At 45.5% G+C, this 55365-nt stretch overlaps 4 protein-coding genes across 4 annotated transcripts; all 4 read right to left on the bottom strand.

Moving 5' to 3' along the window:
• Positions 1–3928: 3928 nt before the first annotated feature.
• On the bottom strand, positions 3929–8639 carry LOC140895264 (interferon lambda-3-like). Its single transcript, XM_073304710.1, has 5 exons — positions 8487–8639; positions 7355–7432; positions 6710–6853; positions 5853–5933; positions 3929–4711 (listed from the first exon to the last, which is right to left on the bottom strand). Exons 1-5 carry the CDS (start codon positions 8637–8639, stop codon positions 4613–4615), a joined length of 555 nt encoding a protein of 184 aa, XP_073160811.1. The 3' UTR covers positions 3929–4612.
• Positions 8640–14061: 5422 nt separating this feature from the next.
• On the bottom strand, positions 14062–16258 carry LOC140895596 (interferon lambda-3-like). The gene is made up of 5 exons (XM_073305665.1): positions 16097–16258; positions 15577–15654; positions 14963–15106; positions 14581–14658; positions 14062–14160 (listed from the first exon to the last, which is right to left on the bottom strand). The coding sequence occupies exons 1-5, from the start codon at positions 16256–16258 to the stop codon at positions 14062–14064; spliced, it is 561 nt and encodes a 186-aa protein (XP_073161766.1).
• Positions 16259–28115: 11857 nt separating this feature from the next.
• LOC140895262 (interferon lambda-3-like) lies at positions 28116–32827 on the bottom strand. The gene is made up of 5 exons (XM_073304709.1): positions 32675–32827; positions 31543–31620; positions 30904–31047; positions 30047–30127; positions 28116–28898 (listed from the first exon to the last, which is right to left on the bottom strand). The coding sequence occupies exons 1-5, from the start codon at positions 32825–32827 to the stop codon at positions 28800–28802; spliced, it is 555 nt and encodes a 184-aa protein (XP_073160810.1). The 3' UTR covers positions 28116–28799.
• A 5492-nt stretch (positions 32828–38319) lies between these two features.
• LOC140895328 (interferon lambda-3-like) lies at positions 38320–40516 on the bottom strand. Its single transcript, XM_073304769.1, has 5 exons — positions 40355–40516; positions 39835–39912; positions 39221–39364; positions 38838–38915; positions 38320–38418 (listed from the first exon to the last, which is right to left on the bottom strand). The coding sequence occupies exons 1-5, from the start codon at positions 40514–40516 to the stop codon at positions 38320–38322; spliced, it is 561 nt and encodes a 186-aa protein (XP_073160870.1).
• Positions 40517–55365: the final 14849 nt, after the last annotated feature.

The following is a 55365-nucleotide window of genomic DNA, read 5'->3' as shown; positions in this document are numbered from 1 at the left end:
CATTAAATTTACTTTCTGAGAGTGTTTGCAGATGATAGCTGGTTGATGATGTGGGAGGGATAGCTCAGTGGTTTCAGCATTGGCCTACTAAACCCAGGGTTGTGAATTCAATCCTTGAGGGGGCCATTTAGGGATCTGGGGCAAAAATTGGGGATTGGTCCTGCTTTGAACAGGGGGTTGGACTAGATGACCTCCTGAGGTCCCTTCCAACCCTGATATTCTAGGATTCATAAATTATGCTCATCTACTCAGGGACAGACGCTATATCATATCATATGACTTATGGCCTGCTGGGTGACCTTGGGCAAGTCACTTCACTGCTCTGTGCCTCAGTTTCCCCATCTGTAAAAAGTGGATAATGATAGTGCTGTCCTTTGTAAAGCATGTTAAGCTTTACTGATGAAAAACACTATAGAACAGTTAGGTATTATTATTAAGAAGCCACTCAGTTTTAGGTCGCATGGCTCAAACGTAATGTTTTGTTGACTAACAAGCCATAGGGTAAACAAAATGATGTTGAATGTTTTCCATTCACAACGTTCTCAAGTGTGTTTGTTATTGGTTTGCAGGAATTTTGCGAACAGAAATAGAGGCAAAATTCCCTGGCTGTGAACTAATCACTCAGCTGTAATAGTCAAGAGAAAAAAAAATCACATTTGTAAACATTGGCTGCTAAAGACTCTGGATGGGGTTTTCACTCCAAAGACCAAAGGAATGTGTTCAGATGCTTTTGATTTCCTCCAACCAGGAGACAGAGGGGGCAGGCTTGTGAGTTACCTACCAATGACCCAGTTCCATAATTCTCCGAATCGTGGTCCCTTTACCATATGCATAGTAGTACTAGGCCTAGAATGCACGGTATTGGATATGGCTCAGCATAAATTCTTATAGCAGAAGGGATGTAAGCCATGCCCCTGTGAGTACAATGCACATGTGGCCAATGTGGGGGGGGGCACCCTGCCCCCAGAGGATCGAGCTGAATTGCAACAAGGAGCTGGTGGGTTGTGCTGGGGCCAGAGCCACTTTGGGCAGGCCCAGTCAGCTCCAAGGACCACACTCTCAGCCCATCTAGGCTGATGTGGCTTCATCCCAGCAGCAGGATATGCATGTTTCGGGCAGTGGGTGTGGGGGCATTCCTCTCCCAAATCCTCAGCACTTGATGCAGCAGCTTCCTCCACTGCACTCAGGAGTCCCCTGCCTTACAGCCCAGCTCCCTTCCCTACCCCAGAGCCAGACTTCACCCCTCTTCCCTGCTCCCTTTAACATCCTGAGTCCCTCTCCCATCCCCCTCAACTTAGCTTCTCATGAGCCAAGATGGCCACCATTTTCAAGCTCCACATTCCCTTCCAGGCTCCAGAACCTGCCTCTGTGACCCCCCCCCCCGGCTCCACCCCCACTGCCCCCGGGGCCCCATACCACTGCCTCTGTGACCCCCCCCCGGCTCCACCCCCACGCTGCCCCCAGGGCCCCACACCCCCTGCCTCTGTGACACTCTCATTTCCAACTCCCTTCCCCCCAGGGCCCCACTTCCTTTCTTCAACCCCCATACTGCCCCCAGGGCCTCACACAGCCTGCCACTGTGATTACCCCCTCCGCCAACTCTCACAGATCCTTCACCAGGTTGCCATTTATCACCCCTAAGGAAAAGTGCATCAACCAATTCCTTACGTGAAGTCTCCCAATCTGTTCCCTGCTGGCCTGTAGGCTGTTTATGTTCAGCAAATAGCTCGCCCCAGCCAGGGGACCAGGGCCTCTCCCTTCCCTCCTCATCCAGCCCCATGGCAAGGCCATTCTCTGCACCTACCTCCTTTGTCTCCTGGGTTGCTGTTGCCAACTGGGTCTTACTCCTCCCGGCCTGGGAGATGCTGGTACGAATCACCCGTGAAACATGGGACTATCCTGGGAAAAAAGCAGGATGTCTTGCAGTCTTTTCTGAATTTTGTCATATTTGGTGTTATTCTTAAAACCCCAGCTCCTGGAGTCAAGTGATTCTGTGTGACCCTTAGCTTTGATTTAAAATATAAAAGTACATTTCTAGGCCTCATGATTGGGGGAAAAGGCTTATAAATGTGACTCCCCAAAGTCTCAATAACCAGCAGGCAATTACAAAAGAACCCATAATGTATTATTTTAAAAACAATCTCATGACTTTAAAGGCAATCTTGTGATTTGGTGGCAACCTGACTCATGATTTTTGAATTCTTGGGATTGGCAATAGTGTCACTTTAAATCAAATTGGGAATATGTCCTTCAGAGCCAAAATACTTTTTGCTTTTAATTCCAGAACTTCACCCTAGTGGGGAAGATGATGATACTTCACCAACATTTAAAGAGTCCCAGCTTGATTCTTTGCTTTCCTGAACCATTTATAAATATAGTCATTTGCACATATGCAAAGTGATGCAGAATAGGTATAAAAAGTGATCACTGTTGATTTGGTACCATTTTGCAGTAGTGTAAATGACAAATCCAAGTGCAAGGTTGCAATATTGCCCATCCCCAAAGATCCACAAATCATGTCAAAATCTAAATCTCATGCAATTAGACCAACAATCATGAGATTTTATTAATAAAGATTCTCCTGTAGTTTTTTGGGTTGGTCTTTTGGATTCCCCTGTCCCCCCAGTACGTTTGTGAGATAGTGTTGCTAACACTTCCATATTTATTCTGTAAGGTGATTGTGCCCCTCCACTGCCCATCCTGTACCCAGCAAATCATTCGGCACCCTCTCCCCAACTCAATCCTCTCTCCACATCAACTCTGCTTGTCCCCCTGTGTCCCCATCATTTCTGCTCCTCCTTCCTTCACCGCAGCTCCTCCTGAAGCTGCTGTGTCCCTTCCCCGGCCCTCTCCCAGGGATGGGTGTTGCAGGGAGTGGAGGAGGGAGTGATCCTGTGACAATGGTGTTGGCACCTAAGGGGCAGAGACCTCTGACTGCTTCCTGCAGCAGCCTTGATTGCCTGCTCTTCCCCACGACCGGAGACAGTGGGAAAGACAGCCAATCAGAAGCCAGGCTGCAATTCCCAAGAGGGTTGGAGATTCTCACATCATCACCAGACAGACTCCAGCCCTGGCTAAAATCCTGCAACCTGTGAAAAAGTCACGAGCGGTAACAGCACTGGGGCAGCGGAGAATCAGGCTTTTTATATAGTGCATATAATAATATGAAAAATACCCAGCTCTTATAGAGTGTTTTTACGGGAAGGTCTCAAAGCACTTTACCAAGGAATTCGGTATCAGTATTCCCATTTTACAGATGGTACAGAGCAGAGACGTGACTTGCCCAACATCATCCACCACTCCAGCAGGTCAGTGGCAGAGCTGGGAATAGAATCCAGGTTTCCCGAGTGCCAATCCCCAGTATCTATCCCCCTCAGACAAAAACAGGGCAAATTGCAGCCACGATGTACTCTGCAAGAGCAGTTGAATAGTTTGCCCAGACCTGTGTCTTCACATGGATATCAATGCGTACAAATAAAAAGGAAGCAAAAAGCAATACATGTTACAATCAGGCTCCAGTTAAAACAGCAGCATTTTACTCTAGAAGAGTGTGTCACATATATTGTGATAAGTATAGGATAGTAATTATAGTCCGTGCTTTTTGCCCAATTTAAAGGCCCCATAATAGTCAGTCCTGCCACCAAGAGTTCCCCGGGATTTGCTATCGTAGGAAGATACCTATAACTTTAGACTTTTCATTATTTTAAGTATCTCTGTTATGTCCCCTCTCACCATCCAGCTAATCAATTTCTCCTCATCGGGAAGTACTTCCCTGCCTTTAATGACTTTTGCTATTTTCTGTTTTTTGGAGGTGATGAGATCAGAACATAATGCAGTCAGCAAGTAGAGGGTCAATCATCAATTTATATCATTTCAGTTTTAATTTTACATCTTCCATTTTTACATTAAATATTACAAAAATAGCCCATTTGATAAATATGCACATAAAAATGATAGATACAATAAATAACTTAAATACAAATCAGATTTGTTGAAATAAGGATCGCATCAGATGGCTTAACATTATGTCAGCCAGTAAAACAAAAATAGATTCTCGGAATCTGTCTAATACAGCAACACCTTCCATGCATCAACATTATTGCATTTTCCAGCATCTTTCTAAGACAATAATGAAATAGTCACTAGTCCGTAAATCAAACAAACGGTGGGAAAAACTAGACCTTTAAATTAAAATAAATAACAGCAACACAACATACTATTGGCAAATATTTTTGCGTAGCAATCAACCAATACAATAAATAATACTATCCTCTAGGGCCAAATTTTAATCCCACTGAAATCAATGGCCAATCTCCCATTGATTTCTGTGGGAACAGGCCTTACACTTTAGCTGCACTTAAGGAATTGGCCTACAACCAATCAGGTACTGGCAATTGGAGTCGGAGAGATCTCTTCCTGAAGATCAGCTGTATCAGAATCTTTTGTTCAGAGATCACGGGTGATGGGTATCCGTGGTAAGATGCCAAGTCAGAAAGAGCATCGTGCCTCGTTAAAATACAGTATCCTGTAGGAAGGATTCAGGGTTCCCATTCGCTGGGCTCTCCAGTGTCTGATTAGACGCATGAGGTGAGACAGTGTAAAGACTTTGCGTTTAGGTGCAGAACTCCATGTAGGCTGCGCACTTCAAGTCTTCGTTCAGAAGTCGGAAGAGATTGAAGATCACAGATGCTTCCAGGCACCCCGGAGTTTCCTGGGACAGGAGAGAGGGAGTGAACACATTGTAACAGAGAATGGCTGGCTCACACTGGGCGAGGGAAAGCTACTGCACAAAGGCCTGATGGAAGGGGGTGTATATAGATAGGGAGCACAGAGCATGCAGAAAAAGAGTGAACAGAGCAGTGTCTACACAGGGACATCCAGGAAAGCTAATCTGAACAAACTGTGTGAATTTGAAGTGGGTTAGTTAATGGCATTAGATCCCTGTGTGAACACCCTCATTCAAAATTAAAGTGGTCTTAATTGGGTTACTTCACTTCCAGAGATCGCTTTAACTCTGAATAACAGCATCCATACAGGGATTTAATGCAGTTTAACTAATCCCTTTCAAACTCACATCTTTAGTTAATTCGGATTAGTTTTCCTGGATGTCCCTGCGTAGACAAGACCTTACAAACACTCGAACCTAAGTAAATACTCATTTACACGGTGCTCTAATGTTCTGTAATTCTAAATATATAACAATGTGTGCTGTAGTCTATTACATTAAGCAGTGAGTCTGAATGAAGCAAAAGGCACAATGATCTGGGGTAACAGTCAACTTGACGGGTATTATCTTTGTCTCGATCCGATTCCTAAGAAGGCCTGGGCTTTGGCAGATCTGTACGAATGAATGATCTCTGGGCCTCTTTTCCCATTGCCCAGCCCAGCATCTCCACCTCTTTAAAGCGAATAGCAAGTTGGTGTAAAGCTCTGCCAGCAGTGTGAGGGAGGGGGGATTTCAGAGTCAGCAGCATTTTGCACAAATATAAATGATTCCACAAGGTACAAGGTACAGAGCAATGGAGGATCAGATGCCACATGTTTATTCTGCTATTTGCATCCTATGGGAGGACCCAAACTAGGCCACAAAGTAAAGGGTGTTTTCTGGATGCCTGGTCTGTTACTGTCTGACAACAGATGTAACAACCCTTCCTGATGTGAGAGATTTACCAGCTTTTTTCTGAACTAATTCAGTCTCAGGACACCTAGACTGCTGAAGGTCCTGGACAATATACAGGACACCATCCTGCACTGGCCCCATGGGAACGGAATGGAGCTGATGATCCTGTATGGATTTGTTCCCACTAACATGTGATGGAAGTTCGTCTTGTGTGTTTGCCAAATGTACTCACCATTTTCTTGGCGGCATGGAATTTTAGGAGCCATTTAGTCAGTGTCTGGGAGCGTTGATGGCCGTGAGGCTGATGTCTAGCCTGAAAAGAAAATCAATCCATGAAGCTGACTGGCACAAGTCGAGATTTCAGGAACAGTGGCTGAGCCTCCTTCCTCTCGGTACAAGCCCAAGGCAGATCTTGGTTTGATTGAGTTTATCTAGTTCTTCAGACGTGTGGATTCCATTTTAACCTTCCATGTTCTATTAATAATACCAAGCATTTGTATTACATTGTTCAACTTCAGAAGTGTTTGAAGCATTAACTCAGGGCTTTACTGAGGCCTGTGGGAATGGCCCTGTGTAGGGGGAGGTATGCCTTGTGCTCCCCAGAGGAGCTCTGGGAGGAACTCCACCTAGTAGAAACTGAATATGCCCTGGAGCTGAGCAGGAGTGCAGCATACTCCCTCAGTGTATGCAGCCATCCATGGGTCTGCCTCCTCCCAGTTCCTCCCCACCTCCACTGCGATGTTCTGGGGGGCACATGGAAACAACAGTAGCTGTGCGAAAGAGATCACAGTGTCTGCAGTGGAACCAAACTACAGCCCAGAAGCCGACAGTGGGGACATAGCTGCTTGCACAGTAGCAGAGCAGCCAAGCATCATCTGTCCCTAACTAGTTAATCAAGTTAATTAGCTAATTAGATGATGTATCTGAGCAAGGCATACAGCAACTATGTTATGTGCAAACCAAAGTCCACGATTACTGGCACAAGGATTAGTAGATTCTGGATCCACTTAAGGAATTAGTGCTGTTCGGAGTTCAATACACAATTCCCAGACCCACTGTGGCACGAGACATTTGCAATCCAATACTCACCCAGCTCTTCAAGTCCTCTCTGATGTGCCTCAGGATTTCTAATGGCTTCACGAGCTGCTCAGACAGACTGGGATCCCCAAAGTTCTCCAGCACGTCAATAACGAGGTGCAGCTCCGTCTCTACCAGGATCACTCTGTCGTGCACCTAGGGAGAGAATGTGCTGGTAAAACAGTGTGTCCAGGGGAGTTGCAGACAGGGTGATAAGGAATGTCTGTGTTAGCAGCAGGTAGGAGTGGCCTGCTTAAGGAGACTTTCCAAAGCCGTGGCCAATGGGAAACGACCTATGACGCAAGGGAGGTGTGAATCCACTCAGTACACAGAGCCTGCTAGTCATGACCCTTTGGACTCTGTTGCTTACACCTTCCTTCCTTGGAATCCAACAACATTTTGTGCTTCAGATCAATCTCAATCTCAATATCTGACTTCCCAGCCCTAAGGGTATACAATATATAGATACAGAGAAAAGGCCGGATTCCAACCTCAGATGACGCCTGTGTCATCTGGGAATAAATTCCTTCTCCATGTTACTCTACAAAAGGATCACGTGAAATCAGCATCCAGCTTAGAAAGAGACAATATTGCAACCTTGGAAAGAAGCAAGTGCTGTTTTGTAACTTTGTCTCTCTTGGCAGAAGTCTTTCTTACCGACAGCTCTTTGACTTCCCAGTTCCGGTGGAAAATATTGGTGTTGCATTTTCGGTCTGACAAAAGCATGATGTCCTCCTGGAGGCACAAAATAAGAACACAGGGAAATGTGTAAAGGAAGCAAAGCAGGGGAGAAAGTGCCAAATTCAGCCCTCGGTTACATCATATAACCCCATTCAGCCATGCAAAGGTACAAAATCCTGGCACAATTTGACTCAACACCTCGATCCCCTAAGAATGCTGCTGTACTAGAGTCCTGGCTCTTCCTGAGAAGGTGCCAAATATGGCACAGAAGTCAACAACACGCGCTTGTCATATTGCTTTGCTGGTTTCAGGTTGTGAACTGCATTTGTGCAGGAGTTTAACTGAGAAGCGGCATCCTTTAACTCTTGACCACTCATCTGAGTGGTGCACTTCCTCCGCTTCAGCATTGGTTAACGTGGAATGTTTGCACGACTGAAAAATAAATGACTTGATCTCTCTAATGCTGCTTGATGGCATGAGATGAATTTGGGTTCCTCAGATTGTCTGTTTAAAGGACTAGACTCAGTTTTCTTTGGAAGGGAAAGATCGCCTATAGTTAAAAACTGGGTCTCATTCTCTAGGTTTGATTGTAACTCAGGACAGAGTTTGAACCCCTGTTAAAACTTTCTGGGATTTAAGATTAAGAACGGTTGACTCTGTAAGAAATCCGAGCTGGCCAGGCCCTAACCTCCTTAGACTGACTCGAATCAGGAACACCCACTTAGACAGGTTGCCCCTTCTTTCTCTCCTAGCTCCTTTCTAATAGTAAGAATGCCATTCTCCCTTTGCTATTGTCTAATCTGTGATTCTGCTTTAGATCAGTTCCCACCTTCCTGCCCTGTCCATGACTCTGCCTCTCTCTGACTCTTGCCGGAGCTGAACATTCTGAGCTTTGCCCTTTCTTAACTAAGACTGGGTGGGGGATCACCAACAAAGAAGATCCAGACAGAGAGACTTCTCTCTATTTCGTCTGCAACCCTACACCCCAAACTTACCGAAGCATATTTCATCTGCCCACAGTAATATGCCGAGAAGGCTGCGGTTGAAACTACAGCCTAGCACCCACATTGCCATTATTGCCCTACTTATGTGTCTTCTTTGCACTTACAAATCTGTCCTTGACATTCTTGAAGGTCTCCAGTTCCCAGGGTGGCAGGGACTTGTATTTTGAGAGGTGGCACGTCTTCCTCTGAGCCCCTTTGGGAAAGGCCTCCGTAGACATTGTCCATAGGGTCAGGACAAGGAGCAATTTGCAAGCCATCATTTTTTCTAATTGAATCAGAAAGGGGAAATACACACATCACTCCATTTCCAGGTTACAAGGATTATAAACTGTATTTTTGACAGTCTGACAAGGCGGGGAAAAAAGGGGTGCAGGAAGATGAGGGCTACAATCAAATATATACATTGGTGGCTTGACCCCAAAGATCACAGCTGAGCAAACTCAACTCTTCTATTCACAAATGTTTTCAGATCAGGCCCCTTAATTTACGGCCCCCAGCACTAATAATAAAAAATAAACTGGTAAGAGACTTAGAGGGACGGATAATGTTTGATCCTTACTCTTTAGAGTAGATCACAGCAGATCAGTCTAGTAAGCCCATGTGCTAGACAGACGCCCCAGACCTCGTGGCACGTACCTTGGAGCATGTTTGCTGGGAAATGGCTTTAGTCTCTTCTTCTTCCTCAGGGTTACTTGGCCTCCCTCTGGTCTGTGAATGTAGCCTCTCTTTTCCATTGCTCTTGCTTTTATACTCTTTAGGAAAAAATAAAATGAAATCTTGTTTTCCTTTTGTCGAAGGAGAAAAACCCACGCTCTAATGCGGCTGGAATCAATGGAAACCGGAAAGTGAAAGTACGGCAGGTGCATCTAGCTCATAACCCTCTGCCCTCCTGAGCTGCGTGTGCCACTACCAGGGATTCCCAGGGGAGGGAAACTCGGCATGACATCATGACCAAACGATGCAAGATTTCCCTGCCTAGAGTAGGCGAGTTCTGTTTCTAATCTTAGCATTGCCCAGTTTCCGGATTTGCTGTGTTACCGTAATGATCCACCGAGCAGCCCTTTCATTCATTTTTTCCCCCGCCCTCAGGAGTGACTCTGCGAGTCATCACTGATGAGCGAAGGGCGAAAGGACAGTGGTCTCAGTACTCTCACAATGGGCAGAGAGGGACTGTTCCCAGAAGGGAGCCTTCCCTCGCAGTCTTGATAACATCCAGGTTAAGGATCCACGTTTGTGATTTACCTGGGAAGCAAGGGCTGGGGGAAGGAAAACCTGGGAAGCACTTTTGGCGATGGTCCAGGGGGGAAGAGCCAGCCACAGGCTGTCTGAGCGCTGGGCCAGGCTGAATGGGAGTGTGGCAGGGGAGCAGGCTGGGGCTGGCAGGAGGTGAGCGGGAGTTGCAGAAATAGTGCGATACAGCCTGGGGGGAACAGCAGAGACTGGAGGGGGGAGGCACGGAGGTAGCAGCTTTCCAAGGTACTCCAGACCCAGGGCACTGGTCTAGAGAAGGACTCCTTTTTGCCGCTGGGGAGGGGCTGTGTGCTCTCAGAGGCACCGACATAAATAAGGACCGTGTGTCAAGAGGGGTTTGTAAGCAGGTAGCTTGCAACAGAGGCTCCGACAGGTGGCCAATAGGAAGACAACCCCTCACAGAGACTCCCAGTGAAAGCACCAGCAACAAGCCTGAACTGTGGCCAGTGGGACTGGGACCTAGAAGCCAATATTAATTTCCCTCCAAAAAGGGATGGCTTACCAAGGGCAGGCCGAGGCCTCGGCCTGACTCACCCCTAGGGCAAGGATACTCTGGCATTCAGCATGAGGAGTGGCTGTAGTTAGGAACTAGCACATGTATCTTTGCTTGTAACCGTTCAAACCACTGTGGTGAGGGAACTCGCACCCTTTCCTTCGTCCAGACCTCGTAAGGAATCGTTGCAGCTGAGCTGTGAGTGCATGGGCCTGTTCGGTAGAGAAGCTGGTTGACAAAGACTCTGCAGAATTCTTCTCTCTTCCGCCTTACAGCCTCTTCTGTTGTTCTTTCATACCAGTCACATCTCTGACCGTTTCTGGCTGCATCTAGTTGGGGCTGTAGATGAAATGGATCAAAGAGAAATCTAGGAGGCCATCAGATCTGATAACTGGAACGGAGGTTAACAATGAGGTGGGCCTGAGCTCAACCCTGATGCGACCTACACTTTGATGGCATATGAACTCTGAATCCAAGACTCTGTGTGAACATGGGGCTGGTGGAAGAGTTAGTGATCTTTCCTCCTTTTCTGCCTTTGACTTTTTGTTGTTTTACTAACTCTCCAGCCGTCTCTGCTGCTCAGGTAGGTGACCAGCTGTCCCAGTTCTGAGGGCCAGGCTGAGCTGATTCAACTAATACTAGAATTTATGCTGCTGTGACTAGAACCAGCTCGGCCATCTTGTTAGCTTTTTGCTGCTGTCAGTTTCAGCTGGGCCGGTGGGCATGGGCTCTCCTGGCTGCTTCATGGAACCAGGCCTGTGTAAGAGAGTGACTTGCTGGTAGGGTTGCCAACTTTGACTGGACATATTCCCAGAGGATCCATCAGATGACATCATGGGGTTAATTAAAGATTAATCTTTAATTCCTGGAGACTCCAGGAAAATCCTGGAGGGTTGGCAACACTACTTCCTGGCCAGTGCACCCCCCCTACTCATTAGGCATAGCACAGCAAGCTCATCTCTCCTTTGGGCCCCCACTGATAGCAGCTCTGGTGGTGCCATGGTCTGCTGCTTCCTGTGACATGGTCTCTGCCCGGGTAACATAGAGCCCCACCCCTTCTGGAATAAACCAAAGGTCAAACACACACTTCCCTGTCACCCTTACTTTGGGCCTTCGATCCGACGCCAGACTCGTCCATTCCACCTTCCTGAGAGGGCTGCTAGGGGGGCACAGGCCTTCCCTCGCCCTGGGTTCTGCTATCCCTGGATAGGCAGCCAAGGCCTGACTGCGCAGACTCCTTGTGACCTCCCTGGACCGCTTCCTACCTGGCCCTGTCGTGGGCCTTTGACTCAGCCTCTTGCCAGGCTCCCAGTGTCTCAGCTCTGCTCTCTCTAAGCCTCTTCCCTGGGCTCACTGCAGAGCTTCTAAGCACTTCCTGCCACCTGGCTGGTTCTGCTGCAAGGGAATTTTCTCTGTGCCCCTGGCAGGGCAGTCCCTGACCCAGCTGAGTCTTCCTACCCCTGAACCCCTCCACCAGCATAGAGAATCATGGGTGCACTCACTTCCCCCAGATTTCCTTCACTACTGACTTGGGTTATCAAATCCTTCATTGAGTTCTTCTACTTTTCTTCACTAGGCCCACATGGCTGCCATGCTGTGGCTGAGGAGGTTACTGGTCTTTGATCCTTTGATCACATGGACTGTGAATGCATAGCTTTGGTCTTTGTAAGTTATTTCTGTGGCGAACTGGCCCATCCAGTTCTGAATACCTCCAGGGCTAGTTGAGAGCTGTGTCTGGTGACTTTAACTCCGTGAGGGGTTGAAGGTGCTCGTAGGTCCCCTCTGAGATGATTGCAATGTCAGTTCCTGAGTTAATTTTAAAGTCAACAGTCTTGCCATAAATATTCACTTTCACTGTCCAAGCAGGCTCTATATCATCACAAGTGATAGATCCCAGAAAGAATGGCTCTTAATTGTCTGTAATATGAGTCAGCTCCCTGACTGCTTTGGTGCAGCAAACAGGTGCAAAATGTCTATATTTTGTGCATTTAGTACACCGTGTATCTCTGGTTGGACATGCATCATCTCTTGGACTATGACTTTTTCCACACCTTGTTGACGTAGGCAGAATCTGTCCCTGTCCCTTGTTGACGTAGGCTGAATCTGTCAGGAAGCTCTTTGGGAATAACTTTTAATATTCATGCTGCATCTGTTAACAGCTTCTAAGCTAGGTTTTGCTTTTGAAGTTCTGAGAGTTGCTCTTGGTTTCCCTGTCTCACCAGCTCTGATGGCTTTGTTACTTGAATAGCTGTGGCTCAAATTCAATCTTTCAATGGTAGCTGCTGCGAAAGGTTTTTAATCGGTTACTGCAATAACTAGCCTGTCTATTTTCATGTTTTGCATTCCCATAATCATTGTTTTCAGCCAGAGTATGCAGAACTCTTATGAAACAGTCAACATTTTCCCATGGCTCTTGAATTCTCTAGTTTTCATAAACCACTTATCTTTGATGTATAAAGAATGTATCAAAGCTAGCTAGAACGCTTGCATAGTCATGTTTGTGACTGTCTTCAGTAAAAATGAAAAGGATTTAGAGATATGCTCTGCCTGTGTCTCCACAGCATACATGAAAGAAGATACCTGCATATCTCCAGTTTCTTTATGGACCTTGGTAGCAATGTGAAATCTTGCAAAATATTGTTTCCAGCCTGTCCATTGTGAAGGTTTGTCAAAGCGGATGTTCTCTGGGGCATTGAAGAGTGGCATGTTGATGAGATCCTGCAACCTTTCTTGCTGTGTTCCTTCTGTCTGCAACCTTTCTTGCTGTTTTCCTTCTGTTTCTGTTTTTAGTTTACTCCTGACAACAAGTCATGTTCTCCTGTACCAGCTATGTGGTCAGGACTCCCCAGGGAACATTTGTCTAGCTCTAATGGTAATGCCAAAAGGAAGGAGAAAGACAAGATTCACAGCTCTCTTTGGCCTTTAGTTGCCCGTTTGGAAATGCAGTGAGGGTGATCCAAAAGCAAGCAGCTTTGCAATGCAAGAGGGAGGCACTGTTGGCTAGAGGCTAGAGTGTAAGACTGGCTCTCAACATCCTTGGCTCTGCCACTGGCCTGCTGAGTGATCTGAACAAGTCACTTTGCCTCTCTGTGCCTTAGTTCCCCATCTGTAAAATCAGGAATAATGAGAAGGACTTCCTTTGTAAAGCACTGTGGGATCTACTGCTGCACAGCACTCTGCAGGAGCTGGGTATTATTACTACAGTGCACCCAATTTTCTGTTAACAAAATGCTTTTAATTGAAAGACAGGAATGCCAAGGCCTGGGAAAACAATTTTATTGGTTCACAATTATAAATAAAAAGGCATAATCTTAGTAATAGATAAATACATAAATAATAAATAGCTGATCCATAATAAAGAACACTTTGGTTCAAGTCTGGAAGTTATACAAATCAATTACCCTTCTTAGCCGAGGATATTTACAGTAAGAATGCATTTCCTGAGGTTGTTTCTAAGAGATCTGAAGCTGTGACTAGTGTGTAAATCCTAGAACTGGAGTGCGTTGTTTTGTTGTTTTAAATTAAAGCTTATGAAATGTTTCCAATATTTTTGGATCTGTCCCCTTGGCTAAAATGCATTCATATAGTGACAATACAATTACATTCAATAAATAATATCCCCAGAGGCCAAATCCTATTGAAGTCCTAAATTCCAACTGTGATGAAAAATGGTCCTATAATTAATCTTCTGTAAGGAGTCTAGAGTGCTGCACCAGCTGGAAGTTGGAGCTATCTGGAGGCCAACTGTTGTGTAATTCTTTGGTATAAAAGGATGGAATCAGTTTGCTTGGGGACCTATGATCAGAAGCCAGAGGGAGAAGATGAATGTTCCTGGTTGACACATGTCTTCTCCCAATATGTATGCAGTGCTCTCAGGCTAGGGACTCTCCGGTCTCTAAGTAGATGTGGACACGGGCACTGCAGAGACCAGATGGCTACACACAGAGCTCCCTGTAGGCTGCGCATCTCAAGTCTTCGTTCAGCAGTCGGAAAAGATTGAGGATCACAGATGCTTCCAGGCAGCCAGGTGTTTCCTGGGAAATGAGAGACTATTTACAACAGGAAGTGTGAATGCGGCTAAATTAAAGCCACCATTCTTAAAAACGAAGAGATAATAAGGATAGAAATCTCCCTGCTTCACCCCTCCTCCCGCATTTCCTAAAAAGCCTGATTTATTGCAGAAGGTCAATATCCCTGGTGGTATAATCTTCTTACAGGCGGTGCTCGAAAGAGATAGTCACTGTAGCAGCAGACACAACAGGGTTTTTTTTATTGAGATCTGCTACATTTGTGCACAACTACAGTTCTGGGATTATTGAAACAGGCTGGACAAGGCACCAGAGAATAGATTGTAGAAATCTGCCCTGGCCTCTGGGATGGGAACCTAGTAGGCTTGTTCCTTCTCTAATTTGTATGGAAGTTCCCTTTCCTCATTTTCTCGACTGACTACTCACCGTCTCTTTGCTCTCATGGAAATTTTGGAGCCAATTGTTCAGCCTCCTGGAGTGTCGATGAGAATGAGTTTCTCTGGTCTGAAAACAAAATTGATACAGACTGGTTGGTGCCCAGAGATTTCAGCCGACAGTGGACCAAAGCCCTTTCTCTCCAGGCGCAGAGCAGTTGTTGCCCTGACATAGTCTAGGCGGCTACCCTTGTGCATATCATATCAACTACCCCCGCTTTCAATGTCCTATGTAAGGATGGGCCCAAAGCAAGGGCCACATGCGAGTATTTGTGGGTACAAGGTAAAGCAACCCATTTGGGAAACTCCTAAGGGTTCTCCTTGAAGAGATTCACATCTGGCACTGAAAGAGAAATCTGTCACTGAATACTCACGCAGCCCCTCAGGTCCCCTCTGATTTGTGTCAGGATTTCTAGAGGCCTTGAGAGCAGCTTGGACAGACTGGTGTCCTCAATGTTCTCCAGCACGTTAATGGTAAAGTCCAGCTCCTTCTCTACCAGGATGACTCTTTCGTGCTCCTGGGGAGAGAAACTCGTAGGTAAGACAGTGTCTGTGGGAGAAATATACACAGCTGTGCAGATACAGGACTAGAAATTCTCATGCGTAGGGGTGGTTAGACTAGGTTGAAACAGGAGATTTTCCGAAGCCACTCAGGGCTTTATTTATTTGTCAGTAAATGAAATATTGAAATCACTCTGGACTGCAAACAGCTTCATCTCCACATGCCTTTCTTGACACCAGTTTATAGCCAGTGAGAAGACACCTGAACTGAAGGTGAGGGGTGACCCTTATTTACACTGAGAAAGAGCCACAGTCAGATCGGACATGCTCCTGACTCAATCAGTGACTTCCAAGTCAGTGGTCAGAGTGCCACGTGTCAGATTAGCATAGGGCTAAGTGAGATCAGATTCAGAGGGGGCACATGTGAGGAGAGAAGCATCTGCTAGCATGTGACCTTCTTGTACCCCTTGACTGAGATTTTTCGTACCGACAGCTCTTGGACTTCCCAGTTCCGGTGGAAAATCCTGGTGCTGCATTTTCGGTCTGACAACAGCATCATGTCCTCCTGGAGGCAGAAGGAAAGAACAGAGACCCATATGTATGTAGGAGCAGGAACAAACCTGTACTAGTTCTTCCCTCAGTTCTATCCATGCAATCCCAGTGGTGATGCAGGGAGAAGAGATGCTGGTATCAGATGTCTCCCTTGTATCTCTCGGGCTGGTATCCTCAAGGGATATGACAGAGATACTTATGACGAACTTTAAACTGTGCTTTGTCGTCCTACTCCAGTGAGGAGAGGACCTGGGTTCAGCAGACGCTGTGCTAGAGCCCTGGAGCTTGCCAGCAGGGTGCTAGAGCTGGGAGAAATGTAAAACCAAATCCTTCTTGATAATTGGTTTTGAGCTTCTTCCCTGAGTCCAAAGGGACACGCAGAGAGGGCTGCTCTTCAGATTACAGCCCAGGGCTCACCGTGCTGTTATTGCCCAGGGTGTGTTCTTCACACTTACAAATTTGTCCTTGGCTTTCTTGAAGGCCTCCAGTTCCCGAGGTGGCAGGGACTTGTATTTTGTGAGGTGGCATTTTGTCCTCTCAGCGCCTTTGGGAAAGGCCTCTGTAGTCATCGTCCAGATGGCCAGAGCAAAGAGAACTTTGTAGCCTACGTTCACCATTTTCCCTAACGGAGACAGAACGGGAGAGATACAGGACTGACATGCCAGGTTGCCTGGCTTACCAGCCAGCGGGTTGGATGGTGTCTCATAAACTAGGCCTGCACTGGAGACAAACCTAGCTCTAAATTTTCTTTTTACTGTTTCTTAAAACATTGTTAAAGCTACTGCAGGAGGCAGCTGGGGACACATCAGAATCAGTGAAATGCCCAGCTGAGTTCTGTGGCTTCCTATAGGGGACTGGGAAGTAAAAGAATTGTTACCATTTCTCATGTCTTCCTCAAGCCAACCAGTTCATTTGATTGGCTGTTAAATTAAACAGCTGACAGACGTGACAGTTTTCAGAAAAAGAAGAAAACAGCATATTGAGATTCATCAGAATTATCAGTTCTTTTCAGACCACCCTTCAGACGTCAGCTGTTGTAAATACTTGTACACTGTGTAGTCAAACAATGAAGTAGCTAGTCAGTGGAGCAGGATACGTCATCCTATAGCATTTGTTACAAATTGATCCTACTTCTTTTAGTACAGCAAAGTGTGAACTAATCCTAATTTTATGCAAATATATATCTGCCACTTGCCAAATAGTTCTGATCAATACTTTTCAGGCTACTGACTGTCTATTTGCAATTTGATAGTCATTGTATATTTTGTTGCTGGGCTCCTAAATCCCCTAAATTCATGACATTGTTTCTGCTCCATAATTTGATGACTGAACTATTTTTAATCCATGCACATTTTTGTATGAAATGTCATTTGTCAAAGTTTTGGCGGTAGGCAAACACTTTTCACGAGTACCCAACAATTCTCCAGACACAAAACGAAAGCATGCTAGAAATCATAGCAACTTGAACTCCCATTTTCTCCAGGAAACTATTCATGAATCAGAGCGGTTTTTGTTTAAATATTCAGCCATTAATAATACATTACAGGTGTAACGCCCTTTGCTTGTACAACATTCATTCCTTGCTGTCTACCATAGAGCACAACAGAAGCCCTCAATAAAGAGAAATTGTGTCGTAAGGAGAGGCTGCAGGCGAGTCACCCTTACCTTGCCGTGTATTTGCTGGGACGTTGCTTTAGTTGCCTCTTGTGTCTCCGGGCTGCTTTGCCTCTCTCTTGGCTCTGAATGTGGTTTTTCTTCTCCATTGCTCTTGCTTTTATACCAAAAGGCTCTTTCTGGTTAAGAAAAATTACATGAAACCTCATTTTGCTTTAGTCTAGGGCAGAAAAACCCAGCTCTGCTGTCACCCAGCAAAGAGCAGCTAAGTGTTTGGAAAGGGAAAGCAAAAGTGAGGCAGTTATTACAGGTGAGCTCGAGTACTGAGGGATTTCCAGGTGAAGAAAACACTGTGACGTCACAAGTGAACTATGCAGGAGTTCCCTGCCTAGAGTAGGTGTGTATGTAGACGTGGCCTTTGCTGAATTGCAAAGCCCTTTGGGGTCCAGCGTAGAGAAGAATCTCAGCCCCTTTTGTTTTTAAAGTCCTCTTCCTTGCAGATATAGCCTCGAAAATGTAAAGTGAGCAGGTGGGTTGGAACCTGCTCACCAATCTCCTGCAGATCCTGGTTACTCACAGCAAACCAGGACTGGCCTTTAATGTCTAGACACATCACAGATGTGCACTGAGGACTACAGTAAAGGCCAACATGCAGTAATTTCGGGCTGGGTGGGTATTCGTTTATCTATCCCATCTGTTTTACTTTTCACCACAAAAGCCAAGAACATACGGTCTCTGTGGAGGTCTTCTGTACTCTAGCATTACCAGTTAGCTGCAGTAGCATTTATTCCACTCGTGCACAGAGGCCCCAGTCAGGATCAGGGCCTTTGTACACAAAATAAAGGCAGTCCCCTCGATAAGTTTACAGTCTAAATGGAGCCTTGGCACAATGGGATTGTTGAACACACGTGAGGGGGAGAGACAAGGATGGCAGTAATAGGAGCAAAGCTTTGCTTGGATTAATGAAGAGTACATGTTTGAGTGTCTCCTTTCCTAGGCACAGCTCTTTGCAGTCCTCCGCTTCCCCCACCTGCCATCCCTAGACCTCATGCTGTTCTCGTATGTGTGTTATGATCTGTTTCCAGCCTTTTGTTCTGATCTTTCTGCTGTAGAAAATGCCTGTATTCTACTGTCGTTTCCTTGCCTCGGTCAAGGCTGATCTCCATTATTCAGACATAGTCTGAGGAATAGAGCCAGACAACTTTTAAAGTAACAGATCTCATGCTCCCTTGCCTCATTTAAATGTGACCCAAACATGTCTCTGAAATACAAAGCTACACCACATAAAATAAATATATTTTAAATGTTGTTTCCCCTTTGCTTACCTGCCAGTACGTAGAATGGTATGAGTTTCAAGTGTTGCCCAGGCCCGACTATGATTTTTTTAATTGATACAAAAAGAAAAGGAGTACTAGTGGCACCTTATTGGTACCATTATACCAGTTCAACAAAGTGTGGGTGCAGTTATGTCAGCATAACAGTGCCTGATACCGGAATAGTTATGTCTCTCCCTGAACAGGCAGAGCTATTGGCGGTATAAGACATCTGCATTCCTTTTAACCATACCTGTATACCACAATAGTCAAATAAGTACAACGTACTAGTTGTGAAAAGACTTTGATATCAGGGGCTTGCATTTGAGTAGATCAAAGAGCTCTAGTAACACAGGAAGCAGCTCACTCCTTTCTAGGAAACAGACTCTTGAATGACTACACTCAGGTTTTGGAAGGTAGAAAAACCCTTTGATTCACCTTTAAAGGGCCCTGTCTGCCACTACTTAGACAAAACACCCGTTGACTTCAGTGGTATTCAGGCTATGAAAGCACTGCAGACCCAAAGCTAACCAGCTCCACCATGCCTAAGTCTCTGTATACTCTGTCAACTTCCTTTTATTAGCCCTGATTCCTGTTTATCTTTTATGCATTATTCTCTCTCTCTCTCTCTCTCTCTCTCTCTCTCTCTCTCTCTCTCTCTCTCTCTCTCATCTGAGAGAATAAGTGTTAAGCATAACCAGGTAACTGGCAGGCGTAGTTATCAGTTATGTCAACACAGGTGTTTAAATTCCTGTTGCTACCTATGCCATTGTAGGATGTGCATGATTTGCACACAAAGTTTCTAATGAATAAAAGGAAACCTGTGTGTATTTGTGCTGCTTGCCATGTATTAGATCAGGGCTTCTTATTCAGAGTAACAGGAAAATCCACAACTATATGGAAACAATTCGTAGCCCAAATAATTCAAAGATAACTGGGTTCTGCCAGTGGCACCCTTTGAGGTAACTGACAAAAGAGAGATGTTTCCTGATGTTTGAAAAGCAGCTTTCTGTCACCGACGAAAGTAAACTGCATTGGACACTATTAGCAGACCAAACAATACACTGCATCCAATTCGACTGCATGTATCAACACAGGACTCTGACGTATGCCTTGCTACCATCAGGTTAGGAGCTAATGAAGCAAAAATGAAACCGGTTGAGTTACATCAACATATTGCTTCCGAAGTCCAGCTACGCAGGCAACCTATTCAAGAAGGAGAAATGGATTAATGGTATTCAAGAAGTTAAATGTTCAAAAGAAATTTTCAACCCCTTTGTATGCAGCTATTATTTCACAAGACATTTTAAAGAACTTTTTGGGGGTGTTGTTTAATAATTCAGGATTGTTAATTGCCTATTGTGGCTATGATAGCTTTAGAAGCAACTAGCAATAATAGTACCTAGCTCTTATCTAGCACTTTCATCTTTGGATCTCAAAGCGCTAGACAGAGGAGGTCAGGATCATCTCTGTGTTACAGATGGGGAAACTGAGGCATGGTGAGGGAATTGATGTGGCTAAGGTCACCCAGCAACCCACTGGTGGAGCTGGGAATTAACCCAAACCTCCTGCGTTCTAGTTCAGTTCCCAAGCCAGTAGGTGACACAAAGCAGACGCGTGCAGCTGTAGAGCAAAGGAGTGGGGGTGGGAGAAGAACACTTCCATTTTAAGGCCACTATAGAACGCTAATACTTTCCATTAAGGGAAAATTCTGCTCCTCTTATGCAAGTCACATCAAAGTCTAGTTGCATGAGTCAGGCGAACAGGATCTGAACCTAAGTCTGGAAAGCATGTTTGCGAGAGAGCCTGTCAAGGTTCCCCCCCCAACTCTGAACTCTGGGGTACAGCTGTGGGGACCTGCATGAAAGACCCCCTAAGATTATATTTTACCAGCTTAGGTTAAAACTTCCCCCCAGGTACAAATTCCTTTCCTTGTCCTTGGACAGTACTGCTGCCTCCACCAAGTGATTTACACAAAAATTCAGGGAAGGGTCACTTGGAATCCTTATCCCCCCAAAATATCCCCCCAATTCCCTTCACCCCCTTTCCTGGGGAAGCTTGAGACTAGCATACCAACCAATTGCCTTAGCAATGGAAGCACAGACCACACCCTTTGTCTTCAGGAAACTGAAATCATTCAGGTTCTTAAAAGAAGCACTTTATTTATAAAGAAAAAGTAAAAGAATCACACGTGCAAAATCAGGATGGAAGGTAAGTTTACAGGGTGATAAAAAGATTTAAAACACAGAGGATTCCCCCTAACTTCCCCTGCTTTCTCCTCAGCTCGGCCCCACTCTGTCTGACCCAGGCAATTCCAGCTCACACGGAGGATGGGACCTCCCTGGCCTTCTGACTCCCTGATTAGCCTGCTCGCCCTGTCATTCAGGCTGACCTGGAGCATGGGCCTCTCCCCATTGTTCCTGGGGGCTGTCAGTCTCAGGGTCCTGATTCCCCATCGACCCTTCCCCCTTTTAGTACTGGGAGCTCGCAACTAAAACACCCCCACTGAATGTTAGTAAGGGGGCAACAGTCCCCTTATACTAGGATGGAAATTGCTATGGCTGACAGGAAGGGGTACATTAATAGTAGGTGACACACATGTTTTTTGGCTCTAAGATATCTGAACAGCGGTAACGCTGCCTTAGCCAATGCCATGAGTGGAACTGATTCTGGAGTGGTGCTTTTCACACATTCCCACTTTCCCTTCAAAAGGGATACAGTGAAGCGCTTTTGATAGTGTTGCAACCCCAGGTGTTTATAAATTATGAGTCAAGCCTTGGAAAATCACCCGATTGTCTTAAAAATCGTGAGATTAAATGTTGGGTTCTTTGTAGTTGCCTTGGAGAATTGGAGCATTTGGGATTCTCAGTTCCATTTCAGCGGCTTTACCTACTTTGGCAGCACAAAGCTTGCTGCAAAGCTGTCATAACTGCTAACCTGGAATTTCCCTAACAGCTTTGGAGGGGGTGCAGATGCGGTAGCGGCTCTGAGTCTCTCTCCTACTCGTTTTGGCCCCTGGTATAGGAAGTATGGCTAGGAGAGAAGAGGCTTTGGAACAGGGCTCATGGGTCTTTGGGGTTTTTTTTGGAGGGGGTGTGTGGGAGGAGCTACTGACAAGGTTACTTAGTGATGTCATTATTAGAAGAAACGTCCTCCAGAGGAAAACAGTAAAAGCCCTTAATTGTTTGCAATGATCTAACACATTGTAGAACAGATCCTGATTTTGCTTCTACCAATGTAAATGAGATCACGATCCATCCCAGTTTCTGTGTTATTAGAGTAGAGAAGAAGTATGGGACTCTCCGATACTGCTGCTTCCACGGACTCAGGGTGAGTTCACTGAGCTGTAGGAGTGGAGAGTATCTTTGGCCGGTTCTGGTGCAGTTAAAGTCTTCGTGAGCCCCAGGCTGCTCAGAGACTAAGCAGAGCCCAGCAGGTTTGTCAGGCTTCTCTAAAGACTCTGGGCCAAATCTAGACCTGAGTTCAAATTCTGCTCCCGGTCACAGATATCCAACGCCATTGACTGCAGAAGGGCTGCCTGGGTGTAAGGGAGCAGAATTTGGCTCTGAGGCGCTATTTCACTGATTCACACCTTGTCTGCATGAAAAAGTTGTCCTGGCTTAGTTTAGCCAGTGATTTTTAAACCCAAGTGGTGAAGTCAGTGCAGAAGGCTACGTAGACACGTGTAGTTTGTTTAAAGCAGGCCTCGTGCAGTTTAGCTTATGGCAATGGGCAAGGCCTTGGAGCAAACAGGCGCGCTCTGGGGAAGTCGGCGAGGTAGAGAGGGAGGGAATCCCTTCCCCGCTGACCCGCGGCTGTGGAACGGCATCATTGCTGCTCCGACTCCTGCCACTGCAACCAGCCACCCAGCCAGCAGAGCCCCTGTGCCCGGCCCTAGCAGCCATAGTCCAGCGTCTTCCAGACTCTTGAGAGCTGAGCCCCTCTTCAGACAAATGCAACCTGCTGATGCTCCTTTTAACCCTGTCACATGCTATTGAAGGACCATCTTAATGTATACACCTTCCAGGCCCCTCTATGTCGGGAAAGGCGGTACTAGTGGATCCCCCAGCCATTCCCCTGCTCTGCTGGGCCTCCAACCTTTCTGTGTGACCACCAACCCCATGCCCGGGCCCAGCTGAATAAGAACCATTCTGATCCAAGAGGACTCTCTGCACCTGCGGAGGTGGGCTAAGTTATACCCCAAACCTGGCAATGGAATTGTATATTGGAGTCTCTATCTGTTTACTCTCACCGAAGTTAGGTATATTCAGAAGAATTCCACATTTAGCAGATAGTTTAAGACTGAGTCTTTGGTTCCCAGCAACGGGAGACCTGGCTGGTGGGAAAGAAACCACAAAAGGTGTAGCTTGGTCATGCCCATATACGCAGGTGTATCTGTATATACATCTGAATACGCAGATGATTGCTCAAAGGTACTGTGCTGGCCAAATTCCCAGCTTTGCCATGCTCCTAACGACTGGGTAAAGCTGGATGACTGTGCAAACTCTGGGTTCTGTGCTGATCTTCCACAGCTCTGTCCAAAGAGGGATTGCTGACAATTTATATGACTTCTGAGCCTGAAACCTTTCTGCAGAATTGCTGCAAAGGATTCTGTCCTTGGAAAGCATTGTTGGGATATATTATCTGAACCAACCATTTATGCACAATGGGTGTCAGCAATGGAAGAGTTGCGCTGACTTTCGAATGATCTGCAGCAATAATATTCATTGTGATTTCTACTCTAAGTTTACAGTAGAGGGTTAGAAATGGTCAGTCAACCAATTTAAAATGGCTGGACACTACTAATTGCTTTATCATTTAAAATAACTCATTCTACTAAAGTGGAGGTGAATATGGGCTCACAGCAACAAGACACATCCCAATATACAGTTAAAACCAATAAAGAGTCAATATTTGCACTCACCAGTCCCTGGACCATTGCTGCTTCTCACCACACTTGGCTGGGGAGGTGGAGTCCATGCACGGAGATCACGTTCCGTACCCATTGCTCTGACCACAACCACCCCTTCATTGAGACCTTCAGCTTGCTTCTCTTCATCAAATATTAAATATCAGCTGTGCTTCGGCCGGTCCACTTCTAAGTATTTCAAGGTATGAGACTTCCACTGCTTCCCTTTCAGATTACATCCTAGTATTATAGATCCCACTGTCTAGATCTGACTCTCCTTTTCTTAATTTTGTCCTTCTGCTCCTAGTTTTGCGGAGTTGTACAATACAAAACAATACCCTTCAACACTCTCTAGAGCTATGTCTCCATCACCTAAATTATACACATTTAGCTCTCAGTTGTACTCCTGAGTCAGTCTGTCCAACAGTCTGAGAGTTGTTTTTTCACACTTTATCTTTCAGTTCTGAGCATGTGAGGTCCAGTCTAGCTCTCATTAAAGTCAATGGAAGGACACCCACTGTTAGAACAGAAATCAATTTTTAAAATGCCAATCAAAACAGCCATTGTGCAAATGCGTTTACACTGGCTGTGTTCACACTCCTGTTGTGTTTGCTTTCCACAAACACTGGTGTAATTGAGAATTAATAGCATAAATGATCAGAGAAAGCAAATGCTAAGCAGGCACACTTGCAGGTATTTGTAATGAGTGAACATTAAATTTACTTTCTGAGAGTGTTTGCAGATGATAGCTGGTTGATGATGTGGGAGGGATAGCTCAGTGGTTTCAGCATTGGCCTACTAAACCCAGGGTTGTGAATTCAATCCTTGAGGGGGCCATTTAGGGATCTGGGGCAAAAATTGGGGATTGGTCCTGCTTTGAACAGGGGGTTGGACTAGATGACCTCCTGAGGTCCCTTCCAACCCTGATATTCTAGGATTCATAAATTATGCTCATCTACTCAGGGACAGACGCTATATCATATCATATGACTTATGGCCTGCTGGGTGACCTTGGGCAAGTCACTTCACTGCTCTGTGCCTCAGTTTCCCCATCTGTAAAAAGTGGATAATGATAGTGCTGTCCTTTGTAAAGCATGTTAAGCTTTACTGATGAAAAACACTATAGAACAGTTAGGTATTATTATTAAGAAGCCACTCAGTTTTAGGTCGCATGGCTCAAACGTAATGTTTTGTTGACTAACAAGCCATAGGGTAAACAAAATGATGTTGAATGTTTTCCATTCACAACGTTCTCAAGTGTGTTTGTTATTGGTTTGCAGGAATTTTGCGAACAGAAATAGAGGCAAAATTCCCTGGCTGTGAACTAATCACTCAGCTGTAATAGTCAAGAGAAAAAAAAATCACATTTGTAAACATTGGCTGCTAAAGACTCTGGATGGGGTTTTCACTCCAAAGACCAAAGGAATGTGTTCAGATGCTTTTGATTTCCTCCAACCAGGAGACAGAGGGGGCAGGCTTGTGAGTTACCTACCAATGACCCAGTTCCATAATTCTCCGAATCGTGGTCCCTTTACCATATGCATAGTAGTACTAGGCCTAGAATGCACGGTATTGGATATGGCTCAGCATAAATTCTTATAGCAGAAGGGATGTAAGCCATGCCCCTGTGAGTACAATGCACATGTGGCCAATGTGGGGGGGGGCACCCTGCCCCCAGAGGATCGAGCTGAATTGCAACAAGGAGCTGGTGGGTTGTGCTGGGGCCAGAGCCACTTTGGGCAGGCCCAGTCAGCTCCAAGGACCACACTCTCAGCCCATCTAGGCTGATGTGGCTTCATCCCAGCAGCAGGATATGCATGTTTCGGGCAGTGGGTGTGGGGGCATTCCTCTCCCAAATCCTCAGCACTTGATGCAGCAGCTTCCTCCACTGCACTCAGGAGTCCCCTGCCTTACAGCCCAGCTCCCTTCCCTACCCCAGAGCCAGACTTCACCCCTCTTCCCTGCTCCCTTTAACATCCTGAGTCCCTCTCCCATCCCCCTCAACTTAGCTTCTCATGAGCCAAGATGGCCACCATTTTCAAGCTCCACATTCCCTTCCAGGCTCCAGAACCTGCCTCTGTGACCCCCCCCCCCGGCTCCACCCCCACTGCCCCCGGGGCCCCATACCACTGCCTCTGTGACCCCCCCCCGGCTCCACCCCCACGCTGCCCCCAGGGCCCCACACCCCCTGCCTCTGTGACACTCTCATTTCCAACTCCCTTCCCCCCAGGGCCCCACTTCCTTTCTTCAATCCCCATACTGCCCCCAGGGCCTCACACAGCCTGCCACTGTGATTACCCCCTCCGCCAACTCTCACAGATCCTTCACCAGGTTGCCATTTATCACCCCTAAGGAAAAGTGCATCAACCAATTCCTTACGTGAAGTCTCCCAATCTGTTCCCTGCTGGCCTGTAGGCTGTTTATGTTCAGCAAATAGCTCGCCTCAGCCAGGGGACCAGGGCCTCTCCCTTCCCTCCTCATCCAGCCCCATGGCAAGGCCATTCTCTGCACCTACCTCCTTTGTCTCCTGGGCTGCTGTTGCCAACTGTGTCTTACTCCTCCCGGCCTGGGAGATGCTGGTACGAATCACCCGTGAAACATGGGACTATCCTGGGAAAAAAGCAGGATGTCTTGCAGTCTTTTCTGAATTTTGTCATATTTGGTGTTATTCTTAAAACCCCAGCTCCTGGAGTCAAGTGATTCTGTGTGACCCTTAGCTTTGATTTAAAATATAAAAGTACATTTCTAGGCCTCATGATTGGGGGAAAAGGCTTATAAATGTGACTCCCCAAAGTCTCAATAACCAGCAGGCAATTACAAAAGAACCCATAATGTATTATTTTAAAAACAATCTCATGACTTTAAAGGCAATCTTGTGATTTGGTGGCAACCTGACTCATGATTTTTGAATTCTTGGGATTGGCAATAGTGTCACTTTAAATCAAATTGGGAATATGTCCTTCAGAGCCAAAATACTTTTTGCTTTTAATTCCAGAACTTCACCCTAGTGGGGAAGATGATGATACTTCACCAACATTTAAAGAGTCCCAGCTTGATTCTTTGCTTTCCTGAACCATTTATAAATATAGTCATTTGCACATATGCAAAGTGATGCAGAATAGGTATAAAAAGTGATCACTGTTGATTTGGTACCATTTTGCAGTAGTGTAAATGACAAATCCAAGTGCAAGGTTGCAATATTGCCCATCCCCAAAGATCCACAAATCATGTCAAAATCTAAATCTCATGCAATTAGACCAACAATCATGAGATTTTATTAATAAAGATTCTCCTGTAGTTTTTTGGGTTGGTCTTTTGGATTCCCCTGTCCCCCCAGTACGTTTGTGAGATAGTGTTGCTAACACTTCCATATTTATTCTGTAAGGTGATTGTGCTCCTCCACTGCCCATCCTGTACCCAGCAAATCATTCGGCACCCTCTCCCCAACTCAATCCTCTCTCCACATCAACTCTGCTTGTCCCCCTGTGTCCCCATCATTTCTGCCCCTCCTTCCTTCACCGCAGCTCCTCCTAAAGCTGCTGTGTCCCTTCCCCGGCCCTCTCCCAGGGATGGGTGTTGCAGGGAGTGGAGGAGGGAGTGATCCTGTGACAATGGTGTTGGCACCTAAGGGGCAGAGACCTCTGACTGCTTCCTGCAGCAGCCTTGATTGGCTGCTCTTCCCCACGACCGGAGACAGTGGGAAAGACAGCCAATCAGAAGCAGGCTGCAATTCCCAAGAGGGTTGGAGATTCTCACATCATCACCAGACAGACTCCAGCCCTGGCTAAAATCCTGCAACCTGTGAAAAAGTCACGAGCGGTAACAGCACTGGGGCAGCGGAGAATCAGGCTTTTTATATAGTGCATATAATAATATGAAAAATACCCAGCTCTTATAGAGTGTTTTTACGGGAAGGTCTCAAAGCACTTTACCAAGGAATTCGGTATCAGTATTCCCATTTTACAGATGGTACAGAGCAGAGACATGACTTGCCCAACATCATCCACCACTCCAGCAGGTCAGTGGCAGAGCTGGGAATAGAATCCAGGTTTCCCGAGTGCCAATCCCCAGTATCTATCCCCCTCAGACAAAAACAGGGCAAATTGCAGCCACGATGTACTCTGCAAGAGCAGTTGAATAGTTTGCCCAGACCTGTGTCTTCACATGGATATCAATGCGTACAAATAAAAAGGAAGCAAAAAGCAATACATGTTACAACCAGGCTCCAGTTAAAACAGCAGCATTTTACTCTAGAAGAGTGTGTCACATATATTGTGATAAGTATAGGATAGTAATTATAGTCCGTGCTTTTTGCCCAATTTAAAGGCCCCATAATAGTCAGTCCTGCCACCAAGAGTTCGCCGGGATTTGCTATCGTGGGAAGATACCTATAACTTTAGACTTTTCATTATTTTAAGTATCTCTGTTATGTCCCCTCTCACCATCCAGCTAATCAATTTCTCCTCATCGGGAAGTACTTCCCTGCCTTTAATGACTTTTGCTATTTTCTGTTTTTTGGAGGTGATGAGATCAGAACATAATGCAGTCAGCAAGTAGAGGGTCAATCATCAATTTATATCATTTCAGTTTTAATTTTACATCTTCCATTTTTACATTAAATATTACAAAAATAGCCCATTTGATAAATATGCACATAAAAATGATAGATACAATAAATAACTTAAATACAAATCAGATTTGTTGAAATAAGGATCGCATCAGATGGCTTAACATTATGTCAGCCAGTAAAACAAAAATAGATTCTCGGAATCTGTCTAATACAGCAACACCTTCCATGCATCAACATTATTGCATTTTCCAGCATCTTTCTAAGACAATAATGAAATAGTCACTAGTCCGTAAATCAAACAAACGGTGGGAAAAACTAGACCTTTAAATTAAAATAAATAACAGCAACACAACATACTATTGGCAAATATTTTTGCGTAGCAATCAACCAATACAATAAATAATACTATCCTCTAGGGCCAAATTTTAATCCCACTGAAATCAATGGCCAATCTCCCATTGATTTCTGTGGGAACAGGCCTTACACTTTAGCTGCACTTAAGGAATTGGCCTACAACCAATCAGGTACTGGCAATTGGAGTCGGAGAGATCTCTTCCTGAAGATCAGCTGTATCAGAATCTTTTGTTCAGAGATCATGGGTGATGGGTATCCGTGGTAAGATGCCAAGTCAGAAAGAACATCATGCCTGGTTAAAATACAGTATCCTGTAGGAAGGATTCAGGGTTCCCATTCGCTGGGCTCTCCAGTGTCTGATTAGACGCATGAGGTGAGACAGTGTAAAGACTTTGCGTTTAGGTGCAGAACTCCATGTAGGCTGCGCACTTCAAGTCTTCGTTCAGAAGTCGGAAGAGATTGAAGATCACAGATGCTTCCAGGCACCCCGGAGTTTCCTGGGACAGGAGAGAGGGAGTGAACACATTGTAACAGAGAATGGCTGGCTCACACTGGGCGAGGGAAAGCTACTGCACAAAGGCCTGATGGAAGGGGGTGTATATAGATAGGGAGCACAGAGCATGCAGAAAAAGGGTGAACAGAGCAGTGTCTACACAGGGACATCCAGGAAAGCTAATCTGAACAAACTGTGTGAATTTGAAGTGGGTTAGTTAATGGCATTAGATCCCTGTGTGAACACCCTCATTCAAAATTAAAGTGGTCTTAATTGGGTTACTTCACTTCCAGAGATCGCTTTAACTCTGAATAACAGCATCCATACAGGGATTTAATGCAGTTTAACTAATCCCTTTCAAACTCACATCTTTAGTTAATTCGGATTAGTTTTCCTGGATGTCCCTGCGTAGACAAGACCTTACAAACACTCGAACCTAAGTAAATACTCATTTACACGGTGCTGTAATGTTCTGTAATTCTGAATATATAACAATGTTTGCTGTAGTCTATTACATTAAGCAGTGAGTCTGAATGAAGCAAAAGGCACAATGATCTGGGGTAACAGTCAACTTGACGGGTATTATCTTTGTCTCGATCCGATTCCTAAGAAGGCCTGGGCTTTGGCAGATCTGTACGAATGAATGATCTCTGGGCCTCTTTTCCCATTGCCCAGCCCAGCATCTCCACCTCTTTAAAGCGAATAGCAAGTTGGTGTAAAGCTCTGCCAGCAGTGTGAGGGAGGCGGGATTTCAGAGTCAGCAGCATTTTGCACAAATATAAATGATTCCACAAGGTACAAGGTACAGAGCAATGGAGGATCAGATGCCTCGTGTTTATCTGAAATTCTGCTATTTGCATCCTATGGGAGGACCCAAACTAGGCCACAAGGTAAAGGGTGTTTTCTGGATGCCTGGTCTGTTACTGTCTGACAGCAGATGTAACAACCCTTCCTGATGTGAGAGATTTACCAGCTTTTTTCTGAACTAATTCAGTCTCAGGACACCTAGACTGCTGAAGGTCCTGGACAATATACAGGACACCATCCTGCACTGGCCCCATGGGAACGGAATGGAGCTGATGATCCAGTATGGATTTGTTCCCACTAACATGTGATGGAAGTTCGTCTTGTGTGTTTGCCAAATATACTCACCATTTTCTTGGCGGCATGGAATTTTAGGAGCCAGTTAGTCAGTGTCTGGGAGCGTTGATGGCCGTGAGGCTGATGTCTAGCCTGAAAAGAAAATCAATCCATGAAGCAGACTGGCACAAGTCGAGATTTCAGGAACAGTGGCTGAGCCTCCTTCCTCTCGGTACAAGCCCAAGGCAGATCTTGGTTTGATTGAGTTTATCTAGTTCTTCAGACGTGTGGATTCCATGTTAACCTTCCATGTTCTATTAATAATACCAAGCATTTGTATTACATTGTTCAACTTCAGAAGTGTTTGAAGCATTAACTGAGGGCTTTACTGAGGCCTGTGGGAATGGCCCTGTGTAGGGGGAGGTATGCCTTGTGCTCCCCAGAGGAGCTCTGGGAGGAACTCCACCTAGTAGAAACTGAATATGCCCTGGAGCTGAGCAGGAGTGCAGCATACTCCCTCAGTGTATGCAGCCACCCATGGGTCTGCCTCCTCCCAGTTCCTCCCCACCTCCACTGCGATGTTCTGGGGGGCACATGGAAACAACAGTAGCTGTGCGAAAGAGATCACAGTGTCTGCAGTGGAACCAAACTACAGCCCAGAAGCCGACGGTGGGGACATAGCTGCTTGCACAGTAGCAGAGCAGCCAAGCATCATCTGTCCCTAACTAGTTAATCAAGTTAATTAGCTAATTAGATGATGTATCTGAGCAAGGCATACAGCAACTATGTTATGTGCAAACCAAAGTCCACGATTACTGGCACAAGGATTAGTAGATTCTGGATCCACTTAAGAAATTAGTGCTGTTCGGAGTTCAAAACACAATTCCCAGACCCACTGTGGCATGAGACATTTGCAATCCAATACTCACCCAGCTCTTCAAGTCCTCTCTGATGTGCCTCAGGATTTCTAATGGCCTCACGAGCTGCTTGGACAGACTGGGATCCCCAAAGTTCTCCAGCACGTGAATAACGAGGTGCAGCTCCGTCTCTACCAGGATCACTCTGTCGTGCACCTAGGGAGAGAATGTGCTGGTAAAACAGTGTGTCCAGGGGAGTTGCAGACAGGGAGATAAGGAATGTCTGTGTTAGCAGCAGGTAGGAGTGGCCTGCTTAAGGAGACTTTCCAAAGCCGTGGCCAATGGGAAACGACCTATGACGCAAGGGAGGTGTGAATCCACTCAGTACACAGAGCCTGCTAGTCATGACCCTTTGGACTCTGTTGCTTACACCTTCCTTCCTTGGAATCCAACAACATTTTGTGCTTCAGATCAATCTCAATCTCTGACTTCCCAGCCCTAAGGGTATACAATATATAGATACAGAAAAAGGGCCGGATTCCAACCTCAGATGACGCCTGTGTCATCTGGGAATAAATTCCTTCTCCATGTTACTCTACAAAAGGATCACGTGAAATCAGCATCCAGCTTAGAAAGAGACAGTATTGCAACCTTGGAAAGAAGCAAGTGCTGTTTTGTAACTTTGTCTCTCTTGGCAGAAGTCTTTCTTACCGACAGCTCTTTGACTTCCCAGTTCCGGTGGAAAATCTTGGTGTTGCATTTTCGGTCTGACAACAGCATGATGTCCTCCTGGAGGCACAAAATAAGAACACAGGGAAATGTGTAAAGGAAGCAAAGCAGGGGATAAAGTGCCAAATTCAGCCCTCAGTTACATCATATAACCCCATTCAGCCATGCAAAGGTGCAAAATCCTGGCACAATTTGACTCAACACCTCGATCCCCTAAGAATGCTGCTGTACTAGAGTCCTGGCTCTTCCCGAGAAGGTGCCAAATATGGCACAGAAGTCAACAACACGCGCTTGTCATATTGCTTTGCTGGTTTCAGGTTGTGAACTGCATTTGTGCAGGAGTTTAACTGAGAAGCGGCATCCTTTAACTCTTGACCACTCATCTGAGTGGTGCACTTCCTCCGCTTCAGCATTGGTTAACGTGGAATGTTTGCACGACTGAAAAATAAATGACTTGATCTCTCTAATGCTGCTTGATGGCATGAGATGAATTTGGGTTCCTCAGATTGTCTGTTTAAAGGACTAGACTCAGTTTTCTTTGGAAGGGAAAGATCGCCTATAGTTAAAAACTGGGTCTCATTCTCTAGGTTTGATTGTAACTCAGGACAGAGTTTGAACCCCTGTTAAAACTTTCTGGGATTTAAGATTAAGAACGGTTGACTCCGTAAGAAATCTGAGCTGGCCAGGCCCTAACCTCCTTAGACTGACTCGAATCAGGAACACCCACTTAGACAGGTTGCCCCTTCTTTCTCTCCTAGCTCCTTTCTAATAGTAAGAATGCCATTCTCCCCTTGCTATTGTCTAATCTGTGATTCTGCTTTAGATCAGTTCCCACCTTCCTGCCCTGTCCATGACTCTGCCTCTCTCTGACTCTTGCCGGAGCTGAACATTCTGAGCTTTGCCCTTTCTTAACTAAGACTGGGTGGGGGATCACCAACAAAGAAGATCCAGACAGAGAGACTTCTCTCTATTTCGTCTGCAACCCTACACCCCAAACTTACCGAAGCATATTTCATCTGCCCACAGTAATATGCCGAGAAGGCTGCGGTTGAAACTACAGCCTAGCACCCACATTGCCATTATTGCCCTACTAGTGTGTCTTCTTTGCACTTACAAATCTGTCCTTGACATTCTTGAAGGTCTCCAGTTCCCAGGGTGGCAGGGACTTGTATTTTGAGAGGTGGCACGTCTTCCTCTGAGCCCCTTTGGGAAAGGCCTCCGTAGACATTGTCCATAGGGTCAGGACAAGGAGCAATTTGCAAGCCATCATTTTTTCTAATTGAATCAGAAAGGGGAAATACACACATCACTGCATTTCCAGGTTACAAGGATTATAAACTGTATTTTTGACAGTCTGACAAGGCGGGGAAAAAAGGGGTGCAGGAAGATGAGGGCTACAATCAAATATATACATTGGTGGCTTGACCCCAAAGATCACAGCTGAGCAAACTCAACTCTTCTATTCACAAATGTTTTCAGATCAGGCCCCTTAATTTACGGCCCCCAGCACTAATAATAAAAAATAAACTGGTAAGAGACTTAGAGGGACGGATAATGTTTGATCCTTACTCTTTAGAGTAGATCACAGCAGATCAGTCTAGTAAGCCCATGCGCTAGACAGACGCCCCAGACCTCGTGGCACGTACCTTGGAGCATGTTTGCTGGGAAATGGCTTTAGTCTCTTCTTCTTCCTCAGGGTTACTTGGCCTCCCTCTGGTCTGTGAATGTAGCCTCTCTTTTCCATTGCTCTTGCTTTTATACTCTTTAGGAAAAAATAAAATGAAATCTTGTTTTCCTTTTGTCGAAGGAGAAAAACCCACGCTCTAATGCGGCTGGAATCAATGGAAACCGGAAAGTGAAAGTACGGCAGGTGCATCTAGCTCATAACCCTCTGCCCTCCTGAGCTGCGTGTGCCACTACCAGGGATTCCCAGGTGAGGGAAACTCGGCATGACATCATGACCAAACGATGCAAGATTTCCCTGCCTAGAGTAGGCGAGTTCTGTTTCTAATCTTAGCATTGCCCAGTTTCCGGATTTGCTGTGTTACCGTAATGATCCACCGAGCAGCCCTTTCATTCATTTTTTCCCCCGCCCTCAGGAGTGACTCTGCGAGTCATCACTGATGAGCGAAGGGCGAAAGGACAGTGGTCTCAGTACTCTCACAATGGGCAGAGAGGGACTGTTCCCAGAAGGGAGCCTTCCCTCGCAGTCTTGATAACATCCAGGTTAAGGATCCACGTTTGTGATTTACCTGGGAAGCAAGGGCTGGGGGAAGGAAAACCTGGGAAGCACTTTTGGCGATGGTCCAGGGGGGAAGAGCCAGCCACAGGCTGTCTGAGCGCTGGGCCAGGCTGAATGGGAGTGTGGCAGGGGAGCAGGCTGGGGCTGGCAGGAGGTGAGCGGGAGCTGCAGAAATAGTGCGATACAGCCTGGGGGGAACAGCAGAGACTGGAGGGGGGAGGCACGGAGGTAGCAGCTTTCCAAGGTACTCCAGACCCAGGGCACTGGTCTAGAGAAGGACTGCTTTTTGCGGCTGGGGAGGGGCTGTGTGCTCTCAGAGGCACCGACATAAATAAGGACCGTGTGTCAAGAGGGGTTTGTAAGCAGGTAGCTTGCAACAGAGGCTCCGACAGGTGGCCAATAGGAAGACAACCCCTCACAGAGACTCCCAGTGAAAGCACCAGCAACAAGCCTGAACTGTGGCCAGTGGGACTGGGACCTAGAAGCCAATATTAATTTCCCTCCAAAAAGGGATGGCTTACCAAGGGCAGGCCGAGGCCTCGGCCTGACTCACCCCTAGGGCAAGGATACTCTGGCATTCAGCATGAGGAGTGGCTGTAGTTAGGAACTAGCACATGTATCTTTGCTTGTAACCGTTCAAACCACTGTGGTGAGGGAACTCGCACCCTTTCCTTCGTCCAGACCTCGTAAGGAATCGTTGCAGCTGAGCTGTGAGTGCATGGGCCTGTTCGGTAGAGAAGCTGGTTGACAAAGACTCTGCAGAATTCTTCTCTCTTCCGCCTTACAGCCTCTTCTGTTGTTCTTTCATACCAGTCACATCTCTGACCGTTTCTGGCTGCATCTAGTTGGGGCTGTAGATGAAATGGATCAAAGAGAAATCTAGGAGGCCATCAGATCTGATAACTGGAACGGAGGTTAACAATGAGGTGGGCCTGAGCTCAACCCTGCTGCGACCTACACTTTGATGGCATATGAACTCTGAATCCAAGACTCTGTGTGAACATGGGGCTGGTGGAAGAGTTAGTGATCTTTCCTCCTTTTCTGCCTTTGACTTTTTGTTGTTTTACTAACTCTCCAGCCGTCTCTGCTGCTCAGGTAGGTGACCAGCTGTCCCAGTTCTGAGGGCCAGGCTGAGCTGATTCAACTAATACTAGAATTTATGCTGCTGTGACTAGAACCAGCTCGGCCATCTTGTTAGCTTTTTGCTGCTGTCAGTTTCAGCTGGGCCGGTGGGCATGGGCTCTCCTGGCTGCTTCATGGAACCAGGCCTCTATAAGAGAGTGACTTGCTGGTAGGGTTGCCAACTTTGACTGGACATATTCCCAGAGGATCCATCAGATGACATCATGGGGTTAATTAAAGATTAATCTTTAATTCCTGTTAATTCCTGGAGACTCCAGGAAAATCCTGGAGGGTTGGCAACACTACTTCCTGGCCAGTGCACCCCCCCTACTCATTAGGCATAGCACAGCAAGCTCATCTCTCCTTTGGGCCCCCACTGATAGCAGCTCTGGTGGTGCCATGGTCTGCTGCTTCCTGTGACATGGTCTCTGCCCGGGTAACATAGAGCCCCACCCCTTCTGGAATAAACCAAAGGTCAAACACACACTTCCCTGTCACCCTTACTTTGGGCCTTCGATCCGACGCCAGACTCGTCCATTCCACCTTCCTGAGAGGGCTGCTAGGGGGGCACAGGCCTTCCCTCGCCCTGGGTTCTGCTATCCCTGGATAGGCAGCCAAGGCCTGACTGCGCAGACTCCTTGTGACCTCCCTGGACCGCTTCCTACCTGGCCCTGTCGTGGGCCTTTGACTCAGCCTCTTGCCAGGCTCCCAGTGTCTCAGCTCTGCTCTCTCTAAGCCTCTTCCCTGGGCTCACTGCAGAGCTTCTAAGCACTTCCTGCCACCCGGCTGGTTCTGCTGCAAGGGAATTTTCTCTGTGCCCCTGGCAGGGCAGTCCCTGACCCAGCTGAGTCTTCCTACCCCTGAACCCCTCCACCAGCATAGAGAATCATGGGTGCACTCACTTCCCCCAGATTTCCTTCACTACTGCCTTGGGTTATCAAATCCTTCATTGAGTTCTTCTACTTTTCTTCACTAGGCCCACATGGCTGCCATGCTGTGGCTGAGGAGGTTACTGGTCTTTGATCCTTTGATCACATGGACTGTGAATGCATAGCTTTGGTCTTTGTAAGTTATTTCTGTGGCGAACTGGCCCATCCAGTTCTGAATACCTCCAGGGCTAGGTGAGAGCTGTGTCTGGTGACTTTAACTCCGTGAGGGGTTGAAGGTGCTCGTAAGTCCCCTCTGAGATGATTGCAATGTCAGTTCCTGAGTTAATTTTAAAGTCAACAGTCTTGCCATAAATATTCACTTTCACTGTCCAAGCAGGCTCTATATCATCACAAGTGATAGATCCCAGAAAGAATGGCTCTTAATTGTCTGTAATATGAGTCAGCTCCCTGACTGCTTTGGTGCAGCAAACAGGTGCAAAATGTCTATATTTTGTGCATTTAGTACACCGTGTATCTCTGGTTGGACATGCATCATCTCTTGGACTATGACTTTTTCCACACCTTGTTGACGTAGGCAGAATCTGTCCCTGTCCCTTGTTGACGTAGGCTGAATCTGTCAGGAAGCTCTTTGGGAATAACTTTTAATATTCATGCTGCATCTGTTAACAGCTTCTAAGCTAGGTTTTGCTTTTGAAGTTCTGAGAGTTGCTCTTGGTTTCCCTGTCTCACCAGCTCTGATGGCTTTGTTACTTGAATAGCTGTGGCTCAAATTCAATCTTTCAATGGTAGCTGCTGCGAAAGGTTTTTAATCAGTTACTGCAATAACTAGCCTGTCTATTTTCATGTTTTGCATTCCCATAATCATTGTTTTCAGCCAGAGTATGCAGAACTCTTATGAAACAGTCAACATTTTCCCATGGCTCTTGAATTCTCTAGTTTTCATAAACCACTTATCTTTGATGTATAAAGAATGTATCAAAGCTAGCTAGAACGCTTGCATAGTCATGTTTGTGACTGTCTTCAGTAAAAATGAAAAGGATTTAGAGATATGCTCTGCCTGTGTCTCCACAGCATACATGAAAGAAGATACCTGCATATCTCCAGTTTCTTTATGGACCTTGGTAGCAATGTGAAATCTTGCAAAATATTGTTTCCAGCCTGTCCATTGTGAAGGTTTGTCAAAGCGGATGTTCTCTGGGGCATTGAAGAGTGGCATGTTGATGAGATCCTGCAACCTTTCTTGCTGTGTTCCTTCTGTCTGCAACCTTTCTTGCTGTTTTCCTTCTGTTTCCGTTTTTAGTTTACTCCTGACAACAAGTCATGTTCTCCTGTACCAGCTATGTGGTCAGGACTCCCCAGGGAACATTTGTCTAGCTCTAATGGTAATGCCAAAAGGAAGGAGAAAGACAAGATTCACAGCTCTCTTTGGCCTTTAGTTGCCCGTTTGGAAATGCAGTGAGGGTGATCCAAAAGCAAGCAGCTTTGCAATGCAAGAGGGAGGCAGTGTGGCCTAGAGGCTAGAGTGTAAGACCGGCTCTCAACATCCTTGGCTCTGCCACTGGCCTGCTGAGTGATCTGGACAAGTCACTTTGCCTCTCTGTGCCTTAGTTCCCCATCTGTAAAATCAGGAATAATGAGAAGGACTTCCTTTGTAAAGCACTGTGGGATCTACTGCTGCACAGCACTCTGCAGGAGCTGGGTATTATTACTACAGTGCACCCAATTTTCTGTTAACAAAATGCTTTTAATTGAAAGACAGGAATGCCAAGGCCTGGGAAAACAATTTTATTGGTTCACAATTATAAATAAAATGGCATAATCTTAGTAATAGATAAATACATAAATAATAAATGGCTGATCCATAATAAAGAACACTTTGGTTCAAGTCTGGAAGTTATACAAATCAATTACCCTTCTTAGTCAGGTTATAATACATAAAGAATCAGCAAGATAAAAATATACTCTGTATAAATACATCTGCCGAGGATATTTACAGTAAGAATGCATTTCCTGAGGTTGTTTCTAAGAGATCTGAAGCTGTGACTAGTGTGTAAATCCTAGAACTGGAGTGCGTTGTTTTGTTGTTTTAAATTAAAGCTTATGAAATGTTTCCAATATTTTTGGATCTGTTCCCTTGGCTAAAATGCATTCATATAGTGACAATACAATTACATTCAATAAATAATATCCCCAGAGGCCAAATCCTATTGAAATCCTAAATTCCAACTGTGATGAAAAATGGTCCTACAATTAATCTTCTGTAAGGAGTCTAGAGTGCTGCACCAGCTGGAAGTTGGAGCAACCTGGAGGCCAACTGTTGTGTAATTCTTTGGTATAAAAGGATGGAATCAGTTTGCTTGGGGATCTATGATCAGAAGCCAGAGGGAGAAGATGAATGTTCCTGGTTGACACATGTCTTCTCCCAATATGAATGCAGTGCTCTCAGGCTAGGGACTCTCCGGTCTCTAAGTAGATGTGGACACGGGCACTGCAGAGACCAGATGGCTACACACAGAGCTCCCTGTAGGCTGCGCATCTCAAGTCTTCGTTCAGCAGTCGGAAGAGATTGAGGATCACAGATGCTTCCAGGCAGCCAGGTGTTTCCTGGGAAATGAGAGACTATTTACAACAGGAAGTGTGAATGCGGCTAAATTAAAGCCACCATTCTTAAAAACGAAGAGATAATAAGGATAGAAATCTCCCTGCTTCACCCCTCCTCCCGCATTTCCTAAAAAGCCTGATTTATTGCAGAGGGTCAAAATCCCTGGTGGTATAATCTTGTTACAGGCGGTGCTCGGAAGAGACAGTCACTGTAGCAGCAGACACAACAGGGTTTTTTTATTGAGATCTGCTAGATTTTTGCACAGCTACAGTTCTGGGATTATTGAAACAGGCTGGACAAGGCACCAGAGAATAGATTGTAGAAATCCGCCCTGGCCTCTGGGATGGGAACCTAGTAGGCTTGTTCCTTCTCTAATTTGTATGGAAGTTCCCTTTCCTCATTGTCTCGACTGACTACTCACCGTCTCTTTGCTCTCATGGAAATTTTGGAGCCAATTGTTCAGCCTCCTGGAGTGTCGATGAGAATGAGTTTCTCTGGTCTGAAGACAAAATTGATACAGACTGGTTGGTGCCCAGAGATTTCAGCCGACAGTGGACCAAAGCCCTTTCTCTCCAGGCGCAGAGCAGTTGTTGCCCTGACATAGTCTAGGCGGCTACCCTTGTGCATATCATATCAACTACCCCCCTCTTTCAATGTCCTATGTAAGGATGGGCCCAAAGCAAGGGCCACATGCGAGTATTTGTGGGTACAAGGTAAAGCAACCCATTTGGGAAATTCCTAAGGGTTCTCCTTGAAGAGATTCACATCTGGCACTGAAAGAGAAATCTGTCACTGAATACTCACGCAGCCCCTCAGGTCCCCTCTGATTTGTGTCAGGATTTCTAGAGGCCTTGAGAGCAGCTTGGACAGACTGGTGTCCTCAATGTTCTCCAGCACGTTAATGGTAAAGTCCAGCTCCTTCTCTACCAGGATGACTCTATCGTGCTCCTGGGGAGAGAAACTCGTAGGTAAGACAGTGTCTGTGGGAGAAATATACACAGCTGTGCAGATACAGGACTAGAAATTCCCATGCGTAGGGGTGGTTAGACTAGGTTGAAACAGGAGATTTTCCGAAGCCACTCAGGGCTTTATTGATTTGTCAGTAAATGAAATATTGAAATCACTCTGGACTGCAAACAGCTTCATCTCCACACGCCTTTCTTGACACCAGTTTATAGCCAGTGAGAAGACACCTGAACTGAAGGTGAGGGGTGACCCTTATTTACACTGAGAAAGAGCCACAGTCAGATCGGACATGCTCCTGACTCAATCAGTGACTTCCAAGTCAATGGTCAGAGTGCCACGTGTCAGATTAGCATAGGGCTAAGTGAGATCAGATTCAGAGGGGGCACATGTGAGGAGAGAAGCATCTGCTAGCATGTGACCTTCTTGTACCCCTTGACTGAGATTTTTCGTACCGACAGCTCTTGGACTTCCCAGTTCCGGTGGAAAATCCTGGTGCTGCATTTTCGGTCTGACAACAGCATCATGTCCTCCTGGAGGCAGAAGGAAAGAACACAGACCCATATGTATGTAGGAGCAGGAACAAACCTGTACTAGTTCTTCCCTCAGTTCTATCCATGCAATCCCAGTGGTGATGCAGGGAGAAGAGATGCTGGCATCAAATGTCTCCCTTGTATCTCTCGGGCTGGTATCCTCAAGGGATATGACAGAGATACTCATGATGAACTTTAAACTGTGTTTTGTCGTCCTACTCCAGTGAGGAGAGGACCTGGGTTCAGCAGACGCTGTGCTAGAGCCCTGGAGCTTGCCAGCAGGGTGCTAGAGCTGGGAGAAATGTAAAACCAAATCCTTCTTGATAATTGGTTTTGAGCTTCTTCCCTGAGTCCAAAGGGACACGCAGAGAGGGCTGCTCTTCAGATTACAGCCCAGGGCTCACCGTGCTGTTATTGCCCAGGGTGTGTTCTTCACACTTACAAATTTGTCCTTGGCTTTCTTGAAGGCCTCCAGTTCCCGAGGTGGCAGGGACTTGTATTTTGTGAGGTGGCATTTTGTCCTCTCAGCGCCTTTGGGAAAGGCCTCTGTAGTCATCGTCCAGATGGCCAGAGCAAAGAGAACTTTGTAGCCTACGTTCACCATTTTCCCTAACGGAGACAGAACGGGAGAGATACAGGACTGACATGCCAGGTTGCCTGGCTTACCAGCCAGCGGGTTGGATGGTGTCTCATAAACTAGGCCTGCACTGGAGACAAACCTAGCTCTAAATTTTCTTTTTACTGTTTCTTAAAATATTGTTAAAGCTACTGCAGGAGGCAGCTGGGGACACATCAGAATCAGTGAAATGCCCAGCTGAGTTCTGTGGCTTCCTATAGGGGACTGGGAAGTAAAAGAATTGTTACCATTTCTCATGTCTTCCTCAAGCCAACCAGTTCATTTGATTGGCTGTTAAATTAAACAGCTGACAGACGTGACAGTTTTCAGAAAAAGAAGAAAACAGCATATTGAGATTCATCAGAATTATCAGTTCTTTTCAGACCACCCTTCAGACGTCAGCTGTTGTAAATACTTGTACACTGTGTAGTCAAAAAATGAAGTAGCTAGTCAGTGGAGCAGGATACGTCATCCTATAGCATTTGTTACAAATTGATCCTACTGCTTTTAGTACAGCAAAGTGTGAACTAATCCTAATTTTATGCAAATATATATCTGCCACTTGCCAAATAGTTCTGATCAATAATTTTCAGGCTACTGACTGTCTATTTGCAATTTGATAGTCATTGTATATTTTGTTGCTGGGCTCCTAAATCCCCTAAATTCATGACATTGTTTCTGCTCCATAATTTGATGACTGAACTATTTTTAATCCATGCACATTTTTGTATGAAATGTCATTTGTCAAAGTTTTGGCGGTAGGCAAACACTTTTCACGAGTACCCAACAATTCTCCAGACACAATACGAAAGCATGCTAGAAATCATAGCAACTTGAACTCCCATTTTCTCCAGGAAACTATTCATGAATCAGAGCGGTTTTTGTTTAAATATTCAGCCATTAATAATACATTACAGGTGTAACGCCCTTTGCTTGTACAACATTCATTCCTTGCTGTCTACCATAGAGCACAACAGAAGCCCTCAATAAAGAGAAATTGTGTCGTAAGGAGAGGCTGCAGGCGAGTCACCCTTACCTTGCCGTGTATTTGCTGGGACGTTGCTTTAGTTGCCTCTTGTGTCTCCGGGCTGCTTTGCCTCTCTCTTGGCTCTGAATGTGGTTTTTCTTCTCCATTGCTCTTGCTTTTATACCAAAAGGCTCTTTCTGGTTAAGAAAAATTACATGAAACCTCATTTTGCTTTAGTCTAGGGCAGAAAAACCCAGCTCTGCTGTCACCCAGCAAAGAGCAGCTAAGTGTTTGGAAAGGGAAAGCAAAAGTGAGGCAGTTATTACAGGTGAGCTCGAGTACTGAGGGATTTCCAGGTGAAGAAAACACTGTGACGTCACAAGTGAACTATGCAGGAGTTCCCTGCCTAGAGTAGGTGTGTATGTAGACGTGGCCTTTGCTGAATTGCAAAGCCCTTTGGGGTCCAGCGTAGAGAAGAATCTCAGCCCCTTTTGTTTTTAAAGTCCTCTTCCTTGCAGATATAGCCTCGAAAATGTAAAGTGAGCAGGTGGGTTGGAACCTGCTCACCAATCTCCTGCAGATCCTGGTTACTCACAGCAAACCAGGACTGGCCTTTAATGTCTAGACACATCACAGATGTGCACTGAGGACTACAGTAAAGGCCGACACGCAGTAATTTCGGGCTGGGTGGGTATTCGTTTATCTATCCCATCTGTTTTACTTTTCACCACAAAAGCCAAGAACATACGGTCTCTGTGGAGGTCTTCTGTACTCTAGCATTACCAGTTAGCTGCAGTAGCATTTATTCCACTCGTGCACAGAGGCCCCAGTCAGGATCAGGGCCTTTGTACACAAAATAAAGGCAGTCCCCTCGATAAGTTTACAGTCTAAATGGAGCCTTGGCACAATGGGATTGTTGAACACACGTGAGGGGGAGAGACAAGGATGGCAGTAATAGGAACAAAGCTTTGCTTGGATTAATGAAGAGTACATGTTTGAGTGTCTCCTTTCCTAGGCGCAGCTCTTTGCAGTCCTCCGCTTCCCCCACCTGCCATCCCTAGACCTCATGCTGTTCTCGTATGTGTGTTATCATCTGTTTCCAGCCTTTTGTTCTGATCTTTCTGCTGTAGAAAATGCCTGTATTCTACTGTCGTTTCCTTGCCTCGGTCAAGGCTGATCTCCATTATTCAGACATAGTCTGAGGAATAGAGCCAGACAACTTTTAAAGTAACAGATCTCATGCTCCCTTGCCTCATTTAAATGTGACCCAAACATGTCTCTGAAATACAAAGCTACACCACATAAAATAAATATATTTTAAATGTTGTTTCCCCTTTGCTTACCTGCCAGTACGTAGAATGGTATGAGTTTCAAGTGTTGCCCAGGCCCGACTATGATTTTTTTAATTGATACAAAAAGAAAAGGAGTACTAGTGGCACCTTATTGGTACCATTATACCAGTTCAACAAAGTGTGGGTGCAGTTATGTCAGCATAACAGTGCCTGATACCGGAATAGTTATGTCTCTCCCTGAACAGGCAGAGCTATTGGCGGTATAAGACATCTGCATTCCTTTTAACCATACCTGTATACCACAATAGTCAAATAAGTACAACGTACTAGTTGTGAAAAGACTTTGATATCAGGGGCTTGCATTTGAGTAGATCAAAGAGCTCTAGTAACACAGGAAGCAGCTCACTCCTTTCTAGGAAACAGACTCTTGAATGACTACACTCAGGTTTTGGAAGGTAGAAAAACCCTTTGATTCACCTTTAAAGGGCCCTGTCTGCCACTACTTAGACAAAACACCCGTTGACTTCAGTGGTATTCAGGCTATGAAAGCACTGCAGACCCAAAGCTAACCAGCTCCACCATGCCTAAGTCTCTGTATACTCTGTCAACTTCCTTTTATTAGCCCTGATTCCTGTTTATCTTTTATGCATTATTCTCTCTCTCTCTCTCTCTCTCTCTCGTCTGAGAGAATAAGTGTTAAGCATAACCAGGTAACTGGCAGGCGTAGTTATCAGTTATGTCAACACAGGTGTTTAAATTCCTGTTGCTACCTATGCCATTGTAGGATGTGCATGATTTGCACACAAAGTTTCTAATGAATAAAAGGAAACCTGTGTGTATTTGTGCTGCTTGCCATGTATTAGATCAGGGCTTCTTATTCAGAGTAACAGGAAAATCCACAACTATATGGAAACAATTCTTAGCCCAAATAATTCAAAGATAACTGGGTTCTGCCAGTGGCACCCTTTGAGGTAACTGACAAAAGAGAGATGTTTTCTGATGTTTGAAAAGCAGCTTTCTGACACCGACGAAAGTAAACTGCATTGGACACTATTAGCAGACCAAACAATACACTGCATCCAGTCCGACTGCATGTATCAACACAGGACTCTGACGTATGCCTTGCTACCATCAGGTTAGGAGCTAATGAAGCAAAAATGAAACCGGTTGAGTTACATCAACATATTGCTTCCGAAGTCCAGCTACGCAGGCAACCTATTCAAGAAGGAGAAATGGATTAATGGTATTCAAGAAGTGAAATGTTCAAAAGACATTTCAACCCCTTTGTATGCAGCTATTATTTCACAAGACATTTTAAAGAACTTTTTGGGGGTGTTGTTTAATAATTCAGGATTGTTAATTGCCTATTGTGGCTATGATAGCTTTAGAAGCAACTAGCAATAATAGTACCTAGCTCTCATCTAGCACTTTCATCTTTGGATCTCAAAGCGCTAGACAGAGGAGGTCAGGATCATCTCTATGTTACAGATGGGGAAACTGAGGCATGGTGAGGGAATTGATGTGGCTAAGGTCACCCAGCAACCCACTGGCGGAGCTGGGAATTAACCCACATCTCCTGCGTTCTAGTTCAGTTCCCTAATCACTAGGTGACACATGGGAGACGCATGCAGCTGTATAGCAAAGAAGCGGGGGCGGGAGAAGAACACTTCCATTTTAAGGTCACTATAGAACCCTAATACTTTCCATTAAGGGAAAAATTCTGCTCATCTTATGCAAGTCACAACGAAGTCTAGTTTCATGCGTCAGGCCAACTGGATCTGACCCTAAGTGTGGAAAGCATGTTTGCGAGAGAGCCAATACGGGACTCTCAGGGCTTTGCAGCTGAAAGACGGAAAGCTGACAGGCATAATGCGGTCACCGCCAGAACAGAAGCTTCAAAAATGTGAACAAAACCAAACAGGAGGAAATAATGTGCTATGGGATGTGATATGATCCAAAAGGAGAACCCCTAACACTCCAATCATAATGCCTTTATATAAATCCATGTTACGCCCACATCTTGAGTACTGTGTGCAGATCTGGTCACCCCATCTCTAAAAAGATATATTGGAATTGGAAAAAGTACAGAAAAGGGCAACAAAAATGACTAGGGGTATAGAACAGCTTTCATCTGAGGAGAAATTAAACAGACTGGGACTTTTCAGCTTGGAAAAGAGAGGACTAAGGGGGGGATATGATAGAGGTCTATAAAATCATGACTAGTGTGGAGAAAGTAAATGAGGAAGTGTTATTTACTCCTTCTCATAACACAAGAACTTGGGGTCACCAAATGAAATAAATAGGCAGCAGGTTTTAAACAAACACAAGGAAGTCTTTTTTCACACAATGCAGAGTCAACCTGTGGAACTCTTTGCCAGAGGATGTTGTGAAGGTCAAGACTATAACAGGGTTTAAAAAAAGAACTAGACAAGTTCATGAAGGATAGATCCGGCAATGGCGTTTAGCCAGGATGGGCAGGCATGGTGTTCCTAACCTCTGCTTGCCAGAAGCTGGGAATTGGTGACATGGGACAAATCACTTGATGATGACCTGTTCTGTTTATTCCCTCTGAAGCACCTGGCACTGGCCACTGTCGAAAGACAGGACACTGGGCTCGATGGACCTTTGGTCTGACCTAGTATGGCTGTTCTTATGTTCTGAACACAGAAAATAAATGACCTGAGGATTGTTCTGTGTCTGTACCACCCATTGTCAGTGCCAGGTCATAGGAAGCCAGACCTAGTGGTCAGAGCCAGGCAATAATAATTGTACCTCTGACTTCAGTGGGATCTGGATCAGCCCCTAAATCAGGAGACTGTCTGCTCAACAACTACAAGGGCAAGTTGATGGAAAATGATAGGCAGGGTGGGTAATAAGCGAAGTGTTGTGCAGATAACCAGGAGGAGGAGTGCATAAATAATTAGCTATGAAAGGTGCTAGGCAGAGTTATTGTAAATGGGTGTGAGAAAACCTGGATTTGTGCTGGAAATGGCCCACCTTGATTATCATGCACATTGTAGGGAGAGTGGTCACTTAGGATGAGCTATTACCAGCAGGATAGTGAGTTTGTGTGTGTGGTTTTTGGGAGGGGGGTGAGGGGCTGAGAGAACCTGGATTTGTGCAGGAAATGGCCCAACTTGATTATCATGCACATTGTGTAAAGAGTTGTCACTTTGGATGGGCTATCACCAGCAGGAGAGTGAATTTGTGTGTGGGGGGGTGGAGGGTGAGAAAACCTGGATTTGTGCTGGAAATGGCCCAACCTGATGATCACTTTAGATAAGCTATTACCAGCAGGACAGTGGGGTGGGAGGAGGTATTGTTTCATATTCTCTGTGTGTATATAAAGTCTGCTGCAGTTTCCACGGTATGCATCCGATGAAGTGAGCTGTAGCTCACGAAAGCTCATGCTCAAATAAATTGGTTAGTCTCTAAGGTGCCACAAGTACTCCTTTTCTTTTTGCGAATACAGACTAACATGGCTGTTACTCTGAAACCTGTAAATGGATGAGATTTCTCTGTGTATATCTCCTTATTTGCATGCATTGCGCTGCATCTTCTCACATGTGTAGGCAAAACCAAGATTAGCTGGGGAACATTCGGTGAGTTGGAGTTCACCTTGTCAGAAAATAAGATGGAAACAATCAAAGTCATCTTTCATTTCTGAGTACAAACACACTGAAAGTAAAGCCGAGACAAAGTAATAGCAAAAGTCCAAATTTCTCTTCTAGGGCATGCATTTATTAATAATTGGCTGTGTTGCTAAGAAACAGATGAAATGAGCTGAATTTCATCTCCTGGCTGATTTCCATGATTAGGACTCAGCATCTCATCACCATGGCTCTGAACTCACAGACCCTGTTGCATTATGGTTGCTTGGGCTGTAGTATCTCTGAGTTTTGAGTTCTAATTCTCTTCTAATCTTATTAACTAGAAGCTTCAGTTAATTCATTGTATCGAGATCAAAATATAGCATGGTCACCAGAGTTTCAAAGCAACGTCCTTTTCACAGCACCATTATGTCTGTTACCTCTCGGAGTCAAACATTTTCCTTATCTTGGGTCCAATGCTGGCTATTTTACATATGGGGCAGGTGCAGCCAGGAAAACCCCTCTGAGATCCAGCTGGACGGCCCATGGAGAGCCTGTGTTGACTGTGTGGATTTTAGTTGGGCCACCATAGCTGTGCCCCTGTGCTGACCACACTAAAATGCAAAGCAGTCAGTGCTCCATAAGGCCTCCATTTGGATCTCAGAGAGGCCATCTCATACAGAATCAGTATGGGGGCCTGCTCAGCTGAGATCCAGCCCATCTTCCAGCAGCTAGAAGACCACCCCCCTCTGTGGATCACTCTTCTTCCTGGATGATGTAACGTACACACCTGGCTGGGAGAATTTGGGGCAAAATACAGTTGTGAAAACTACATTAGTTTGTGCCGGTCATGACGCTCAGACCCAGGTCCATAGGGTTCACAGGAGCAGCCACACTTCAACTTTCCACTTGGCAGCCTGCTGACAACTGCTGACCCAGGACCCATGAAGCCCAGCCCCAGTTTGAGGCTCCGCCCTTGATGTCCCATTGGTGGAGTCCCAGAGCAGCTGATTGGCCCACTGGCCCTACTTAAGCCAGCAACAGGAAACTTTCTGAACAACTGGGATCCACCCTGCTCTGGACTGTGTTCCTTGTGCTTGCTTCTCCCTGGCTTGATTTCCTGGCATCCTGACCTCTGGTTTGTCTCCTGTGTCTGATCTCCCAGTATCCTGACCCAGCTGACTCTTGGCTCCTGACTGTGGACCCTGGCTCTGACCACTAGGTCTGGCTGCCCATGATCTGACCCTGACAGTGCCCACTGGGGGAAAATCTCAAAGGAAGCCAGAATATGACCCTATATTTCCACATGAGCTTCTTTAATGCTAACAGCATGCTGGATCCTTAACTCTTGACATGAAATTCATAAGTAATACAGCTGACAGTGAGGTTTAAAAGCTCCCACTAGGTTGTGGGAATGACTGGTGGAGGGGGCTGGTGGTTCTTCCAAAGCCCTATGGAAAGGGCTGGGGCTGACCACGTCGACTCTTCCCACTGGCAGCACTGGTCATGCTCTCAAAGGTGCAGAGGAAGGCCTCATGGTCTTCTTGTGGGCCCTGTTTCTCAGGATGTCTCAGGAATGATTTCTGCTGCTGGTGTTTGAGCCTCCTTCTTCTTTTGTTGACTGTGCATAAGGGGAGCTGTTGAGCCATCAGCGGGCAGAGAATGCCCTCCATCCTCTCCATTTATTAGGAGTGTGGATGGGGGCCCCAGCAGACACCCAGGGTGCAATCAGTGGCCCATGTTCTCCACCACATGGAAGCTGCTGGGCTCCCACTAGCCAAGGAAGCATCAATATCACCCCAGGGACTGTTTCAGGCTCTTGCCTCAGGGCATAATGTATTGGCTAACCAGAAGTGTTGTCAAAAATGTCAGAACAAAGTAGATCCTCAGCCCAACATGGGCTACAGTTCCCAGAGACAGCCCACCCACCCCCTTGTCCTGAGCCTGGGACTCCTACAACAGCCAGACAGGCTTGCTTGCTTTCCCTTGCTCCTGCAGTCAACTAATCTGCAGTTCTTGCTGGTCCTTATAAGGACCAGGTGCTCTTATGACCCTTAGCCCCTCAGCCTTACCTGTGAGGCAGCTAATTTGTCACAGATGGGGACCATCTCCCCTAAAGGGGTCAATCCCCATGTGATAGAGTAATAAGGACTGAAAGTTTCACAGATAAGTATTTAGTTTCACAGATAAGGATCTTCCACCGGCAAAGTCACTGGGCCCTGCCATGCAGATTTGTGATTCCCACATGTATTGCCTTTGATGAAAGCACATTCAGACATGCCCCGAAGATGCTGAGGAATAACGCTTTGCCATTCCCAGTAGTGAAACCTTTGGGAGAACGTTAGGTATTGTGACAAAGATCCTCCTCTGCCTTGGTGGGTCCTGTGCTTATTGGCGGATTTGCTTACCTCAGCCCTCAGTTTGGCCACTTTTGCTAGTGGCTCAAACCTGCCATTCACTCAGCTAACCTCATCACTAGCCAACATGGGGAAAAGGAAGGAGAACAATCCTCACAGACTCTGCTGATCCACCTAGTGGATCGGGGGACAGGCCAGGGACCTTCCCATCTGGTGGGACCCACAGTCCAGGTCAACTCCTCCTGTATCCAGTTGGGAGGATGGGGGGAACCCAGGCCCACCCTCTACTCCGGGTTCCAGCCCAGGGCCCTGTGGATCACAGCTGTCTACAGTGTTTCATGTAACACCTGCGTGACAGCTACAACTCCCTGGCCTACTTCCCCATGGCCTCCTCCCAACACCTTCTGTATCCTCCCCACAGGACCTTCCTCCTGATGCCAGATAGCGTTTGTACTCCTCAGTCCTCCAGCAGCACGCCCTCTCACTCTCAGCTCCTTGCACACCCCCCACTGACTGAAGTGAGGTCCTTTTTAAACCAGGTGCCCTGATTAGTCTGCCTGTCTTAATTGATTCTAGCAGCTTCTTAATTGGTTCCAGGTGTCCTAATTAAACTGTCTGTCTTAATTGGTTCCAGCAAGTTCCTGATTGTTCTGGAACTGCTCCTGTTACCTTGCTCAGGGAAAAGGGACCTGTTTAGCCTGGGGCTAATATATCTGCCTTCTATCACTCTCCTGTAGCCATCTGGCTGGACCCTGTCACAGTACTTAGGGAATATACCAGGGGAAAAGGTACATGATCTGTAAAACAACAGAGTACATTTGTAAGCATCTTTTTGTGAATCAGCATACTCCCTTTTCACTGTTCACAAAACAACTGCAAGCACCTTCCTCACCTTAATTCCTGGAAATGAAGGTGGTATCTCTGAACGTACAGCTCATGAAAGAGATCTCCAGGGAACAGGGAGACTTATCACTTACACAAATTTCTTAAACTGTATTTTTACTCTAAGGAACATTAGATACTGTAGATATAATTCGTTATTTGACTAACACATTTTCCAGGCCCACATTAATGTGTTTTGGCCATAAATAGGTCACTCTTATTTGGCAGGTATTTTGTTTGTGTGTGTTTTAGGTGAGGGATTTTGGGGAAAAAAAACATTCGAAAGGGCTTATGTGATTTTGAAGTCTATGCCCATTTTCAAAAATGACTTAAGGCCCAGACAGAAATCATTGGGGGTTCCGGGCCCACATACCTTTCAGGATCTGGGCCTTTGGGGTCCACATTTCCCTGAAAGTCAATTGGAAATAGGCTCCTAAGACACTTATGTGCTTTTATCCCTTGTGTTTGTGAACACATTCATCACTGGCACTGAAACGGGGCACTTGAGAATAGAGATGAGATCTTGCTCCCAGAGGCTAGTCAGGTCAGGGGAAGGGGTATGTACATTTGCTAATAAATTTTTATTCTATTTATAAATGGAAGATAATGCGGTCTGTGAAGCTCCATCTGGGTATCTAAAGGAGACATTTTACTGTAATATTGTCTGTCAAGATAGAATCACAGAAATGTAGGGCTGGAATGAAACTCAAGATGTCACCAAGTCCAGCTCCCTGTGCTCACACAGGATCAAGTAAATATCATCCTGCTGTTCTTAACAAATATAGCATTGGTAAGGCCAGCTGGCATGAGAGTTTCTCCCATACTCTAGGATGTCCAGAGATGATGTTTGCAGAGTTAATTTTGGGTTGTGGGAGTGCCACGGGACGTCTGCTCTGCCTCCACTTTGTGGATGTCCGTTTTCAGACTCACTTTTGTTTGACAGCTAATCACTGTTCTGCTGTGAAGACACAAGGGGAAGATATGGCTCCTGTGACTGGTAATGGGAGAGTTAGCCTTTCATCAGTTACTTGTTTGAATCTAGTCCAGATTCATAGCCACACCTTCATGCCATCTGATTGCTGGTCAGTGGTAGATTTAAATGAGCTAGACAAGGTGGGTGAGGTAATATCCTGTATTGCAACGATATGGAAGGTACAAGCTTTAGAGCTACACAGAGCTCTTCTTCCGGTCTTCTCTGTAGCTTGAATGCTTGTGCCTTTCACCAGCAGAAGTTGGTCAAATAAAATAAATTACCTCATCACCGTGTCTCTCTAATACCCTGGCTACAACACTGCAAACAATGATGGTAAACAACCTAGTCAGTTTAGCTCAGATCTCCTCAAAGGTATTTTGGTGCCTAACTCCCATTTAAATCAGTTGATGCCTTAGGGGACCTGAGTCTCTCAGTCAAACTCTTACTGGACTATCATTTACATCAAAATCCCCTCTTCTACACCTGCAAATTTCATTTGCAATGTAATTGTAATAGAAACACTCATGTGCATAGCACGCCCAGATATATTTGAAGATAAAAATCAACTTCAGACTCCACTCTACTGGAATCTCTCTCAAGCACTACTTTAATTTGTTCCTTTTCACCAAGAACAATGTACAATATTCTCACGAGACTCCTGCAATAAAGGTATTTAGCCACCTAACTTCCCCTGATTTCAGTGGATGGTACGAGCCTAAATATCTTTGAGAATCTGGGCCCACATTTTAAAGGGGTTTCCAACTGGGCCTCCAACTCAGAGAGTGTAAAAGAGCCCCTGCAGAATACGTATCCTCCAAATATCCTTTTTAATTAAGAACAGTGAAATGTTAACACCATGTAACCTAGCTACTGATTTATAACACAGGGAGACCATTGGCTCATTCTGTGTCCCAATTTCATTACATACTTAATACACTAGCTAACACAAAGAATAACTGTTTGACACAGCGATACAGGTGATTATTATTATAAATGCAGTTGTAACTCAGATTGCTATGGAGTGGTTAACACTGAGCTAAAATATTAGCAAGGGCCTAAGGCAATTATGAATCAATCCTGGGTCCCAAAAGGGGAAAATTCTGTTTGCAAATCCATACAGTAAGCATCACCATGTTAAGCTGCATTCTGAAGATACAGTAATTCTGTGAGGAAAGAGAGGGAGGCAAATTCACTGGTATGCACAGCTGCTCAGGCAGCTCACGGCATCAGTAACCCTGGTTAAACTGGCTGGGGAAGTAAGCCGAGTTCCTGGCTGCTTTGAGTCACTGGAGTGGACCCAAGCAGCTAGAAAGTACCAGTGCATCTGGCCCAGTTTAATTTATTGATGTGGGCCCAGCTCCTTAAAGGTATTCAGGCTCCAAACTCCATTGAGAGTTAGGCACCTAAATACCTTTGAGGAGCTGAGCTATGGATACTTTTGTTTCACCCACTAGACATATTTTACCTTACATGAAAGAAACCTAGGATGGAAATTGCTATGGCTGACAGGAAGGGGTACATTAATAGTAGGTGACACAAATGTATTTTTGGCTTTAAGATATCTGAACAGCGGTAACGCTGCCTTAGCCAATGCCATGAGTGGAACTGATTCTGGAGTGGTGCTTTTCACACATTCCCACTTTCCCTTCAAAAGGGATACAGTGAAGGCACTTTTCACAGTGTTGCAACCCCAGGTGTTTAAAAATTATGAGTCAAGCCTTGGAAATCACCAGATTGTCTTAAAAATCATGAGATTAAATGTTGGGTTCTTTGTAGTTGCCTTGAAGAATCGGAGGATTTGGGATGAACATTTTCATGCCTTTCTCTGCCGCCATGAGGGCTCGGAACTTACTTTAAACCATTCAAAGCTGAGATTCTCCGGTAGTAACTTGATTCCAGCAGCTGGGGCTCTAACAAAAACACTGTCTGCTGCAAGACTCCCGAGAAAGTCCTGAGAGTTAGCAATACTGTTTTCGTGGTTCTAAAAATAACCTGTCCGTTCATCAGAACCTTTTTTGAAGGCAAACTCTTAACATTTTGTCTGACAAATGTTTCACTGCATTGTGTATCCACATGCTTCTGCTGCTGTCTGATGGATCAATATCAATTTTTCTTTCATTGAAAAGACAAACATGTTGGAATATGTAGTCAGGGAAGGAGCACTCAAAAAACCCCCTGCCCGTTGGCTTTGCAAAGAGAGGAGAAAAATGGGCTGTGCTAATGTGATAGCAACCATCTTGTTCAACACACCCGGGGTTGAACCAAGCCCCTAGAGACAAAAGCACGAGCTGTTACAGTTTGAGCTGAAAAGTCATGCATCCTTAGCTGCATCTGTAGCAGACCCATGTCTTCTGGATCGGGGACATGTATCACACACTCACCATTGGCTTAGAATCATAGAATATCAGGTTTGGAAGGGACCTCAGGAGGTCATTGTAGCCTATAGGATTAACTTGCTTGCTTGTATATATATATATATATATTTTCTTATAGTTTAAGTATTTTGGTTTATTGTAATAGGTTTATATAAATTTATATTAAAATAAGTTTGGCTTTAATGCAAAGGAACCTACAGGCCATATCCTGTATGTTAAGCTAAGGCAAAGTTACCATATCTATATGAAGACCTTTTACCTAGATAAGTACCGACACATATGTCTAAGACCTTTTATCTGGACAGATAGATAATGGAAGAATGGTATAGGGGGTTTCCAAGTTTGTACCCACAGACTTAACAGGTACATCACAAGGAAAGAACTGGCATGACTAAAAAAAACATGTGTGTGTATATACATGTCATCAATTTGCACAAACATACTAGCCTATGGAATAAGCATACCCTAACATTTTGTGGGTGAGGAATGAAATTTGGGCATGGGGGAAGGATTTCTGGCACTTGTGCCCTATAAAAGAGGTGACCCACCTCACTAGAGTACTCACTATCTCTATTTCTATTCCTCTATCTACTATGACTACTACTATTAGTAGACTGTACTTGTTTTTCTTAACTTTTTAAGTTTCAAGGGGACTAGGTTAAGCTTGGTTTACCTAAGCTTTTGTTCTTAGTTTTGTTTATTAGGTTTTGATTTTAAGTTTAAGTTAGTCAAGTAAACTCTAAGTTAGCTTTGATAGCTCTTAGCTCTTATATATCTGTCTCAGTGTGAGCTTCCTGTCATACCCCTGAGGGTCCTTTGTAAATTCTGTGGAGCCTGATTTGGGACAAGAACTTTTATCTTCTGATCAAACAGATTGGCGAGCCTAAAACCCATACTATCCAAATCAATATTATTAACACCATAAATCAGGCAACAGATTGGTGAGCCAGCCAGGAGACTCGAGGAGTGTTTGACAGGAATTTTCAGGGATTCCAGGCATCCTTAGGCCCCTGAGAATCTCACCTGAGGCATAAGTAAAGAGTTAAAGTTACAGAGAGTTAGAGAGCAAGATTGTGTGTCTTAACCCCTCACTCTTAAGAGCACAGGAACCTGATTTCCTGTGGCTGTGGCTTGGCACCAATCCCAGTATTTCCTGTTGTGGTTTAACTTAGAGTTTTAGATTAGAGGTTTTGAAATTTAATCTTGCAAGATCAAGAGTAATAGTGTTATTATTGAAAGCGATACATGCATTTAAGGGGTTTTGTTAAAGGTTGAAGTTATAACGAATGGTACCAATAAGATATTAGCAGTAGTATCGGGCCCGATGATTCACACTAGTGGTGGCGGGGGAGTTGATAAATCTATTTATTAATTGCTACCAAGAGGCTGCAATAACTCAGAACTTGTATAGTTCTTCAGTCCCCACAACAATTTCACCTGTGGTTAAGTGCAGCATGGCACGGTTACATGGAAGAAGAAACAGATGAGCCACATACGTTAGTTTGTTGGTTAATAACTCTCTTCCCCATTTACGGGAAATGATTAACATGCATATAACTGATGATACTTCTTTAAAGGAGGCATTAGCCTTACTGGCCAAGGCATATTCTCATGGAGGCCCCCAAATAGGTGAGTGTGGAGCCCCCGTTCAAATACTTCAGGAACCATGAGCTAAGCCCACTGTGAGGATTGAGGGACCCCCAGGGTTCAGCTGAGGTGTTCCTAAATTCCCTAGGTACCAAAATGACCCTAACTCACGTAGTTACCCCGGACCTTGAAGTGGGCATGTCTCTCGACAGGGTTATGTGTTTGGATCCCATGTATGGGCCCGGGACCGTTTTCCTTTCTTTTCAAATGCCGCACAGAACAATTCATGCCTGCAGAGACCCAAGTCACCGCCTCCCCACAAAGATGAGGACTCAGTTGTAATGATGTTTAAAACAGTGCAGCAGACGCTTGAGGCTCAACGACAGGATATCCAGGAACTCCAAGCCTGCATGAATGAGCTGATGATAGAAGGCCAAGGTCCAGCACCTTTGAACCATCTGGTGGCCTCGGTTGACCCATTTCATTCTCTCCGGTGGACAGCCTCCGGAGAGATACAGGGAAAACCCATAGATTATTTGTCTGCATACTCTACAAATTACTCATCATGATGCCAGTCGGCCCTGAGCATAGTCATAGCCCCTTTAGGCAGGGATGCAAGCAGGAGACCCACAGTATCTGCTGTGGTAGGGGGCCGCCACAGGAATTTTATTATAGCTACTGGGGCAGCAATTAGCATTATCCATGTCAAGGATCCTAGATCCTCTTCTCTGTCATCAGGGTGTACAAAAACACTTGCAACTTTTGCAAGTAATCAGGTTGTTACCACACTTTCTAAACCCATTGAAGTACAAAT

This window comes from Lepidochelys kempii, chromosome 11 (genome assembly GCF_965140265.1).
Source record: "Lepidochelys kempii isolate rLepKem1 chromosome 11, rLepKem1.hap2, whole genome shotgun sequence".
In the NCBI taxonomy this organism is placed as follows: domain Eukaryota; kingdom Metazoa; phylum Chordata; order Testudines; family Cheloniidae; genus Lepidochelys; species Lepidochelys kempii.
This window is presented reverse-complemented; position numbering and strand designations above follow the sequence as displayed.

What these genes read in the sequence shown, in the direction of transcription:
- LOC140895264 (XM_073304710.1), bottom strand. Translation starts at nt 8,639, where the DNA reads ATGGCTTGCAAATTGCTCCTTGTCCTGACCCTATGGACAATGTCTACG. An exon ending in AGAATGTCAAGGACAGATTT is followed by an intron (nt 7,433 to 8,486) that starts GTAAGTGCAAAG and finishes TTGTGCCTCCAG; the next exon opens with GAGGACATCATGCTTTTGTC. An exon ending in GGGAAGTCAAAGAGCTGTCG is followed by an intron (nt 6,854 to 7,354) that starts GTAAGAAAGACT and finishes TTCTCTCCCTAG; the next exon opens with GTGCACGACAGAGTGATCCT.
- LOC140895596 (XM_073305665.1), bottom strand. Translation starts at nt 16,258, where the DNA reads ATGGTGAACGTAGGCTACAAAGTTCTCTTTGCTCTGGCCATCTGGACG. An exon ending in GAGGGGACCTGAGGGGCTGC is followed by an intron (nt 14,659 to 14,962) that starts GTGAGTATTCAG and finishes TTTTGTTTTCAG; the next exon opens with ACCAGAGAAACTCATTCTCA. An exon ending in TCCATGAGAGCAAAGAGACG is followed by an intron (nt 14,161 to 14,580) that starts GTGAGTAGTCAG and finishes CTCATTTCCCAG; the next exon opens with GAAACACCTGGCTGCCTGGA.
- LOC140895262 (XM_073304709.1), bottom strand. Translation starts at nt 32,827, where the DNA reads ATGGCTTGCAAATTGCTCCTTGTCCTGACCCTATGGACAATGTCTACG. An exon ending in AGAATGTCAAGGACAGATTT is followed by an intron (nt 31,621 to 32,674) that starts GTAAGTGCAAAG and finishes TTGTGCCTCCAG; the next exon opens with GAGGACATCATGCTGTTGTC. An exon ending in GGGAAGTCAAAGAGCTGTCG is followed by an intron (nt 31,048 to 31,542) that starts GTAAGAAAGACT and finishes TTCTCTCCCTAG; the next exon opens with GTGCACGACAGAGTGATCCT.
- LOC140895328 (XM_073304769.1), bottom strand. Translation starts at nt 40,516, where the DNA reads ATGGTGAACGTAGGCTACAAAGTTCTCTTTGCTCTGGCCATCTGGACG. An exon ending in AGAAAGCCAAGGACAAATTT is followed by an intron (nt 39,913 to 40,354) that starts GTAAGTGTGAAG and finishes TTCTGCCTCCAG; the next exon opens with GAGGACATGATGCTGTTGTC. An exon ending in GAGGGGACCTGAGGGGCTGC is followed by an intron (nt 38,916 to 39,220) that starts GTGAGTATTCAG and finishes TTTTGTCTTCAG; the next exon opens with ACCAGAGAAACTCATTCTCA.